The following is a 69,804-nucleotide window of genomic DNA, read 5'->3' on the forward strand; positions in this document are numbered from 1 at the left end:
TGGAAGAAAACTAAGAAGCATATCCAATTTGCTTTTCATCGATGCGACTTTTTTGCCGTCGCGTTCAGCATCGCTGGAAACAAAGCTGCTTATAACTCATGCGAAGCTTCTGCAGTCGGCAACAATCTTGAATTTTACACCATCTTCGTCTACAATGTTTTTGATTCTGCAGATAGACAATGGAGATGAAGACAGACAATAAAAAATGGAGATGGAGATGGAGATCTACACTATCTTAGAGGAAGATAGAGATGAACGATGTTGTAGATAGAAAATGGAGCACCAGAGAGATGGAACACCAGAGACGATGGAGTACTGGGAAAATCTGAGATCAGAAATGAAGATCTCTGATCGGAAAATTCATCAAGCTTCGCCGGAGAGAAATGTAAGAGAGATCGGGTTTTGATTTTTTTGAGTTTTTTAAAATAATAATATTTCTCTCTATTAATTACTCAATATTAAGAAATGCTAGTTTTGGAACATACCAGCGTGTGTGCTAGTTTTGGAACAAAAACCCAAATGTGTGCCATTATAGGGTATTTATCATCTTTTAATTCTAATATACTCATTACAAAACACATTTGTTTTCAAAGATTATTTATTACTTCCTTTGTTTTAAAATAGTTGTCGTTCTAAGCTTAATTTTTTGTTTCATTTTAGTTGTCGTTTTCGTGATTTTTAGTATAAAATTATCTCATTTGTCCTTATTAAATGAAAAAAAAAATAAAAAATTTTGAAATTCTAATAATCAAACGAGGATATACTATTGTATTTATCTATTTTTTTAATTTGTGTGAAAAGCTCTCGAACGATAACTAATGAAAAACCGGAGGGAGTACTATTTCTAACTACAATTACCAAATATTTTTGATTAATATTCTTAAATTTACCAAAAAAAGTTATTTCTAAAACTACCATTAAATATTTTTCAAAATTTTGTATATTAATTTTGAAAACTTACAAGTATTTATCATCAGTTAGTTTTGATCTACTAAAACAGATGATGTAAGTTATAAATAGAATTACTCAAAAGTATGTTCTATCAACAACTACTCTACGTACACACTGAAGGTTTAAATGGAGAAAGGGTCTTGGCGGATTTTAATTAATTTGAACGGAACATGTCAATATTTTCCCTCTTTATGGTGCAGTTTTGGATTTTATTAATTCAAAACATTGAAGAAACCTTTTTATATATCCAGGCCATGAAGAAAACTTAAACTAGTTCGCCCATTTTACCCGATCATCTAGTTGGTAACCAAACGAACACGATTGCCATCCTTAATTACGTTACCAATCAAAGTCATAACATTCAAATTTTTAATGAACCTAAAAAGCAATTTTAGTATGCATACCTTAACTAAAGCATTTTTAGTATGAACAATAAAATAGATATTCCTCGGCGCATGGACAAACAAAGTTTTCTCAAAAAATAAAATAAAAAGTGTGAAAATAATATACAAGAAAAAGTGGAAGCTATGTGTCTGTACAGTCCACCACCAACCCAACCAAACCCATCACATCAGTCTCTTCTCTGTAAAAACTCTTTTGATTATTGCTTTTTTTTCCCGACCCCTTTTGACATTATTGACTATTTACAGTTTCGTATAAACACACTAATTAGTTGCGTTTTCTTTACGTTAAAATGCTTTCGTTTTTTTTGCTTGTTTGATGAACTACATAACGTCCGTAAATTACCAATCACACGTCAGTTGCTTATGAAAGTGTTAGGCACTAGCTTAGTCACTTTTAAACAATCTAATGTCTATAAGCTCAAAGTATATAGAGTATATGATTCATGGATAACAAAAGTGTAATATTTCAAATAATTAACATACTTGTGTACAAGACAACGAAAATACGTAGCTGCTTGAAAGCTCTCCTTTTTTCATCTCTTTGCATTAACTTTTTTGACTTGTTTACCATATAACCAAATTTGGTCAAAACTGACAAAAACATGCTGCTGTAAACGCGCAAATAACTGATGTGTGTGTCTGTATTTTTTTCTTTTGGAATAAAAATGTGAAAAACACGCAGCTGATTTCGAAACATACACCTCTAGGAAGCACGGTAATAGCTCCCTAATGTTATTTCTTCTCACGTAGAAGGTAGTGGTACCATCATATAAAATTAAGGAATAATAAAGGAGCATCAATAAAATCGAAACCACCAACAAAAAAAAAAAAGAAAAGAGAGTGAAAATTGTAAAATCCTAAAGTTGTTCGTTTTGATACAACACCATCACCATGCAGTTGTTATTATTGCAGTTGTCACATATTAGTATTATTATACCATTATTAGTCAACGTTTGGGTCGACTACAAAATGGCCCACACACGACCAATATAGGACAGTGGTTAGAAGTTAGCAAATGAGTTACGTGTTTCCAATTTTTCAAAGCTCATAATCAAAATAATGCTCACCTTTATGTTATATATCTACACAAATTTATAACCAAGACTTGTCCAACTAGGACCAAAGTCGTGTTTCGTTCAACTCCGAGAATTATACGTTGTNCGATATATTATTCAGTGTTTCCCTTCTCAGTTTCTCACGACGAGCTCTATTTCTTGGCTTGTTACATAATCCAGTTCGTCTAATGTGTATACAAAATCATATTAAAAAAAAAAAGAAACTGGTGGTAAACTAATCCATGTAAATAACAAAACAATAAGCACACTACTACAAAACTAAATAAAAAAAGACTGAATTCAAACTCCAAAAATTGGTAGAGACCAAGAGAAATCATTAGCTGCAAACAGTTCTACAAATAGCAAACACACCACAAAACTCTCACCATTCTCTGTATAATCCGCCATTGTTGATAATCTTTCTTTCCAAACACAACAACATCATGTTAAACAATACTAAAGAGCTTGTTAACAATAGTAGCAATACTTCTCTAAAGAACACATGCCTACTCTTTCCACTGAAACCTTTCTCCATTCTCTCAATCCTAATCCAAATCTCATGCCCTAACCCACTTTCCTCCACACAACTCACGACCCTCCCACAACCATCATCGTCTTATATCTTCTTCCTCTCATCACCGCCGTAGTCATAGAGATTTCTTGGGTTAAAGACAGTGAATTTACAACAAGAGAGAGTTGTCAGCTACTAAGATTGCCAAGGATCAGAATCGCAATCATAATGTACTAAATCCATGATGGATTTGGCTTCCATCAACCTACACAAGCCAACCAGTGTTGCTAAAGCATTTGCAGATTCTTTTTACCACACTAACATCATACCATTTTTTATGTTCTCTACGGCGAGATTCTGAATTAAAATTAGTACCTGAGAGTGTTGATCTTAGACCAAGATTCTTGGTAACCAAATGATGACAAGAATCGCCAATTACTCTCGATATCACCGTAGGTGGAAGAAAACTAAGAAGCATATCCAATTTGCTTTTCATCGATGCGACTTTTTTGCCGTCGCGTTCAGCATCGCTGGAAACAAAGCTGCTTATAACTCATGCGAAGCTTCTGCAGTCGGCAACAATCTTGAATTTTACACCATCTTCGTCTACAATGTTTTTGATTCTGCAGATAGACAATGGAGATGAAGACAGACAATAAAAAATGGAGATGGAGATGGAGATCTACACTATCTTAGAGGAAGATAGAGATGAACGATGTTGTAGATAGAAAATGGAGCACCAGAGAGATGGAACACCAGAGACGATGGAGTACTGGGAAAATCTGAGATCAGAAATGAAGATCTCTGATCGGAAAATTCATCAAGCTTCGCCGGAGAGAAATGTAAGAGAGATCGGGTTTTGATTTTTTTGAGTTTTTTAAAATAATAATATTTCTCTCTATTAATTACTCAATATTAAGAAATGCTAGTTTTGGAACATACCAGCGTGTGTGCTAGTTTTGGAACAAAAACCCAAATGTGTGCCATTATAGGGTATTTATCATCTTTTAATTCTAATATACTCATTACAAAACACATTTGTTTTCAAAGATTATTTATTACTTCCTTTGTTTTAAAATAGTTGTCGTTCTAAGCTTAATTTTTTGTTTCATTTTAGTTGTCGTTTTCGTGATTTTTAGTATAAAATTATCTCATTTGTCCTTATTAAATGAAAAAAAAAATAAAAAATTTTGAAATTCTAATAATCAAACGAGGATATACTATTGTATTTATCTATTTTTTTAATTTGTGTGAAAAGCTCTCGAACGATAACTAATGAAAAACCGGAGGGAGTACTATTTCTAACTACAATTACCAAATATTTTTGATTAATATTCTTAAATTTACCAAAAAAAGTTATTTCTAAAACTACCATTAAATATTTTTCAAAATTTTGTATATTAATTTTGAAAACTTACAAGTATTTATCATCAGTTAGTTTTGATCTACTAAAACAGATGATGTAAGTTATAAATAGAATTACTCAAAAGTATGTTCTATCAACAACTACTCTACGTACACACTGAAGGTTTAAATGGAGAAAGGGTCTTGGCGGATTTTAATTAATTTGAACGGAACATGTCAATATTTTCCCTCTTTATGGTGCAGTTTTGGATTTTATTAATTCAAAACATTGAAGAAACCTTTTTATATATCCAGGCCATGAAGAAAACTTAAACTAGTTCGCCCATTTTACCCGATCATCTAGTTGGTAACCAAACGAACACGATTGCCATCCTTAATTACGTTACCAATCAAAGTCATAACATTCAAATTTTTAATGAACCTAAAAAGCAATTTTAGTATGCATACCTTAACTAAAGCATTTTTAGTATGAACAATAAAATAGATATTCCTCGGCGCATGGACAAACAAAGTTTTCTCAAAAAATAAAATAAAAAGTGTGAAAATAATATACAAGAAAAAGTGGAAGCTATGTGTCTGTACAGTCCACCACCAACCCAACCAAACCCATCACATCAGTCTCTTCTCTGTAAAAACTCTTTTGATTATTGCTTTTTTTTCCCGACCCCTTTTGACATTATTGACTATTTACAGTTTCGTATAAACACACTAATTAGTTGCGTTTTCTTTACGTTAAAATGCTTTCGTTTTTTTTGCTTGTTTGATGAACTACATAACGTCCGTAAATTACCAATCACACGTCAGTTGCTTATGAAAGTGTTAGGCACTAGCTTAGTCACTTTTAAACAATCTAATGTCTATAAGCTCAAAGTATATAGAGTATATGATTCATGGATAACAAAAGTGTAATATTTCAAATAATTAACATACTTGTGTACAAGACAACGAAAATACGTAGCTGCTTGAAAGCTCTCCTTTTTTCATCTCTTTGCATTAACTTTTTTGACTTGTTTACCATATAACCAAATTTGGTCAAAACTGACAAAAACATGCTGCTGTAAACGCGCAAATAACTGATGTGTGTGTCTGTATTTTTTTCTTTTGGAATAAAAATGTGAAAAACACGCAGCTGATTTCGAAACATACACCTCTAGGAAGCACGGTAATAGCTCCCTAATGTTATTTCTTCTCACGTAGAAGGTAGTGGTACCATCATATAAAATTAAGGAATAATAAAGGAGCATCAATAAAATCGAAACCACCAACAAAAAAAAAAAAGAAAAGAGAGTGAAAATTGTAAAATCCTAAAGTTGTTCGTTTTGATACAACACCATCACCATGCAGTTGTTATTATTGCAGTTGTCACATATTAGTATTATTATACCATTATTAGTCAACGTTTGGGTCGACTACAAAATGGCCCACACACGACCAATATAGGACAGTGGTTAGAAGTTAGCAAATGAGTTACGTGTTTCCAATTTTTCAAAGCTCATAATCAAAATAATGCTCACCTTTATGTTATATATCTACACAAATTTATAACCAAGACTTGTCCAACTAGGACCAAAGTCGTGTTTCGTTCAACTCCGAGAATTATACGTTGTTACGTTCCATAATCTATACGTAAAACCAGCTTCTAATAATTATCATAACATCTCTACAAGTCTCGAGTCTAGAGTATTATAAATCATCATTCTCCAACTTATACAATGACCGTTGTAAGTAACTATAACGCTTTTTAATTAGGCATCTACAAAGCATAATAATTTGCATATCTTCTTTATAGCTAGGCAAATAAAATACCATATCTTCTACATAGATAGAGCTCTATCCTCAAAAACTAAAATTGGAAGTTTAAATATGAGACCAGTCGATGCTTTTCCAAATACTAAAATCAAAAGTAGAATTTATTGGTACATCTCATAAGGAAAAATAAAATAAAAGAGAAAGAGATAAATAAATTCAGATATTGCAAACTTATATGTAAGGAGCAGAGTAAGCAGTACGACACGAGTACAGATGCGGCTTTGTAGTGAAAATGGGAAAAACTCCAAACCATAAATGCTTTTACTACTTTTTACATTCGTTTCTATAATAACAATTTCATTTTTTTTTATATTTTTAAATAAAATGGTCCTGCTGTAAACTTACACGTGCAAGTACGATAAATATTAATCATGATTTATGTTGATGAACTTATATAAAAAAAAATTACTACTATCATCAAAGAGCAATAATGAAAACTACATTAGCTGTCGAGGGACAAAACCTATGGGTCCAAACAAACATGCATAAGCAGACAAATAAAGTACCTTAGTAGTAGTAGTAGTATTTGTTTTGCAAAGAGGGATTTGCTTGAAAATAAGGGGGCAAATCACTGATTTTACTGATAACACTATATGGAAACACAACAAATTTAAACCATCATTACACAATTGTTTTTTGGCGGATTTTTTTTCAAATAATTCACCCAAGGTAGTTTCAAAAGATTTTAAAGGAAAAAAAATGATTAAGTGAACTGTCCAACAAATATTTCAACATTTTTTTTTTCATTTCTATATATTATTTTAATCTTTTGTGATTGGTTTACTTTACCATTTCTATATATTCCACATTTTTCATTTTTAATTTTACCCTTCAAAATATTTATTCAAATTACAATTTTTGTAAAAAGTGATTTTCGCTAGATATTCATTGTATATGTATCAAAAAAATACAACTATTAAAAAAACATCACTAATATAGTAGGGGTAAACCATTTTGATTTTTTTATATAATTATTAACAAATATCATATTTTGTTAGTATTTTCAATTAGGATATTCAGTTTTTTTTTCGTTCACATATTAGAATATTCAGCTGTTTCACTAATTATATGTCTAAAACCTTTGTCATGCTACTGGTTACAAAAAATTTGTTATATATGTGTATGACATTTTTAATCTTCTCACAAGTTCTACACTACCTAAATTACAATCTAAGCTATTAAGAATTGTTTCAAACTAATTTTTTTTTACAAAGAGAAGATAAGAAACACCACCTAAATTAGAGACATCTGCAATGCTAATTGGTTCAACAATGAAGCAAGTGTCATTAGAGTAAAAAAGGATGAGTACTCTCTCTCTGTCTCTTTCTCGGTAATATCACCCCCAACCCCAAAGTTTTTTGCTTTTTCCCAAAGTCCTCAATCTCTCCACATGACCAATTTTTTTTTAAAAAAAATATTAACATATAGTTTTTCATTACATAATTAATCAGACAAGCACAAGAAATGAGGAACTAAACAAAAATAAAATAAAAAGAATTAAAACGATGTTTTTTTTTTCTTGTTTCCTCCTTCTGAATTGTTTAATACTAATTGATCAAACTTAATTAGGGCATGAAAAGGTTGTTGCCACACTTGCACCGCCAAGCTTCAGGGTAATACTCCAAAGGCATGCTCAAACCGGGTTGAATCGGTACGTGAACCGGTTTACACGGCTGACATCTCTTACACTTCGCTCTACACGTCGGTGGTGATGAACCCGGACCTCCAAACCGCTTATTATCCCCAATGAACCCACCCGGTAAACCCGACCCGGGTCTCTGACGACCAATCCATCCACCATCTGGTTAATAAATTTAACAACCACCGAGTTAACTCGCTCACCATTTACACATCAAAAACATATAAACCATTGGACTAAATAAACAACATAGCTTTTTAAAATAAAATAAAATCAAACCAAAATTTCGTAAGAAATCTCTTTAAGAAAATCAAGAAAATCAAGAAATCATAATATTTTTTTATAGGGTTCTTACCAGCCGAGACTGAGAAGAGGTGGAGGAGAGCAAATGCGGCGAGTGCAGCTAAAAGAAAGCGACGACGGCGGCGACGGGAGGCGCCCATATTAGTCAGGAACCGGCGAGGATGCGCGCTCGTTAGCAGAGAGACAAGTGTTTGTGGTGAAACATTGTGTGTTTTACTTTTCTGTGTGCAAGAGAGATTTTTTTTGGGTTTATGTTTGTGAGTTTGGGGTTTGGGGTTATTCATTTTGGTCTTAAGTCAAAAAAGAAGCTTAGATAGAGAGAGTGTGTGAGAGACTGTGAACAGTAGAATAGACCCATGAGCTTTGGATTTGGAATCCAAATATTAAATTCAAACTGCTAACTCTTTTTTTTTTGTTTTCTTCTTTCTACTATTTGGTTGTAGTTTTCTCCTTTTATACTAGTAGTATATACATTTATCTTCCAATTACACTTTAGTGAGTGATCACTTAAGGGATGTTAACCCATTAAATAAATGAAACAAGAATATATATTCTGAAAAATGAAACAAAATACAAAGGTTCTTAAATTACTATTATGACATGTAAATTAATAGTTGANAATCATGATTTATGTTGATGAACTTATATAAAAAAAAATTACTACTATCATCAAAGAGCAATAATGAAAACTACATTAGCTGTCGAGGGACAAAACCTATGGGTCCAAACAAACATGCATAAGCAGACAAATAAAGTACCTTAGTAGTAGTAGTAGTATTTGTTTTGCAAAGAGGGATTTGCTTGAAAATAAGGGGGCAAATCACTGATTTTACTGATAACACTATATGGAAACACAACAAATTTAAACCATCATTACACAATTGTTTTTTGGCGGATTTTTTTTCAAATAATTCACCCAAGGTAGTTTCAAAAGATTTTAAAGGAAAAAAAATGATTAAGTGAACTGTCCAACAAATATTTCAACATTTTTTTTTTCATTTCTATATATTATTTTAATCTTTTGTGATTGGTTTACTTTACCATTTCTATATATTCCACATTTTTCATTTTTAATTTTACCCTTCAAAATATTTATTCAAATTACAATTTTTGTAAAAAGTGATTTTCGCTAGATATTCATTGTATATGTATCAAAAAAATACAACTATTAAAAAAACATCACTAATATAGTAGGGGTAAACCATTTTGATTTTTTTATATAATTATTAACAAATATCATATTTTGTTAGTATTTTCAATTAGGATATTCAGTTTTTTTTTCGTTCACATATTAGAATATTCAGCTGTTTCACTAATTATATGTCTAAAACCTTTGTCATGCTACTGGTTACAAAAAATTTGTTATATATGTGTATGACATTTTTAATCTTCTCACAAGTTCTACACTACCTAAATTACAATCTAAGCTATTAAGAATTGTTTCAAACTAATTTTTTTTTACAAAGAGAAGATAAGAAACACCACCTAAATTAGAGACATCTGCAATGCTAATTGGTTCAACAATGAAGCAAGTGTCATTAGAGTAAAAAAGGATGAGTACTCTCTCTCTGTCTCTTTCTCGGTAATATCACCCCCAACCCCAAAGTTTTTTGCTTTTTCCCAAAGTCCTCAATCTCTCCACATGACCAATTTTTTTTTAAAAAAAATATTAACATATAGTTTTTCATTACATAATTAATCAGACAAGCACAAGAAATGAGGAACTAAACAAAAATAAAATAAAAAGAATTAAAACGATGTTTTTTTTTTCTTGTTTCCTCCTTCTGAATTGTTTAATACTAATTGATCAAACTTAATTAGGGCATGAAAAGGTTGTTGCCACACTTGCACCGCCAAGCTTCAGGGTAATACTCCAAAGGCATGCTCAAACCGGGTTGAATCGGTACGTGAACCGGTTTACACGGCTGACATCTCTTACACTTCGCTCTACACGTCGGTGGTGATGAACCCGGACCTCCAAACCGCTTATTATCCCCAATGAACCCACCCGGTAAACCCGACCCGGGTCTCTGACGACCAATCCATCCACCATCTGGTTAATAAATTTAACAACCACCGAGTTAACTCGCTCACCATTTACACATCAAAAACATATAAACCATTGGACTAAATAAACAACATAGCTTTTTAAAATAAAATAAAATCAAACCAAAATTTCGTAAGAAATCTCTTTAAGAAAATCAAGAAAATCAAGAAATCATAATATTTTTTTATAGGGTTCTTACCAGCCGAGACTGAGAAGAGGTGGAGGAGAGCAAATGCGGCGAGTGCAGCTAAAAGAAAGCGACGACGGCGGCGACGGGAGGCGCCCATATTAGTCAGGAACCGGCGAGGATGCGCGCTCGTTAGCAGAGAGACAAGTGTTTGTGGTGAAACATTGTGTGTTTTACTTTTCTGTGTGCAAGAGAGATTTTTTTTGGGTTTATGTTTGTGAGTTTGGGGTTTGGGGTTATTCATTTTGGTCTTAAGTCAAAAAAGAAGCTTAGATAGAGAGAGTGTGTGAGAGACTGTGAACAGTAGAATAGACCCATGAGCTTTGGATTTGGAATCCAAATATTAAATTCAAACTGCTAACTCTTTTTTTTTTGTTTTCTTCTTTCTACTATTTGGTTGTAGTTTTCTCCTTTTATACTAGTAGTATATACATTTATCTTCCAATTACACTTTAGTGAGTGATCACTTAAGGGATGTTAACCCATTAAATAAATGAAACAAGAATATATATTCTGAAAAATGAAACAAAATACAAAGGTTCTTAAATTACTATTATGACATGTAAATTAATAGTTGAGCTACTAAATGAGTGGGAGCTCACACAAACTGTAGGCAAAGTAAATAGGTTGGGCTTTATGGAAATTTCTGGTCAGGTTTTCTTTTCATGTTTCTTTTTTATTTCTGTAACCTTTTTGATGTTTCTTTTTCTTTTTAGGTTTCAGTCCTACATTTTTTATAATTATTTTATTTTTTATATACTTTTGATATATATGTATATCTCTTGTTTCTTTTTCTTTAGTTTCAGCTTTTGAATAAACGTCCCAATATATATATATATATACATAATTTGTGTCACGTTTCTCCTATTTGTTTTGTCATATCGTGTATTATATATGATCACTTGACTCTTCTAGCATGATCGCATCCGGAATTACGTAGAACATGCACACGAATCCGGATTATATATGATCATTTTTCATTTATATACAATATAAATAAATTCGGAGTGGAAATTATCTTTAAAATCTTTACAAGATCTATCATATATTATACTACTATAGGATGTAGGATCTACTAAGTACTTGTTTTGTTAGGATTCATTAACCAACACTCTTGTAACACCTTCGAACCATCATAAGACTAACAACAAATCCGAAGCATGCGCATCACGTGTGATTCTCGTAGACGATCCGACCGACTATGGTTACATGTAACTATGTAAGACAAAATTACAATCTTGAATAATCTATATAAAAATAGGATTCAATTAATCTATTTGTTGTCAACAATTTGGGTTCAGACAAATATAAGCAACAAAATCCATCATTAAAGTGTTTCACTTTACTACCCTCTTCCGTTGTCACTCTAGGCGACGGAAGCTAACCCCTACCCCTCTTTCAGGCCCTCTCCTCTTCATGGGGAAGAGAAAAAATCCCAAAAAAGAAAACCTCCGGAATGGACTTCCCCAAAGTTTCAAAAATCCTCGACCTCATTGATATGTTACGGTTTTGACTCACTTTGACCCCGTTTATTTGATAGTTTTGTAGTTGTTTGAGTCATTTTCAGGTTATAATACGAGGCTAGAAAGCTAAAAGCAAGGATTGGAACAGCAGGAGCAATCAGAGCAGAAAGGAGTTGAATTGGAGCAGAAAAGCTGATTTTAGACCCAGGAGCACATGCTCCCGATTTCCGAGCACATGCTCCCAACTCTACGGTTTCATGACGACACGTGGCAAGCATCTAGGCGCCGATTCCCTGCCTAATTCCCCTTATTTTAGGCGATCCTTTGTGAGAGAAAGAGGGCTGAGATCGCTTTTTAATAGGGAGATTTGAATTTGGAATCTTTCCTTATTTTTCTCTACTTGTATGCTATTTAACCTAGGGTTTTTAGGAGAGAGGGATATACCTTTTTCTTTTGTTTTTGAGCGACGTTTTTGTGAGAGGGAGAAGAGCGGCTACCTTGTGAAGCATTCTCTGAACCCTTTTTATTTTTATGTCATTGAATTTCTCATCTTTTGCTATGATTCATTTCTCTATGTCTGAGTAGTTTTCTTTGCTAGATTAGGGGTTTCAAAAGGGGTTTCATGGGTTAGCAACAGAACACAAATAGGGCTTTATATAATCGATTGTCTTCACTATTGTTAGACTTAATGCTTAGGTTGATTTGATCACCCAATCTATGATTCTAGGTTTATCTATTCATCAAAAGTGTAATAGGTTGCTAGAAAAGACATTAGTGGGCAAATTATCCTAGACCTGCGAAAGTTGATGTGTAGGTGATTTGTGAACTTATCATTCCTGTTCTTTAATGCTTGTCTGCGATTCTGGGCTCAAACGACAGTTTAGGGTTTATGGACCGCCGAGCATGTGCTCCGGATGTCTGAGCACGTGCTCCGCGTTTCTGCACAGAATCGATCAGATAGAGTTATTGATACCACGACAGTGGATCAGTTTATATTTATGTTTGAGTTCTAGACTGATACTTAATCTATGCCCTGAATAGTTGTTTAGTTGCTATCTCTGAAATTCCCGAGAATTACCCCTGATCTAGTGTTTTGCTTATTGCCTTTTTATACCGTTTTAATCGCGTTACTGTTACCAAACAAACCCAACTTTGAATTGTCTTAGCTTGAAATTGAACCAATAGAACCATAGAGTAAAACTTGGTCTTCGTGGGATTCGACCCCTAAGTACTACTTCTTTGCTGTGCACTTGCAGTAGGAAAATAGGGTTTAAAACTCTGTGTATCAAGTTTTTGGCGCCGTTGCCGGGGACCAAATTTTTACCTTTGGTTTTCGGCGAAATTACTAGACTAAGACCTTACTGATTTGTCTTTCTGCTTCTTCTTTGCGTGTGTTTCAGGTGCATGTCAAGAAGATCTACAAGAAGAAACAACACCGAAGAACTAGTTGCTTTGTCAGCCGCAGAGCTCTCTTTGGCAGAAAGAACAAACCGCAAGAACAGAAAGTTTCAATCCGTCAACATGGGTGACAACAGAAACAATGAGGATATGGCTGCCGAGTTGCAGCAACTTCGACAACAGTTGGGGCAGTTGCTCCGTGCTCAACACAAAAGAGCCGCGCCGCCGCAACCGTCCATTGGGGACAAGGACAACCCGCATGTGTCCTACACCAACCGAGCGGCGATTGTTCCTCCCACCATCCCGAACCAAGATTTTGAGATCAAGCCACAGATGATCTCTCTAGTGAAGCAGCACCTATTTCACGGTCTCCCAGCTGAGATTCCGATGGACCACATCGAGAATTTTGAGGAGATATGTAGCACCACTGGTTCAAATGGGATACCGCCAGGCTTTCTGAAGTGCAAGCTCTTTCCCTTCTCTCTTGCGGATAGAGCTTCACGTTGGCTGAAGTCATTGCCACCTGGGTCTCTGACATCATGGGAACAGTGTAGGTCTGCGTTTCTGGACCATTTCTACACCAAGGCTAAGACCGCTGCCCTGAGGAAACAAGATTTCATCGTTCCAACAGCACACTGGAGAAGCCTTCTGCTAGGCTTGGGAGAGGTACAAAGAGAGTGTCCGCACCATGGATTCAATGATGAACAGATTCTGGGCATTTTCTATGATGGAGTTAACTGGGACTACAGAAATGTTCTCAACTCGGCCAGCAATGGGGATTTTATGACGAAGTCTAAGGAAGGAGCATATCAGTTGATTGAGAACCTAGCTGCAAGCTCCAGCAACAAGGCTCCTGAGTATGACAGGTCCATGAAGGTCAACAGTGTCGATACGCAAAAGATTGACGAGTTGACAGCCAAGGTGAACCTTCTTCTGAAGGGGAGCCAGAAAACTGTCCATTTTGTCGATGAGACCGGAGACATGCCGCTAGCTCAGGAGATTTGTGATGGAGAGGATGAAACGATGGAGGTTAATTATGTGAGTGGGCAAGGTTTTGTGCAGAACAGGGGTTTCAACCCGAACTACAGAAGCCATCCGAATTTGTCCTATAGAAGCACCAACGTGGAGAATCCTCAGGATCAGGTGTATCCGCAGCAAGGAGCTCAGAATCAGATGGGTTATCAGAAAACCTTCTCAAACAACTTCCAAGGCAAACAGTTTGTGCCCACTCAAAACCGTTTCCAAGGGGGGAACCAGCAGGCATATACAAGCGCTCAGCAAGCACCGCCTTTCACCAACCAGCAGTTGGGATCTTCACCTGCTAGCAGCTCTCAGGATGAGCTGAAAAACATGATGCAACAACTCTTGGTGAATCAACAAAAAGCTTCAGTGGAAATCAACGCTAAGGTCGATACCATGTACAATGACCTTAATGGGAAGTATGAGGCAGTAATGTCACATGTGAAGAAGCTTGATGTTCAGGTTGCACAGACTGCTGAAGCCGTGAAAAGAACTCCTGGGACTCTGCCCGGAAAAGGGGAAGCAAACCCGCGGAACGAGTATGTCAATGCGATTGAGCTAAGGGGAGGAAAGAAGTTACCCCCTAGAGAAGCACCATCCGCTAGGCTTGACAAGGGCAAGGGTATTGCTGAAGAATACCTTCCTCAACATGCTGCTGAGACTCCACCGTTGAGTCAAAAAGAAGCCGAAGCATCCGGCGAGCATGTGCTCCCACCCAGCGAGCACGTGCTCCCGACTCCCGATCAGACCGTTCCTACTGAGGTACCTCCTGCACGCGTGTACACCCCTAGGGTTCCTTACCCTGTTCCTCCTAAGAAATCTCGCAAGGATTTGGAGGATGCAAAGTGCAAGGAGATGTTGAGAGAATTGACGGTAAAACTACCCCTAGCTGATGCTGTTCAGATGATACCTGCTTTGAAGAGATATGTGAAAGGGTTAGTTTCTGGGAGAGTGTCAGAGGAAGAGAACGTGATGATGGTTTCAAGAGAGTGCAGTGCTGTGCTGCAAAACAAAGTGCTAAAGAAGAGAGATGATCCAGGGCGATTTGTCTTATCCGTGAGAATCGGTAAAACGATTTTTGCAAACTCCCTCTGTGATCTAGGTTCCAGTGTGAACCTTATGCCATATTCAGTGGCTAAAAGGCTGGGATACACGAAGTTCAAGTCTACACGGATTTCGTTAGTATTCGCGGATAGATCCACCAAGCGCCCCATAGGAGTGTTGGAGGATTTACATGTCCAGATAGGGGACACGCTTATACCAGCAGACTTTGTGGTTCTGGAACTTGAAGAAGAACCACGTGACCCCCTGATCTTAGGTAGATCATTCTTATGCACAGCTGGTGCGATTATAGATGTGCAAGGGGGAGCGATCGATCTCCAGCTGGGGGATATGATTGCAAGGTTTGAGATGAATAAGCTGCTCAAGAAACCTATGATAGATGGTCAGACTTTTGTGGTTGATGATGGTTCAGAGGTTGCACATGAGGTCACCGATGAAGTTCTCACTCTCGACCCGTTGGAGGTTGCCTTGACAAAGGCAGAGGGTAAGTATGGATTCTTGAATGAGGAAGCTGATGGTTTTACACGCATTTTGGATGCAGGTACACGGTTCCAACATTTGGTAGCTTACGCCAGCCTAGACGATGAGAACCAATCAGGGGAGGAATCCACCGAGGGAGCACCTGCTCCGGATTCCGGAGCACATGCTCCGGTAAAGTCAGCGGATGGTCCTTGGAGCGAGTTAAGAGCTCTAAAAGTAGAGCTAAAACCACTTCCAGCTGAGCTGAGGTACGCGTTCCTAGGTCCTAACTCTACATACCCGTGATAGTGAACTTTGAACTAAACAATGTAGAGACCGCTTTGCTCCTTTGTGAACTTAGGAAGTATAGAAATGCTCTAGGGTATTCACTAGATGACATCCCAGGAATCTCACCAGAACTTTGCATGCATAGGATACATCTAGAAGATGAATCAATGACTTCGGTAGAACATCAGAGGAGGTTGAACCCGAATCTAAAGGATGTTGTTAAGAAAGAGATAATGAAACTTCTAGATGCGGGTGTAATTTATGCTATTTCTGATAGTTCCTGGATTAGTCCAGTTCATGTAGTCCCTAAGAAAGGTGGAATTACAGTGGTTAAGAATGATAAGGATGAGTTGATTCCTACTAGGACAGTTACGGGACATCGCATGTGCATAGACTATAGAAAACTTAATGCTGCGACCCGTAAGGATCATTTTCCTTTGCCGTTTATTGATCAAATGCTTGAGAGATTGGCTAACCATCCTTACTACTGTTTCTTAGATGGCTATTCAGGTTTCTTTCAGATCCCAATCCATCCCGACGATCAAGAGAAGACCACATTCACATGTCCTTACGGCACCTTTGCTTACCGCAGAATGCCGTTTGGCTTGTGCAATGCACCAGCGACCTTCCAACGATGCATGATGTCCATTTTCACTGACCTGATTGAGGATATAATGGAAGTTTTCATGGACGATTTCTCCGTCTATGGGAGCTCCTTTTCCGTTTGTTTGTCTAATTTGTGCAGGGTGTTGCAGCGGTGTGAAGACAAACATCTGGTGCTGAATTGGGAGAAATGCCACTTCATGGTCAGAGATGGGATAGTGCTGGGACACAAGATTTCTGAAAAGGGGATTGAGGTTGACAAAGCCAAGGTTGAGGTGATGATGAGTTTACAACCGCCTAATTCGGTAAAAGGGATCCGCAGTTTCCTTGGCCACGCCGGTTTCTACAGACGGTTCATTAAGGATTTCTCCAAGATAGCAAGACCACTTACCCAGCTGTTGTGTAAGGAAGTGAAGTTTGATTTCGATTCTGCTTGCTTGGAAGCGTTTCACACGATCAAGGGAGCCTTGGTTAGCGCTCCGATTGTACAACCGCCAGATTGGGACCTTCCCTTTGAGGTCATGACTGATGCGAGTGACTATGCCGTGGGAGCAGTTCTGGGACAGAGAAAAGACAAGAAGCTGCACGTGATATACTATGCCAGCCGCACCTTGGATGAGGCTCAGTGCAAGTACGCTACAACCGAGAAAGAACTTTTAGCGGTTGTGTTTGCTTTTGAGAAGTTCCGATCATACCTTGTTGGTTCCAAAGTGGTTGTTCACACTGATCATGCAGCATTGAGGTATCTACTGACCAAGAAGGATGCAAAACCAAGGCTACTCCGTTGGATTTTGTTGCTTCAAGAGTTTGACTTGGAGATTAAAGACAAGAAGGGTATTGAGAACGGAGTTGCAGATCACTTGTCAAGAATGAGGATAGAAGAAGAGCTACCCTTGGATGATAGCCTTCCTGAAGAACATGTTTACTCGATCGGCATCTTTGATCCCGCCGAGCACATGCTCCGCCTGGGAGCACATGCTCCGAAAACCCCGTGCAAGGCAATCGATACCAACAAACAGCCGAGTTTTCCTTGGTTTGGAGAGTATGCAAACTACCTAGCAGCAGAGAAAGAACCTACTGAGTTTGTGGGGAACAAGAAGAAGAAGTTCCTAAAAGACATAAGGCGGTATTTTTGGGATGAGCCTTACCTCTATAGGCATTGCTCGGATGGTGTTTTCAGGAGGTGTGTGACTGAGGAGGAGGTTCCTGGAGTCTTGTTTCATTGCCATAGCTCACCCTATGCTGGACACTTTGCTACTTTCAAAACCGTGTCCAAAGCTCTTCAAGCGGGTTATTGGTGGCCTACCATGTTCAGAGATGCGCAGCGGTTCGTGTCTACTTGCGACACATGTCAGAGACAAGGGAACATCAGCAGGAGGAATGAAATGCCTCAGAATTTCATCTTGGAGGTTGAGGTATTTGATGTTTGGGGAATTGACTTCATGGGACCTTTCCCGAACTCATTCGGCAATGAGTACATATTGGTGGCTGTCGATTACGTGTCCAAGTGGGTAGAAGCTTTGGCCAGCCCCAATAATGATGCAAAGACCGTGCTCAAGATGTTCAAGTCGGTTATTTTCCCACGGTTTGGTGTCCCACGGGTAGTCATTAGCGATGGTGGATCGCATTTCATTAACAAGGTCTTTGAGAGTCTTCTCAAGAAGAATGGAGTGAGGCACAAGGTCGCCACCCCCTACCACCCACAAACAAGCGGCCAAGTTGAGATCTCTAACCGGGAGATTAAGAGCATTTTGCAAAAAACAGTGAACACAACAAGGAAGGATTGGTCTCAGAAGCTAGATGAGGCTCTATGGGCTTATAGAACCGCCTACAAAACACCCCTGGGGACTACACCGTTTCACTTGGTGTATGGTAAGGCGTGTCACCTTCCTGTTGAGCTAGAGTACAAGGCTGCTTGGGCAGTGAAAATGCTGAACTTTGACACTAAGAGCGCCCATGAAAGGAGGAAGATGCAACTGCATGAGCTAGAGGAGATTAGGCACCTCGCCTATGAAAACTCAAAACTCTACAAGGAGCGTACCAAAGCCTACCATGACAAGCGGATCCTCACTAGGACCTTTGCTCCTAATGATCAAGTCTTGTTGTTCAACTCTAGGCTGAAACTGTTTCCCGGAAAGCTAAGATCACGATGGTCCGGACCCTTCACCATCAAGGAGATTAGACCATATGGGGCTGTTGTGTTGCTGGACACAAAAGGAAGAGAATTTGTGGTGAATGGACAGAGGCTGAAACCATATCTTGCCGCCTCTGAGCACGCAAGGGGTGAAACTTTCGCCCTAGGCGACCCTCCTACTGCCTAAGGACTTAGGAGTCAAGCTAACGACTTAAAACAAGCGCTGGGTGGGAGGCAACCCACTAGGTATTGCTGAGTTTTTCTTTTTCTTTTTAGGATTTGTTTCTTCTCTTTTCGGTTTCAGGAATGTTGGAAGAAGATGCGGAGCACATGCTCGCAGGACGCGAGCAACCCGATACACATGCTCGGCGAACTGAGAACAAAAGAAAAAAGAGAGGAGCGATTGGGCCAGGTAAGTTCAATGCAATTCTTTGGCTCATGCCCACCAAGCCCACTAGCCTACCAACTCGCAAAACCCTCCTCTCTTCTTCTTCTCCTTCTTCTTCTTGTCTAGGTCTCTCTTTGGCTTATTTTCACACCGGAGACGGTGTGAAGTAAGTCCGGGGGAGGGTCACCTATGACATTTGTTTTCTTTATTTTTCTTTTTATTGAGTCAGTTTGTCATGTGAGTCGAACCAAAACTTGTGGGAATTAGGACCGAAATCTGTGATGTTTTTAACCATTTGTGAGTTTGACCGTTTTTCCTAGTGACCATTGTTGCAGAACTAAGAGTACAAAGACGAGCTAATACCTCTTCACATTCGGACCCTTCTCCTGGCCAGAAAAGCTTCATCCCATTAAGGTTTCACCGGAAAGACTTAGACTCTACTTTATTGGAACCTAACCGGATTTAAATTCTTCTCGTTTTGGGCATTAGGATAAGGAACGTGTCACATATTGAGGACTTCTTATTCATTTTGCCAATCTTGATGATCCTGAATAGCTAGCTCATTTTAAGTTAGTACCCACCCCGAGCCTAACCTCCTTTCAAACCACTTGCACTTGTATTTTTGTTTTCTCATTCTGTGCAGCTATGTGCAAAACGGTCGGGGAGAGCAGGACTGACACAATCTCTAACTCGCTCTTGCTAGAGAACCAAAGAGGAAAGAGCCGGACGGGTAGAGCACGTGCTCCAATCCAGCGAGCACTTGCTCCGAAATTATATACATCCGAGTCCGCGAGTTGTTTTGAGCAGAGAGAGAGCCTAGGATACGGTCCACATGCTCCAGGGGCAATATCAGAAGAAGATCCCCCATCATCCTTCATTTCAATTTCTCATCAAAAAAATAATAAATAATAAATAAAAAAAAAGTTTAAGGATGATGGAAAGGGACCAGAGCTAGTGTTACACACCCCCGAGCATGCGTTGTAACCTGAGGAGAAAAGAGAGGCTGAGTTTGAGAAGATAAGAAGAGGAGAGTGATTAGAGGTTGTGGACATCAATGAGTCCACTCTCTCTTACCATTTTGTGCGATATCCTGCATCTCTTTCGAAGTAATGGTAACCCCTAAACACTCTATAGCTCCACCATTAAAACAGCCTTTTATCTACCAAGCCTCGATTTCACTAGCTTAATGCCCTTAATGAGAAGCTCACGCCAATTTTAATTGAATGTAAAGAGTCTTTGTCTGGAAAGTGATCTTTTTCTGGGTTTGATTGCCAATTATGGTTCTGGTTTTGGAGATGTTTGCTGGAGAAGTTTTTGGTGAGAATCGGTATAGCTTGTTCTAACACATGTGGTCTGCAGGTCATGGTCTACTCACGGTTTCTGAGATTTTTGCGAGTTCCCACCTTGGCTCTCTTGGCGCTTGGTTTGAGTTTGTTTGAGGACAAACAAAGATCTAAGTCCGGGGGAGTTGATATGTTACGGTTTTGACTCACTTTGACCCCGTTTATTTGATAGTTTTGTAGTTGTTTGAGTCCTTTTCAGGTTATAATAAGAGGCTAGGAAGCTAAAAGCAAGGATTGGAACAGCAGGAGCAATCGGAGCAGAAAGGAGTTGAATTGGAGCAGAAAAGCTGATTTTAGACCCAGGAGCACATGCTCCCGATTTCCGAGCACATGCTCCCAACTCTACGGTTTCATGACGACACGTGGCAAGCATCTAGGCGCCGATTCCCTGCCTAATTCCCCTTATTTTAGGCGATCCTTTGTGAGAGAAAGAGGGCTGAGATCGCTTTTTAATAGGGAGATTTGAATTTGGAATCTTTCCTTATTTTTCTCTACTTGTATGCTATTTAACCTAGGGTTTTTAGGAGAGATAATATACCTTTTCTTTTGGTTTTTTGAGCGACGCTTTTGTGAGAGGGAGAAGAGCGGCTACCTTGTGAAGCATTCTCTGAACCCTTTTTATTTTTATGTCATTGAATTTCTCATCTTTTGCTATGATTCATTTCTCTATGTCTGAGTAGTTTTCTTTGCTAGATTAGGGGTTTCAAAAGGGGTTTCATGGGTTAGCAACAGAACACAAATAGGGCTTTATATAATCGATTGTCTTCACTATTGTTAGACTTAATGCTTAGGTTGATTTGATCACCCAATCTATGATTCTAGGTTTATCTATTCATCAAAAGTGTAATAGGTTGCTAGAAAAGACATTAGTGGGCAAATTATCCTAGACCTGCGAAAGTTGATGTGTAGGTGATTTGTGAACTTATCATTCCTGTTCTTTAATGCTTGTCTGCGATTCTGGGCTCAAACGACAGTTTAGGGTTTATGGACCGCCGAGCATGTGCTCCGGATGTCTGAGCACGTGCTCCGCGTTTCCGCACAGAATCGATCAGATAGAGTTATTGATACCACGACAGTGGATCAGTTTATATTTATGTTTGAGTTCTAGACTGGTACTTAATCTATGCCCTGAATAGTTGTTTAGTTGCTATCTCTGAAATTCCCGAGAATTACCCCTGATCTAGTGTTTTGCTTATTGCCTTTTTATACCGTTTTAATCGCGTTACTGTTACCAAACAAACCCAACTTTGAATTGTCTTAGCTTGAAATTGAACCAATAGAACCATAGAGTAAAACTTGGTCTTCGTGGGATTCGACCCCTAAGTACTACTTCTTTGCTGTGCACTTGCAGTAGGAAAATAGGGTTTAAAACTCTGTGTATCACTCATCCCCATCAATCTCTCTCCAACCAGTTTTGATCGACCGCCAAATCCAGTCGTCCCCGTTGTCGGCTGACCGCACCTTTGAACAAAATGCCTTAGCTGTTGCGCCGTCTACAGTCTCAGCCATTACCCCTGCAGATCCAGTTTCCCTGAGTCCCAAGGTAAAACCTACACTTCGGACGGTGTATCAGGGGCGGACCCAGACTCTTCTGATGTCTCATCGAGTGAGCTTGGGAGCTCTGATCAATCTGACTGTCATGAAAACTACGATGATCTTGAGTTCACAAAGGTGATGTCACAACGGCAGCGCAAGCGTGAACGAGGTATTAGCCTCAACCACTAGTAAACCATATTAATGTGTGTAGATATCTTTTATTGGAATGTCTGAGGCTTTAATAAGCTATCCCATCGTACCGGATTTAAGAAATGGCTTCGAAGAAATAAGCCACTTTTTGGAAGTCTCATTGAGACTCACGTGCAGCAGCATAAGTGTGATAAGCTCATCACAAGTGTTTTGCCCGACTGGCTATACGAAGGCAACTATGCCTATTCGGACTTAGGAAAGATTTGGGTTCTTTGGCACCCTAGTGTCAAAGTTTTTGTTTTATCGAAATCTCTCCAAATGATTACTTGTGAGGTTCAGCTTCCTTCCGGGAATAACACCTTCGTAGTCTCTTTTGTCTATGCCTCAAACGATGAGGCTCAGCGGCTTCACCTTTGGAGCGAGATTCTCATCCTATCTACAATTCCAACTCTGGAAGGTAAACCATGGGCTGTTATGGGCGACTTCAACCAGACTCTAAGCCCATCAGACCACTCAAAATCAGACGGTTACTCCATCGACAGAGCGACCAAGGATTTCCGGGAGTGTATCCACAATGCTGTTCTGCATGATCTTACTTTTAGAGGTTGCACATATACTTGGTGGAATAGGAGGGAAGCAGATCCAATAGCTAAAAAGCTGGACAGGGCCTTGGTAAATGATCAATGGGCACTTTCATTCCCTCTATCCTTCTGTATCTTTGGAGAACCCGACTTCTCGGACCATGCTTGTGCTCACATAAACCTCTCGCTACCACGGCAGAGTCAAAAGAAAACCTTCAAGCTTTTAATTTTCCTCCTTCATGATCAGAGTTTCATCCACCTCATCTCCCAAAGCTGGTTCTCGTTTAACTTTGTTGGCTCCGACATGTTTCGAGTCTCAAAGAAGCTGGGAGGTCTAAAGAAGATCATCAAAGATTACAGTAGGTCAAACTACTCAGGTATTGAAAAAAGAGTTTCTGAGACCCATGAGGTAGTGATCAAAAGTCAAAATCGGATGCTCTCCTCTCCAACCCAGCAAAACGCCGAGGCTTTGCTAGATGACGAGAGGAAATGGCTTACGCTAGTCTAAGCAGAGCAAAGATTTTTCATGCAAAGATCAAGCATTACCTGGTTAACTCACGGCGATTGCAACTCTAGCTACTTCCACAAGATGGCAAATTCAAGGCGTGCTTCAAACCATATTCACTATCTTAAAAATGCAGCTGGGGAGAAGATGAATTCTTTCATAGGGATCCAAGACATTTGTGTGGATTACTTCTCGGACCTCTTGGGAAGCGAGATCTCTCCCTCTTTGTCAACACAAGAGGATATCACAACTCTCCTTAATTTCAGTTGCACCTCTGAGCAGCAGAACCAGTTGACAAAGGACTTCTCCTAAGAGGACATTAAAGAGGCTTTCTTTAGTCTTCCAAGAAATAGATCAAGTGGTCTAGATGGCTATCCGGCAGAATTCTTCGTAAAATGTTGGCCCATTGTTGGAGGAGAAGTGATCTCAGCAGTAAAGGAGTTTTTCAGAACTGGCAGGATCTTAAAGCAGTGGAATGCAACGACTCTTGTCTTGATTCCCAAGATTACAAACCCATCCAAACCTTCAGAGTTCCGGCCAATCTCGTGTCTGAATACCTTATATAAAGTAGTCTCAAAGCTCCTAGCAAATCAACTTAAAACTATTCTGCCTGACATCATCTCTCCATCACAAACTGCTTTCATCAAAGGGAGACATTTGTCAGAAAATGTGTTGCTTGCCACTGAGATTGTCCATGGCTACAACAAAAGGAACATAGAACCTAGTGGTATGCTTAAAGTTGATCTGCGTAAAGCTTATGACTCCTTAAAATGGGACTTCGTTTTATCAGCCCTACGAGGCATTCACCTTCCAGAGGTCTTTGTGAAATGGATTGAGGAATGTATCACTACTCCAACTTTCTCAATCGTTATAAATGGTGCTTCTGGGGGCTTTTTCAAAAGCAAAAGGGGCCTTCGACAAGGAGATCCTCTCTCACCATATCTGTTTGTCCTTGCAATGGAAGTCTTCTCAAAGTTGCTCCTCTCTAGGTACTCCTCTGGCTACATCTTTTATCATCCTAAAACATCAGACTTGGAACTCTCTCATTTGATGTTTGCGGATGATGTGATGATATTTTTTGATGAGGGAAGCTCATCGCTTCAAGGGATAAATGAAACTTTGGATGATTTTGCGGGTTGGTCTGAACTAACTATGAATAGAGACAAAACAGAACTTTTCCTAGCAGGTGTTGATGAGGTGGAGCGTGCAGCAATTGCTCACTTCGGTTTCCCTGAGGTGACCCTGCCCATAAGATACTTGGGGCTACCAATCATATCAAGAAAGCTAAAGGTTGCTGAATACGCTCCATTAGTGCAAAAAATCAAGAATAAATTCATCCATTGGGCAGTGAAGTCACTATCATTTGCAGGGAGTTTGCAGCTGATAGCCTCAGTGATCACAGGTATTGTGGTCTGGGGGTATCGAGAAGCTGCATCAAAGAAATAGAATCTTTATGCTCTCATTTCTTATGGTCTGGGGGTATTGAAAACCATCACAAGGCAAAAGTGGCCTGGCAGAAGGTATGTTTACCAAAGGAGGAGGGAGGTCTCGGGCTTAGGCAATTCATCGAGTGGAATGTATCCCTTTGTCTTAAGCTTGTTTGGAATCTTTTCACCAAAAAAGATTCTCTTTGGGCTTCATGGCACAAATTTCATCATTTCCCGGGTCGCCTATCTAGCTCTATTTCGACATTTTGGCTTTTAAAAGAAAAGGCGCAGGATACCTGGAACTGGAAATGCCTACTCCACCTGAGACCTATCGCCCAGAGTTTCTTGAGTGTGTCATTAGGAAATGGGTGCACATCTAGTTTCTGGAATGACTCCTGGTCACCGTTTGGACCTTTGATCAAACTTTTAGGTGATGCAGGCCCTTGAAATCTCAGAATTCCTCTAACAGCTTCAGTGGCTAATGCCACGCGAGGGGACACGTGGATATTACCCTCTCCTCGCACTCATCAAGCAAGCGATCTCCACATGTACCTCACCACTATCCATCTGCCGCTACCAACTCAGATTGAGGATTGTGATGAGTGGTCTAGAAACAATGCAAGCCGTTCCGGTTTTTCCTCATCAAGTACATGGGAGGCGCTGAGACACAGAGAGGACGTAAAGCCATTGGCAAGTCTTGTCTGGTTCAAAGGAGCTACCCCTCGAAATGCTTTCCATATGTGGATAGCTCATCTTAACAGATTGCCCACTCGCTCCAAACTCCAGTCATGGGGAATGCAGGTCTCCTCTGACTGTTGCATATGCGCTTCGAATGTCGAGACTAGAGACCACCTACTTTTTACCTGCAGCTTTAGCATGGAAATTTGGAGAATGATACATCGAAGACTTTCACTGCCTCCACCTCTTTTCAGGAACTGGGAAAGCTTGTTGGACTGGATCAGATTGAGCTCAGCCTCCTCCCCATCTACACTAAGGAAGATCGCCGCTCAAGCCACAATTTATGCAATCTGGAAACAGAGAAACAACATTCTGCACAATCTCCAAGCCGTTCCACCATCTGTTATCTTCAAGGAAATAGATCGGGAGATCATCAACACAACTATCGCGAGGAGACACTGCAAGAACTTTAAGAAGCTCTTCTATCTTTGGGTCAGATAAATCTATCTTCTGAAATCTTTAAAATTTGCTTTATTTATTTTTTGCCAGGGAACCAAATTAGTGGGATCTCAATTTCATGTAAAAACAAACCCTGGTTTCTTTTTAATGATATTTACACACTTAGCAAAAAAAAAAACAATAAAACAAAAAAATACGATTCAATTAATCTATTTGTTGTCGACAATTTGGGTAAAACAAATATAAGCAACAACAAAATAAAATAAGATTTGAAAACCAAGATATCAAAGCTGACTAGTATGGTTTTGTAAATCTTTTTGTAACTCTTTGACTATGTGTATGTAATGTCGGTACGTGGAACATGGGTTCCTGTTGCTGGTTTACTTCTTTTATTGGTTTGATCATGAGATTTTTTTTTTTTTTTTTTTTNCAACAGCTTACAAGATTGACTCAAACAAACCAATACGAAGAAAAATTGTTTATATAGGTAACTAAAGGCGGAACTGAATGAACACGGCGCACCAAACTATTCGTTTTACCATTTTGAGAGCGAAGAACTAATACTAATGAAAATGAAGCAAACTCTTCTTTATCCGCCAGAATGTCTTCCAAATAAGGCGTAAAAGCTGGCCACTCAGAAGGCGAAAACATAATCTTTACTAAGTTGAAACAATCAGTAAGAAAAACAATAAATTGGTTATTCGCCCCGATCATACAATGCATTGATCACGAGAGATTGTTTTATGCTTTTGATAGGATTTTTTTTATCATTTATTTGAGACAGTCCATTATATCAAAAAAGAAAAGGAAATATTTGTCCACAAAAAGACAGTATACGGTTGGGTTGTTTTGTGGTCGTTAGATTGTTGTCACTTCTAATCGCGAGAGCCACAAATGAGGCCCAAGAAATAGACCTGAAAATATGTAAATGGGCCTATGATAAGATGAGGCCCATTAAAGGATGTTAAATGAGTATCCTTACAAAGAGGGGGAAACAGGTCCTGACTCACTGACTCATCCTCTGTACCCGACCCACGGACTCGCGACCCCTCTCCCTGCACAAACATAACCTGTACGTTTCTTCAATCACTATTCATCTTTTTCTTTTTAATATTTAAAAAAATTATATTCCTATTTGTATATGGGCATAGTAGTTTTCATATTCATTGTACTCGATTATGTAGAATTGAAGATGATACTTATATGGAAATCTTAGCAGTTACAAAAAGAAAAGAGAAAAAAATATATTAAGAGAGAGTTTTACCATACTTTAGTTTGTTTTTTGATGACAGCTAATTTATGATGAACTCATTTTAACATTACCAATAGCTTCAAAGGAAAAAAAAATCAATACTAGTTATGTTCCATATAGTTCTTCGTTTTAGATATTTTTCTCCAAAAGTCTGAAAATGTATAAGAGTAAATTTATGTTGGTGTGTCATAAATCATATTTTGATTTAAGAATGTGTGTGAATGTGAAAGGTAAACCATTAAGTTTATTAGGATTCAATGATATGACTCTAAATCTCTACTTAATTCGCCTTAATTAATCCCAAGATCTTGAGAGATCAATAAACAATTGACACGACAACACACTTGAGAAAAACCGAGAAAGACAAATATATCAAAGGAAAAAGTTCACCAATATATGTATAAGTATAATTGAAAACGCTTTAAATAAAAGGAAATAGAGTAGGGTTTGGTGAGTGGTGCTGTTGATAGAAATGGTAGCTAGATATATGCAATCCTCCAGAGATTGATAGGCATGGTACCAACTTGGATCCATTTCTTCGATAACGACTCTTCCTATATATATAAATTTATTTTTGTTTCCCTCTTCTTTAACTTATTTCTTCCACTACTCGCAAATTCTAAACCGTTCTTTATGTTGAGTATTCACGATTTACAACTTATTTAGCCATCTGAAAAAATTGGTTTTTATATACTTTTGTTGATTCAACCGGCTAGAGGGGGTATTGTAAACAGTGTTACCGGGTCCAATATCGAGTCTTAATTTCTGTATCTGGAGAGAGAGATGAAATACGTTGGTGAACTTTTGTAGTCACAAGTTCGAAACAGAAAAAAATGCTTACACGTTCTGTATAATCTTTTCTCCAAAAAGATTAGTGATCATTATTCGAAATGTCATAGTCTATCTAAAAAGAAAAAGTTGCAATATCACATGAACGATGCAATAGTACAATAATAATATGTTTGTGTATCTAATCATTTTTAACCTAGAAGGTTATGGATGAAGAAACTGTATAATTTTTTAAAATGTTTTAGCCTAAACATGCATGGTTATTTTGCCAATTGCGAGTATAATTAACAATATGTATCATATATGCATCAAGCACTTCATCAGTTGTCATTTTAAGTAAAATATATAATATTGGATTTGGAACGAACCTTAATAGTTAATTAATTTCTGAAACAATTTATAAAGATTTTTTATTTTTATTTTTATAACTACAAGTCTACAAATAGACAAGGGGTTGGATAATGCGAAGGGATATGTCACGCAGACCAAGCAAGGTTTATGAGGGAATCGATATTGGTCAGACTCATGTGAAAAATGTATATTACTCCTCCTTCGTCTTGTCAATTTATTTACTCTCATGTATTTTTCAATCGTTTTGGTATTCACTTCCGAAAATGACTAGTCTTTATTTTTTTTTACGTGGAGATACATTTCCATTTACATGTATGATGTATCTAACTGATCTACGTCCCTCATATATGTTAAGCCATCAAAAATAGGTTATCAACTAGTACTATAGTCGTAGAATTGATTATTTTTGTTGGTGTTTAATTACCGGGTGATGTTTAAGAACAATAATTGTCTTAAACAGTACTGCATATGTAAAATTTTGAAAAGTGTGGCAATGCCCGAGTCTCTCTCATAAACTCTTTGTCTCAAACCTTCTCAAGACATTCACAACCTCTACACTACACATAAACTTTCCATTTTCCAATGTAACACTTCCTCAAAGCCAATCCGAGCGATGGTTAGCACAAGCGACCTTAATGAACAGTATTAATACCATTGCCTCTACCGAACCAAGCTGACAAACCGGGCTGCCAGATCACATGTCGCAATAACCAAGTCCCATCGAGTAGAACATAGATAAACTAGAAAGAGATTTGAAAATCTGGCCTACAAATCTGAATCATATTTTCGTTGTTATTATTTGACTCTTATCTAGATTATAACCAGAATAATCTTTATCCGAATTATGTTAAGTACCTGATCTCTCTCTCTTTTTCTTTTTTTTTTGTCAAGAAATTAAAGAACTTGATTGATCATCTTCCACAAATTTAATAATTGTAAAGAATGAATTAAACCAAACAAAATAAATCGTCAAAGATAGATATTTTCATTGTTCAAAGAGAATTGAGTAAAGTAGTATACAAACAAAAAAACCAAAAGATATATTTTTCTACTTTTAGAATAACTCTTATCTATTTATAGAAATAATTAGTTATTAATAATCCAAATGTCCCATGCAAATTGACATCCACTCACTAATAAACAAAAAACATATACTCGTAAATAAAATAAGTTTTATTTTTTTTGAACAACAATTAAAATAAGTTTTCTTGTCATTTTTTCTTTGCACTAATGCTATATATTTTTTTGAATTAACATAAACTGTTTCTACCTTATAATAAAAAAGAATTAATCAGCACAAGGTATGATTAGGCTATAATATAGTGAGACTAGTAGGATGCCTACGTGGCAGTCTAGGGAGCTTCCTGCTCCAAAAAAAAAAAAAAAAAAAAAAAAAAACATTCCCNTCCCCTAAAATTGAAACCCTTCTTCTATTACTTCTTCACTCTCTTTCTCTTTTTTTTTCTCTCTCTCTCTCTCTCTCTCTCGCTCTTTTAATTTTGCCCTCAAAACCCTCCGATTATTACGAAAACGCCACTGCTCCCTCGCTGTTGGGGGGATCCGGTGAGGCCGTTTGGCCGGAATCTGAGAAGGAGGAGAATATGGATGTCGGAGTGTCTCCGGCGAAGTCTATACTCGCGAAGCCTCTGAAACTGTTGACTGAAGAGGACATTTCTCAGCTCACTCGCGAAGATTGCCGCAAATTCCTCAAAGAGAAAGGTCCTTTTTTCTTCTTCTTTCCTCCTCCGGTCTTATTGTCTTCTCCGGGAGGATCTTGGTCTCGGATTTTTTTTTTGGTGCTTGCTTTAGTCAAATTTTGAATTTCTCTGTTCTCTCGGAGGTTTTTTTTTTTTTTCTCTCTCTCTATTCTCTCCTTACGAGAATGGCGGCTGACACGTGTCGAAACAGGAATGCGCAGGCCTTCGTGGAACAAATCTCAAGCGATCCAGCAAGTTTTATCACTTAAAGCTCTCTATGAGCCCGGCGACGATTCCGGCGCCGGAATCCTCCGTAAGATCCTCGTTTCTCAGCCGCCAAATCCGCCTCCTGTGAGCTTTCTATTTNTTTTTATTCTAATTTGATGTTCACTTACTTCAATTTTGCTTCCTTGTTTCGCTTAGAATCGTTACTTAGTTGGTGCTGATTTAGGGGATATTGTGTGTTGCTCTGTGTGTACTTGTGGATCCTTAGGTCACAGAAACGTCAACTGAGCTAAGCAACGAGCTCGAACCTTGTGGCAAGAATCCTTTTCAGGAAGATGAAGGTCCCTGCCATAGAAGGGATTCTCCAAGATCAGCTGAGTTTTCTGGTGGTTCTCCTCATTATGCAGTTGAGAAAGATAGCTTAAAGACAGTTTCCCCCAGGTTTACATTTTGCTCTATAATGCTCTTTGAATGTTGTTTAATCACAAGAGAATAGCTATAATCGTTTTGTGATCTTAGGAGGAAGTATTTGGTTTTGATATCACACCCTTGGGAATAGAAAGTTTTCTATATAGATCATGTCTATGATGGTGGATTGGTCAGAGTCAGTGATTAGGTTAAAAGAGTCAGATAGAGGCTTTATCCTGCATCTGTTGTAGTTGGTGTTTTCAGATCTCCTTGGTTTTGTTCTACTCTTCTGTTTTGTTTTTTTCTAGTGAAAGGACTATCAATAGGGGGATTGGTATGACATGATGTGATCATTGCTAGTCAACAAATACTTACCCCATTGGTCATTATGATTTGTGAATTCTGCAATGATTTCTTTTTAGTAACAAGAGTTTCTGTGGTAGTCAATGTACGGAAGTTGTTGCCATTATGTGTTACTTGTTATACAAACGAAATACTACTTCAAAAAAGTTGTTTTAAACACTTGTATCTAATGTTGCATCAGAAGCCCGGCTGAAACAAGTCCTCTGGTTGGACAAATGACGATATTCTATAGTGGGAAAGTGAATGTATATGATGGAGTACCACCTGAAAAGGTAAATGGACAACATTATTCTGTCCAGCCTGAAAAGGAATAAACTTTGATGGCATGTTTTTGATGATGCATCCTGTACATTGGTTTGCAGGCGCGGTCTATCATGCACTTTGCAGCCAATCCAATTGATTTGCCTGAAAATGGTATTTTTGCTTCTAGTAGAATGATTTCGAAGCCCATGAGTAAAGGTAAGCTTTTGCTAAAGTGTCTAATCCGCTTTTTAGTTAACAGATAGATGATTTCACACTTAAAATGATTTTGTTTTGTATGATCTAATTGCAAAATGTGAATGGAACTGCATCTCAAGCTTTTCTTAAAGTTAGAGTAGATCTTTTTCTATATATGTATATTTTTTTTTACAAACATGGCTTTCATTTTGTCCAAATTTGGCATGGTCAAGTAAAAGAAGCATCTCTAAATGCTGCATGGTGATGCTACGCATACTAGCTTGTGTAGAAGAATATGCAGATGCTCTTGTGCCTTTTTGTGATTTTGATTTCGGATGATCAATCTTGTTCAAAAGCATCTGAAATTCTGATCTGGTTTTGCAGAGAAGATGGTTGAGCTTCCCCAATATGGTCTTGAAAAGGCAACTGCTTCTCGTGATTCTGGTACAAAGTTACAAACTGTGCTCACTTACCTTATAAAGATATAGAAACCTGTTATATTAATGATGCTTAAAACACCTGGGAGCGCTTAAAACATCTGAGAAGGAAATTTGGTCTACCTCTTCACCTCTACATGCAATGCTAGTAGTGTTTACTCAAGGCAGATAAACTTTCTTGCTTGTTCTGTGTGATGTATGACCTGAAATTTCTGTTAATTTAACAATCAATTGCTGGTGTTTTGTTGGTCTTTTTGAAGATGTGGAGGGTCAGGCGAACAGAAAAGTGTCATTGCAAAGATATCTTGATAAGCGAAAGGACAGGTGCGTTAAAGAAACAATCGTTGTTGCAATAATGTCGTGTACACACTTGCGCTTAATCCCAAAAATGGCTGAATAATGATAAACCTTTCTTTCTGAGCAGAAGATTCTCTAAAACCAAAAAGGCTCCAGGAGTTGCATCATATAGCTTGGAGATGTTTCTGAATCGTCAGCCACGGATGAGCGCTGTATATTCACAAAACCTTAGCGGCACAGGGCTTCGCGAGTCACCTGAAAATCAGACAAAAAGTTCCAATCTCTCAGTTGATTTAAACAGCGATCTTAACTGTGAAGGTATGAAATAAATAGCATTGGTTTGAATGGTTCCCAGTGGTTTCCCCTCAAAACATACTTCTCGCTTGTTTTATAGATCTTTAACAAAAAACTGGAGGTGAGATTCCGTCCGGGTCACAAGGCGAGCTGTAAAGCTCAATACTGTTCTTTTGTGAAATTGCCAAGTACAAAAAAGCAAACAGTGAATGTTCTCGTTCATTGTGGAAGAAACATTGGCTTTAAGAGTGAGCTGGATCAGTGTCTGGTTTTTTTTTTTACGGCTTGTGTATCCCATCTTTTTTGGTATGTAGTTTTGGAGTAGGTTAGAGACGAGAGGAGAATGTGGCGGTTTGTATTATGTAAATGCTGTCTTATATAATGAGAGAGACCTTATTGATGATGATACCAATCTTGAGGTTCTTCTAATCAACACAAACTTCTTTGTGATGTGTAATGAGATAATTAATTTGTTTATTTTTAAAACATGCGAGATCAACACAACTGTTTTTTGATTTATAAATGATCGGAAAGGCATCTCTCTGGTTGACCGATAAAATACGGGTAGTTTCGTCTTTTTACTTTGAGATTTTATTATTTTATCCTTGTTTTGAAAACGATATCCTGAATTGAGTAATCTCATCGCGTGGTTTTGAAGACGAAGGGGGCATAGCGGAGAAGACGATGGGCGAAGCGGTGAAGGTATGTTTCTATCTTCCTCTCTTCTGCTTTCTGATTTGGTTATGAGGATCGATAGTTTCCAATTTCTTGTACGCAATCATGAATCGCCGATTGTTTTCCGTTAGTTTCGGGTTTGTAATTCGATTCGTTTCGCCGATTTCCGAATCATCATCATCAGTATAGGCATCATCTCGGGTTTTGCAATGGATGATGATTTCTCCAATTGTTGAAGTTTTATCATTGTTAAAATATCAGATTTTGTAATGTGTTTTTCGAACATGTTTTTCCCCATTTGGATGTGTTTTTTTTGGGATTATTACCATAAACCAAAAATGATGTCTTGTTGTTGTGTGTTATTGCTCAGGATGGAAGAGAAGAAGTGATTCAGGCATGGTACATGGATGATAGCGAAGAGGATCAGAGACTTCCTCACCACAAAGATCCTAAGGAGTTCGTATCTCTGGACAAACTTGCAGGTGTGCGTCTCGTCGATATTAAATGTTGTGCTCTCTGTAAAGCTTCCTATTGTCTTGTCTTTTTTTAACATGTAATTTTTGAGTGCAGAGCTGGGAGTACTTAGCTGGAGACTTGATGCTGATAACTATGAAACTGATGAGGATTTGAAAAAGATCCGCCAATCTCGCGGTTACTCTTACACGGTTTGTGCCCTTCATATGATGATTGTCTTCTCACGTTTTTGTTTGCTACCCCATTATAAGACTTGAATGCTAGATTTTTTTACTTTTGACCAAGTCTTTGTTCTAACTCTCTGAGGGTTTTACTCAATTGTAAACACTTAACTGGAATGGAACTGTTTATGAAAATCAGTTTCTGGTTTGCAAACATTTTAATGTGTTACAAGTCTTGGTTTGATTATGACAGAATAGTGTTTAAATTCCAGGACTTTTGTGAGGTATGCCCGGCAAAGCTTCCAAACTACGAAGCAAAAGTGAAGAGCTTTTTCGAAGAACATTTGCACACTGATGAAGAGATCCGTTACTGCGTTGGAGGAAGTGGTAGGTACTTTGTATTGGCTGCTTTACTTTTAAAATTATTCGATCTACTGTATGCATATAGTTGTCAATGTTGTTTTCCTTGGAAAAAGGATACTTTGATGTGAGGGACCGCAATGAAGCTTGGATTAGAGTATGGGTAAAGAAGGGGGGTATGATTGTTTTACCCGCTGGAATATATCATCGCTTCACCGTGGACTCAGAAAACTATATCAAGGTTCAGTATCAGCTTCTCTTAGTCTATTTTATCATATACGTTTGCTTGTTTAAGAAATTGGAACATCTTGTTAAACAGGCAATGCGGCTTTTCGTGGGTGAACCGGTGTGGACACCATACAATCGTCCACACGACCATCTTCCTGCAAGGTACAATTTCCTGATTACCCCGTTTGTCTTATAAAATACATACCTTCTGTTTGTTCTCTTGTGCTACCAATGTGATCAAGAAGTTCTGATATTTTATAGGAAAGAATATGTCGATAACTTTGTGATCAACGCCTCTGCTTAGGGAGGGTCTCTCTTTCTTGCTTTATGAAGTGAAGAATCTATAAACAAGGTCTTTAAGAATAAAGAGAGCTTTCCTCTCTCAATTATTGGATATTTTATATGTATACCTGTGTGTAGAATGCTGGCTTTGGTAAGCTTGAGTTGTTGTAAACTTAATTACACTCTATGATATGGATCTTTTATACCAACTTTGTCGTATACGCAAGGACTATATAGTGGGATCATTGTTTTCCTACGTTTCTTTGTGGTTGTTGCAACTAAATAAATAAATAGTTGGCTCTAGTATGTGCAATATCCTAAATGACGAACGTATATAGTAAGGCACTAGTTGCGTGTGTATCGTGTAACCATTCTTGTCTGTGGCTCTCCACGTCTTTGGTTTACTCTAAATCACGGTTCTAAGGACGATGTGAAGAAACACATTTCATCTTCAACTCCAAAAAAAAAACTCGTATCGTGGAATGAGGTTTGAAAAGGACATAGGTGAATGAATTATATAACTAAAAATCTATTCCTTCTTACGTTTTTTCCTCTGTTTTCCAATTTCTATAAAAAATCATAGCATTGCAGAGTAAATTATTTTATAATCTCGGCAAGTATAGTTGAAAGATAAAAATGAAAAAAATCGGGATTAAAAAAGAAGTATAATTAGGAGCTGCCATGATTAGGGGATTACAAAAAAAGTAAAGAATGAGAGAAGAGAAAATCATACGTGGCAGTCTAGGGAGCTCCCCTGCTCCAGAAACCATTCCCCCAAATTTCTAAAGCCCATAGAATACTATTCGACCTCACTCTCTCTTTTTCATTCAAGTCTCTCTCTCTCTCTTTCTTTCTTCCTAATTTTACCCCCAAACCCTCCCAATAATTACTGAAACGCCACTGCTCTTCTCGTCGGAACTCCGGTGAAGAAGAGGAGAGATGGATGTAGGAGTGTCTACAGCGAAGTCTATACTCGCGAAGCCTCTGAAACTGTTGACTGAAGAAGACATTTCTCAGCTCACTCGCGAAGACTGCCGCAAATTCCTCAAAGAGAAAGGTCTTCTTCTTCTTCTTCTAACTTTGTGCCTTCTCGAAATTTTTGTAAGCCGATGAGCTTTTTTGGACTGACACGTGTTGAAACAGGAATGCGCAGGCCTTCGTGGAACAAATCTTAGGCGATCCAGCAAGTTTTATCACTTAAAGCTCTTTATGAGCCCGGCGACGATTCCGGCGCCGGAATCCTCCGTAAGATCCTCGTTTCTCAGCCGCCAAATCCGCCGCCTCCTGTGAGCGTTCTATATTTACCCTAATTTTGCCTTCTTGTTTCGTGTAGAATCGTTACTTTTAGTTGGTGCTGATTTAGGGGAAATTGTGTGTTGCTCTGTGTGTACTTGTGGATCCTTAGGTCACAACAACGTCGACTGAGCTAAGCAACGAGCTCGAACCTTGTGGAAAGAATCCTTTTCAGGAAGATGATGGTCCGTGCCATAGAAGGGATTCTCCAAGATCAGCTGAGTTCTCCGGTGGTTCAGTTGAGAAAGATACCTACAAGACTGTTGTTACTCCCAGGTTTACATTTTTGGTTTTTTTGAATCAATGTGATTTCTTTCTACTTCCTTGTGTCAAAAGAGTCACATAAGTTTATATGGTTCATGGCTTTGATGGTGGATTGGTTTGACAGTATTTAGGGTTTAGCATCACATCTTTTCAACCAGTTCATGTGATTTAAAGTGAGTTCATTGGGGTTTTCCTCTGTATCTCTAGTTAGTGTTTCCATATCTTCTTGGTTCTGTGTTAGTTTCTGTGGAATTTGGTGACATGGGAATGATGTGACTTGAACTGATAACAGAAAGTTTAGTTTCTGAGGCTTTTTTTTGTTGTTGTGGTAGTCCATCTTCGAAAGCTTTTAGTAGAAGTTTCGGTATCATGTAATATGTTATTGTATAAGCAAATTAACCACTCCAATGCTGTTTAAACAAGTTATCTGTAATGTTGCATCAGAAGTCCAGCTAAAACAAGTGCACTGGTTGGGCAAATGACGATATTCTATAGTGGAAAAGTGAATGTGTATGATGGAGTACCATCTGAAAAGGTAAATGAATCACATTATTCTGTCTAGCCTGAATATAGAAATTTTGATGGGGTACATTTTGATCATTCATCCTGTATTTTGGTTTTTAGGCCCAGTCACTCATGCATTTTGCAGCCAATCCAATTGATTTGCCGGCAAATGGTATCTTTTCTTCTACTAGTACGCCCATGAGTAAAGGTAAGCTTTTACTAAAGTGTCCGATTTGCTTTTCAGTTGATAGATAGATGATTCAAACTTGAAATGATTTTGTTTTGTGTATCATCAAACTGGAAAAGTTAATGGACCAGCTTTTGTGATGCAATAGATCTTCTTTAATTTTCTCTTGTTGCCAAAAACTGCTTTTGTTTTGCCCAATTTTGAAAGGAGGCATTTGACCAAAGAAAGCATTTCTAAATGCTGTGTGGTGCTATACTAGCTTGTGAATGAATATGCATTGCACCTTTTTGTGATAGTGATTTCACTTTCTTTGTTGACAATCGAGTTTGAACTAGTCAATAGTTAAACTGAAATTTTGAATTCTTATTGCAGAGAAGATGGTGAAACTCCCCCAAACTGGTCTTGAGAGGGCGAATTCTTCTCGTGATTCTGGTACAATTACAAACAGTTTTCATATTTCTTAATGAATCTGAGATAAAATTTTGATCGACACTGCTTTCACCTGTGCAATGCTATGCTAATATTGTTAACTTGACCTGCTACCTACATCTTATATTTATCCTTTGTTCATATGTGTTTTTTGGGTCGTTATTTAGATATGGAGGGTCAGGCGAACAGAAAGGTGTCGTTACAAAGATATCGTGAAAAGCGGAAGGACAGGTGCTTCATATACTTAAACTTAATTCCAAAACCGCTAAAAACTGATACGTTTTGTTTATGTGCAGAAGATTCCTTAAGGCCAGAAAGTCTCCAGGAGTTGCGTCTTCTAGCTTGGAACTGTTTCTAAATCGTCAGCCACGAATGAATGCTGCATATTCACAAAACTTTGGCCGCACAAGATCTCCACTGCAGAGCCAGTCACCTGAAAACCAAACAAAAAGTCCCAATCTATCAGTTGATCTAAACAGTGAAGGTAAGAAGAAGACGATCAATATGGCAAGCTTTGTTCCCAATAGGTTTGAATGACTTGACTCAAAAACTCTCATTGGTTTGGTTTACAGTTATTTAACAAGATGCCAAAACGTGGAGATGCTATTAATAGCATTGGTAAGGTTAAAATATGAAGAACCTTCTCTTCAGATGGGCATCTTCGCGTTTCCGTGTCGCACTCATAATTTTTGGTCTATAGTTTTTTGTGTAGCTTCGTAGGTTAGTGGTAAGTTCTTGTTAGTAATGTGTAAATGCCGTCTTTTAACGACAAGACTATTTTCGCCAAACTATTTTAGCTTTGACTTCTTCTTTACCAAACCTTCACTTCTTTTGACCATTTCTAAACCATTAGTTTTCACTTTTATCATCATTTGAACCTTTTTACAATACCTGTTAATTGTCAAAGATTAAACAATTGTTATATGAGTTGACATGGATGATTCTAACGCATTAAACACTATGCCAAACTATAATTTTTCTAATTCACTTGCACCTCTCTCAAAAAACGTAACGTAAGTTGTTAATAATAGTCTGAAACGGATCTATGTTGGAGGGAGGCGGCGTTACCCTCGCCACACGCACGCACGCACGCCGCCGGATGGAGGGTAGTTTAGTCTTTTAGCATTTGTTTTCTTTTCGAAAAGGAGAGGTCATTATTAATCGCGTGGATTTGAAGACGATAAAAAAAAAAAGGCATAACGAAGAAGAAGAGGAAGAAACAAGTATAACCATGGGTGAAGAAGTTGTTCAGGTAATTTCTTTCTGATTGTGAATTTTTCAATCCCTGATCGGAAAATTTCTTGTGTTTCCGCCATTAAAACATGGATTCGCCGATTTGTTGTATGATATATATATCCATAAGGTTCGGGTTTGATGTAATGGCTCATACAGTGTTTTAGCTTGCTTGCCTTATCTCGGATGTTACTTGTAACATATCGAAATTTGATTGCTTTAGAACATTTTCTCTGGTTAGTGTTGAAGTTCTTATACAGTGGCTACTCATATTGGATTAGTGGTTTGGTTTATAATAACTGATTTTGATGTGATGACCATCAGATTGATGTTTTCTTGATTCACATATTGTTGTTGTTGTTGTGTGTTATTGCTTAGGGTGGAAGAGAAGAAGTGATTCAGGCATGGTACATGGATGATAGCCAAGAGGATCAGAGACTTCCTCACCAAAAAGATCCTAAGGAGTTTGTATCTTTGGACAAACTTGCAGGTTTTTTTGTTTCTCTTCATGGTTGTTCTCTCTGTAATGTTTTTTACTGTTGTTTGCTTTATTTATATATTTATGTGTAATGTTTTGAGTGTATAGAGCTTGGCGTGCTTAGCTGGAGACTTGATGCTGATAACTATGAAACCGATGAAGAACTGAAAAAGATCCGTGAATCTCGCGGTTACTCTTACACGGTTTGTCACCATTTTTTTATATATCTTTGTTTTGTTATCCGTTGGACTTGACATTTCAATACATTCGGTGGCTTAAACCTTATTTATAACTAGCCAAGGGATGAATGTAGCAGTTGTGACTTCGTTAGAGAGCAAGTAGTGAAAAATGGGTTTATACTGTTTCTTGGTAGATTTTAAGATTTGCTATTTGTTTGTCATTAACCATCAAATCTCTCTGGTTCTTCTTCCGCTAACATTAGCTATCCAAGGGAGATTAAACAACCCGTTTCCTTCTCTGTTACACTTTCCGAGATTAAAGTTTTTTTTTATGTTTATAACTCGATGATTCCCAAACGTTTTTGTTTCTGTGTCTATATTTATCTGCTCGACTCTTGGTTTGACGATTGAAAACTGTTGAATTCCAGGATTTTTGTGAGGTATGCCCGGAAAAGCTTCCAAACTATGAAGGGAAAGTAAAGAGCTTTTTCGAAGAACATTTGCACACTGATGAAGAGATCCGTTACTGCGTTGCAGGAAGTGGTAAGTACTTGTATTGGCTGCTTTACTTGAAGACTTCAATTCGATGATAGCCTCATGTTTTAGTTTCGTTGGAATAAAGGATACTTTGATTTGAGGGATCGCAATGAGGCTTGGATTAGAGTATGGGTAAAGAAAGGTGGTATGATAGTTTTGCCTGCTGGAATATATCATCGCTTCACTACGGACTCAGACAACTATATTAAGGTTCAATATTAGCTTCTTCAAAGTCGTTAATTCATCATATAATAATATTGGTTGCTTAGAAAATTGGAGTTTCTTATTGAACAGGCAATGCGGCTTTTCGTGGGTGAACCGGTTTGGACACCATACAATCGCCCACACGACCATCTCCCTGCAAGGTACACTGTTCTGTTTTCATCTTTTGTATCATCAGAAGCTTACTCTGTAATCGTTCATCTTAGCAAAGAAACAAGAAAATTGTTTAATGATATTGAAACGGCTATTTTACAGGAAAGAATACATCGATAACTTCGTGAAGGTGAACGGAGGCGGTGCCATAGATGCGTCAGCGTAGAGGACTTTCAGTCTTAGGCATCAGATTTTTATAAACTAAGCGTACAATAAAGAGAGACATCTGTCTCATGTTGGATATGTATACAATAAAGAGAGACATCTCTGTCTCATGTTGGATATGTATATGTTTAGATGTTGTCTCCCTGAAGACACTTTCATTCGTGTGGCTTTGGTGTTGTTGTAATGTTTCATGGTTTGTTAACTTATAACTTGCCATCCTTATGTCGTCTGTATGTTCTGCAATAAATGGATGCGAGTCAGGAGATGTTCATGTTAACAGTATACATCAAAACTAAAAATGATAGAACTACTTTGAAGCTACACTCTTATTTGGATACACAATGACCCTTTAGGATCCAACTATACCGGTTAATGATCAATTAGTTTTTATCTCTTAATGTCATTTTCCAGCTTCCAATTCGCAATTCCATTTTAATCTTTTCAACTCGACCCATGAAGATAACTATTTTTTGTCAATTTTTTTTTGTAAACGATTTATTTCCGATTTGGTTGTATGAGCCTTTGTCTAATAGTATTAGACTAGTTCTCAGTCTTGCGTCCGTCTCATTCTCTTGTTATTTTAGAGCCAATAAATATTCTTTGAATCATGTCAACACTTACAAAGCTTTTAGGAAACATAGTAAATATCATCAAACTATGCATTACATGTATATATCGTTCTCAAAATATGATTTTCCCTTAAACTAGAGCAAAAAAAAGACTTAGACGAGAGTCCCACCGCTGACGTACTCAGTAAAGGCCAAAGCAACTAGACCGAGCATAGCGAAACGACCGTTCCATAGCTCAGCGTCTGACGTCATGAACCCTTTTGACTTTGCCTCGGCCCTTATTCCTTTGAACAATGGAACCATCGATGCCAACGTCAGCAACGCTGTTGTTCCAAGAAACCACCCGACGCCACCGTCGGAGATCTGAGCGAACACGTTCTCTCCCTTCGACAACTCCACCGCGATGGCAGCCACGAATCCAACCATGGCTAGTCTTCCGTTGATCCTCTCGGGCGCTGGACCGCTGAATGCTAGTAAATCTCTAAACTTCGTACTCACCTAAACAAGAAAACAAATCATTCAACTCACAAATTAATCAAGAACATTCATTATACGGGAACACTTTGGGCTTAAAATGATTACAAGACTATGCTAACGCAAAGTCACATTACATAGTCAAATTTCTAATGATGTTTATATAAATGACTTCGACCACTAGATCAAATATAATTATATATATACCTTAGGCTTGCTAACTGGAGGAGGAGATGGTGGCATTTGCGGTTGAGCGGCCGAGGTCGAGGGCACGGAAGAGTCTTCCTTGATAGGATCTCCCTGAGCCATGCACCTGACTCCAACCGGAGCATTCCTCTTGAAGAAGAGTTGCTTTGTGTTTCTGATGTTGCGTGTACTCAATCCACCGGAAGGAGCGGCAAACACTGACTGCATGTTGAACGACGCCGTTGCCATTTTTGAATAGGATCGAAGAAGATTGGAAGTAGTGAGAGGAATTGAAATTAACTCTAATGACTTGAGGATTGAGATGGAGGTTGTTTGTGTTGTAACTCAAAGATCATATCTTTATTTATAGATCTAGGTGAAATGTGAATGATAGGTCTAGTATTTTCTGAATTTTATGTCGTTCTTTGTCTTTATTGATTTATGGGATACTCATTTTTTGCGTTTGTGGTGTGTAGTATTGAGTAATATAATAGAAAGAAATCTAAAAAAGGAAAAGAAAAAACTAAATTGCATACTTTTACTCTTTAGGGAAGAAAAATATTCCTCAGTACAAATGTTTCAATTCTTTATAGTAACAACAACAAATTCATTGGTCATTGAAGATTATAAAAGTAAGTTAAATTATTGCACTTGAAATCGTTGAAAATGTGAAAACGAATTTAAATATCAGGAATTTGAGAGTTGAACGCTAGACACTAAAACACGTAGTAGCCAAGAATTTTAAAACGAGAGAGGTGACGTGCCTTCTTTCATCACACAGAGAGACATATCCTCCTTGACGCTTGTATTGTTCTGATTGGCCAACGCCAAGTGGGTTTATTAAAACACATAAAGAAAACTAAAGATTGTCTCAAAATATTTAGAAACAAAGTTAACGGCTCAACTTCATTTCACTTGGGAGATTTTGTTTCTGGTAGAGAGAAGTCGCAGTCAATCTCGTCTTGTATTGGAACTTACTTAACTTCATTATGGCAGACCCATGCTGACTCCTTTTGATCCTTTCTGTTTCCCATTCATGGCTGCGTGCCCAATTCTCCTACGTTCCCTTATATTACGCATTGGAACGGTAATTTAATAAACAATCACATATACACATCAATAAATATACATATCTGAAACATGTATTTTTGTAGTCTTAACTTATGAATGAATGAATGATGCAATCAAATAAACAAATTTAGGCTAAGATGATCTAATGGGATGCAAGATATTTCAATACCTTTATGATGTTGTAGCATAAAAGATGTCAATTCATAAAGTGTGAGATGTGCATACAATCAGAATATGAACAGTAATCCAAGTTAAGCCAAGTATAAAAGTGGTTTTGGTAAAACAGTTTGATGAAAGTAATAAAAATGCAGAAAATAAAGATGCAGAAAGGAAAATGCTTGAAATAGAGGTTGAATGCAAGTAAGTAATGCTGAATTTAAACTAACAGAAGTACAAGCACTAAATAAAACAGTAAAGGTGCAGAATTAAAATAGAACAGAAAGTAAAGGAACAACCCGAAGGTGCTCGATCAAGCACTCGACCGTGTGACTGGTCGAGTGACTAGGTCGAGTGGGTTCTGACGAAGAAACAGATGCAATCTTGACAAACTTAAACTGAAACAAATGCAATAAAACAGGATGATATGCGATAAGTAAACAATCAAATGGTAAAGAAGGCTTCCAGAGATGGATTCATGGGCTAGTGTTCAGGCTGTGACTATCTAAACTGATCAACAAACCTCAATCAAACATGAGCTATCTCTAGACAATGATCTTAATGACTCACTAATCCACTCTCATGACAGAAGTGATCAAGTTACAATAACATCCCAACCCAACTCTCATTGGTGAAACCATACTGAACATGCCTTAAGCATCAGACCATTAATTGTCAAAGACCACCTTGTGCAACCAATCTCTTGGGACAAGCATGATAATCTCCAGTATTGGCTTTATCTAACAACCTAGACATTGGTGTGATGCTAGGAAGCTTAAGATCTGCTCTTACCCTCTCAGATATAAGAACAGCTTAGAGCACACCCAACCCAGAAGAGATATTTAAACAAGCTAGCTTGACCATTCCAGACTACCACAGCCCTAAACCAGCCTAATCCATCTCCAGAATCCTAAATCACTACTCAGATGCACAAATCATGATGATGATGAACATAAACCCAGAAAATGATGAAACTAGCATGATAAGCAAGCTGAAATGATGAACAACAACTTAATATAAAGAAACAAGCTCCGATTCTCAATACACTGAAAGTTATGGAACTTACAAAGTACAAAAATCTGAGAGAAAACAGTAAATAAAAGGTGCAAAGCAGTAAATAAATCCTAAAAACCCTTAAGGGGTAAGAACTAGGTTTTCTTGGTGGCTACAGAAACTTTTTTGGCTAAAAGAGGACTTTTTGCGGCCATGGGGTACAAAGAGTATATATAGGGGGAGAAGGAAGCCCTGATTTGGCTATCAGACAAAATAACAAGGCGGCTCGATGTACTCGACCAGATGTGGTCGAGTGGCCTTGGTCGAGTGGGTTTCCTTCTGCTTCCTACCGGTCGAGTCTTGTGTTCCACACGATCGTGTGCTTCCCATCCAAACGGTCGAGTGCTTCATAATCAGCTGGTCGAGTGGCTGTTGGTTTTCTCCTTGATTCATCTCCTATTCACTCCATTGATTTCACTTTCCTTTTCCCAGATGCTATTTCCATGCTTCTTGAGTCCAATTCACCTGTTCAAACAAGGAATAATGCAAATGCAATGCAGATCCTACTCTAATGCACAAACAGTCCTTAAACTATATAAAAGTGACAAGATAGGCTGATAAAACATGTAAAAGATGTAAATAAACAGTGGTTGAACAAGGTAAAATATGTACATATCAACTCCCCCAAACTTAGTCTTTGCTTGCCCTCAAGCAAACAAGACACAAGAAGGAAGAGAGGTTTGAAAGTGGAATCTCAGAACCTTAAACATGCATATAGACTAGCTAGAATCAATGCCCAAGTTACTAGTACTATGATGCAAGGTGAATGAGCTATACTTAAAGATTTTTGACAAGCCTTTCACAACCTTAACTGATTCAAGCCTTAGACTTCCACATGCATTCAAATCAGTCATTTCCTTTAACATTTATTAAGCAAGAACATGAATCAGATTATGCAATGTTTAAACTCATTTGGCATGGTAATAAGGGTTAGAGACAAAAATGGTCTCTCTTTTGAGTGGGGCTTATCAAACACAAGGGTTCTCTCACAAAAAGTGGATTGAACTTTAGAAGAATGCTAAAGGTAAGATCAGTTAGACACATACAAGAACAGAACCTTGTCTACCCAAAGGTACCCAAAGTGTTTGTTCCTAATCATTCTAACCCCATAATGTCCTAATTCTACCCTTAAGCTTCAACTTCTCTCTTTTGCCCTTTTCTCTTTTCTGTTGTTTCAGTCCTAGGAGGGATTTCTTACTGATTTCTCTAGTGCAATGGAGGGTTCTTTCTTAAATGCTAAGGTTCTCTTTCTTACTTGTTTCCCAAGTCATAAAGCTTTTTTGACTAGACCCTTCTTTTCTTTCTTTCTTTTCTTTGACCNGAACAAGGTAAAATATGTACATATCAACTCCCCCAAACTTAGTCTTTGCTTGCCCTCAAGCAAACAAGACACAAGAAGGAAGAGAGGTTTGAAAGTGGAATCTCAGAACCTTAAACATGCATATAGACTAGCTAGAATCAATGCCCAAGTTACTAGTACTATGATGCAAGGTGAATGAGCTATACTTAAAGATTTTTGACAAGCCTTTCACAACCTTAACTGATTCAAGCCTTAGACTTCCACATGCATTCAAATCAGTCATTTCCTTTAACATTTATTAAGCAAGAACATGAATCAGATTATGCAATGTTTAAACTCATTTGGCATGGTAATAAGGGTTAGAGACAAAAATGGTCTCTCTTTTGAGTGGGGCTTATCAAACACAAGGGTTCTCTCACAAAAAGTGGATTGAACTTTAGAAGAATGCTAAAGGTAAGATCAGTTAGACACATACAAGAACAGAACCTTGTCTACCCAAAGGTACCCAAAGTGTTTGTTCCTAATCATTCTAACCCCATAATGTCCTAATTCTACCCTTAAGCTTCAACTTCTCTCTTTTGCCCTTTTCTCTTTTCTGTTGTTTCAGTCCTAGGAGGGATTTCTTACTGATTTCTCTAGTGCAATGGAGGGTTCTTTCTTAAATGCTAAGGTTCTCTTTCTTACTTGTTTCCCAAGTCATAAAGCTTTTTTGACTAGACCCTTCTTTTCTTTCTTTCTTTTCTTTGACCAGAACCTTATTTGAAACTTTTACTATACCCCATTCTTTCACTTAGAGTTTGAATTTACCTTAAAACACTTCCCTCCTAAGGACTTTACCCTTTTCTTTCCTTTCTAACTCTTTTCTTTTCTTTTTGAACACACCAAGTCCCAAACCCAGAATTTANGAGGTTTGAAAGTGGAATCTCAGAACCTTAAACATGCATATAGACTAGCTAGAATCAATGCCCAAGTTACTAGTACTATGATGCAAGGTGAATGAGCTATACTTAAAGATTTTTGACAAGCCTTTCACAACCTTAACTGATTCAAGCCTTAGACTTCCACATGCATTCAAATCAGTCATTTCCTTTAACATTTATTAAGCAAGAACATGAATCAGATTATGCAATGTTTAAACTCATTTGGCATGGTAATAAGGGTTAGAGACAAAAATGGTCTCTCTTTTGAGTGGGGCTTATCAAACACAAGGGTTCTCTCACAAAAAGTGGATTGAACTTTAGAAGAATGCTAAAGGTAAGATCAGTTAGACACATACAAGAACAGAACCTTGTCTACCCAAAGGTACCCAAAGTGTTTGTTCCTAATCATTCTAACCCCATAATGTCCTAATTCTACCCTTAAGCTTCAACTTCTCTCTTTTGCCCTTTTCTCTTTTCTGTTGTTTCAGTCCTAGGAGGGATTTCTTACTGATTTCTCTAGTGCAATGGAGGGTTCTTTCTTAAATGCTAAGGTTCTCTTTCTTACTTGTTTCCCAAGTCATAAAGCTTTTTTGACTAGACCCTTCTTTTCTTTCTTTCTTTTCTTTGACCAGAACCTTATTTGAAACTTTTACTATACCCCATTCTTTCACTTAGAGTTTGAATTTACCTTAAAACACTTCCCTCCTAAGGACTTTACCCTTTTCTTTCCTTTCTAACTCTTTTCTTTTCTTTTTGAACACACCAAGTCCCAAACCCAGAATTTAAACCACCTAGTCCTATCTAGTTTGAAAAATGCAAACTAGAACTACACAAGGCTTTATTCTTGTCAGTTCAAACCTAACACTTTCTACCAAGCTCAATCCCAAAATAGGCCTCACACAGACAAGAATAAACATGGCTTGAAAGAAAGGTTGGTTATGGGTGGGGAAAACTGATTCAATGATGAAATCAGCTACTTGGATCAACAAGAGTGGTAAAAATGGAAAAGATGATCCAAATATGTATAAAGTATCCATGAGTTCAAAACATTACACAATCTGATAATTTAAAATCAACATTAGGTTCTTATAAATAGGAAATGACTTCAAATCACAACATGCTTCAGTTTAGACAGAATGCAATATAGAAATTCTAGACTTGGTTCAATCTTATGTTTCTAGCCACTCAACTAGCATCAAAGTACGATTAACTTGGGCATTGATCCTAGTTTAGTGAATTCAAACAGTGTTAACAAGGCTAAACTCATCATTGATCCCTAATGCAAATGTATGAAACAGTCTTATATGAAGCATGCTAACAAGATCCTAATATGCAATGCAAACTACATGAAAACTCCCTTTTTTTTTTAGGTTTTTGTGAAAAAAATTTCAAATTTTTATGGTTTTTCTATGACTTAGATGCAATGCAGAAGCTAGTATGATTATGCTAAAAATTTGAAATAAGAAAACAGAAAACAACATCAAATGTCATCTTAAACCCTCCCCCAAACTTAAATTACACAGTCCCTTGTGTAAGAGAAATTTGAAAGAGGATTTAAGAATNGGTATAAACAGTGGATAAGGTGATATTGGTACCTCAAGGGTTGTTGAAGAAGCTGTCCACATCTTCAGCCATGCTGTCATATGTGTAGCTTGAGCCTTGGGCTTGATTCTGACTTGTTGAAGGAGATGGGGGGAACTCGACTATGGCTCAAATGACGATGCTCTAGAAGGCTCCAAAGTGTTTCCAGCTCTAGATGGCACCCTGGTTGAGCTGCTCCTTCTCAATTGCCCAGCTGGTGCTGGGGGTGTGTTTCCACTCTTCAATTCAGCAATTTCCTTTTTCATACTTTTTGATGGATTTTGACATCTTAGCTAATTTCTTCTTCAGCTTCTCAGTTGTCTTACCATGCTACTTGTTCCACTTTGGAGTAATGTCACCCTTTTTGCTGTCTCCCTTACTCCTCTACTATCTCTTGGTTGAGGCTCATAGTCTTCAAAGTAGAACTGTTCTTCCCCATCAGCTATCAACATCACCACCTTGTTCTTCAACATAAGGGGCTGACCCATCAAACAGTAGCTCAACTGCTGGCCAAAAATCAATGTTGAGCCCTTGACTTATTGATGTAGCTCCTTGGTTTGACAGTACAAATTGAGCCTTTCCTACTTTTGGGTGGTCAAAATTGAACAGGTACTTCCCATGATGCTTCTCCTTGGCAAGAATGAGAGTGGAGGAAAGATATGGGATGTCAATCCATCTTGAATGGGTCTTTTCACCTCTAAGTGGGACATTTGCAGCTTTAAGTATTGGAGTAATGATGCCTCCAATGGTTAGGACTCCAGTTGAGCCCCTCTTGTATAGCTTGCTGACCCAACTTCTGTAGTAGGTTGTTTGATCAATGAGGACCATGGCTAAATCAGTTGGGACCCTACTCCCACAGATTGTGATCCCCTCTTTTGTTTTGTCCAAAACACCATAGAGGGCCATATCTATCATTTTGAGCTCACCTTCATTTATGTTCCCAGTTTCTTTTCTAGCAAACATTGTGTTAGCTAGAGCTTTATGAAAGTACCTCAGAACTGGGTTTCTAATTTTGGAGCTCTTGGATGAGGCTGAATAGTATGGTTTGTCATCACCAATGGTTTTCCAAACAGAGTACAGCTCTTCTTTTGGCATCACCATGTTGCAGTCAGTTACAGTTTCAAACCCATAGATTGTGGCTACCTCTAAAAGTGACATCTCATATTGTTTTCCCCTGATGGTGAAAGTGATGAAACCAGCTCCTCTCTCTTGGTCAACACAATCGGTGAAGTAGTGCATTTGGACAGTGGATATGAACTCATAGCTCTCCCTTTGATATCCCTCCATAGGTATTTCCATAAACTTGGTCAAACTCAGGAATTCAAAGAGAACCTTTATATCATCAGCAATGCCAAGCTCCTCCATAGTCTTCTTGTGAGGGTACCTGGTCCCTTGAAACTTCATTGTCATTAAGGCTTCAAAGATCTGAATTGATGTCAAGGTGCCAGATCCTTCTTCATTTCCACTTTCTTCTTGCTGGAATTCAGCTTCTGGCCTCTTCTCCTTTGTCCTATCTCTTCTGTATTCCTCATTGTCAACCTCCATTATTTCTTCACTTTCTATTTCTTTCTCACTCTCAGTTTCTTCTGAGTCTTCTTCAATGGGCTGCTTTCTCTTCTCTGTCAGATCACTCAACCCCCTGCTCGAGCCAGCATACGACCGCTTGCCCCCTCGAGTGCATGGTCGAGTTCTTCCGCTTGCTTCTCTTCTTGAGAGTAAGAGTGCATCACGACGATCCATGAACTCTTCAGCAGATTTCTTGGCCTCAGCTCGGCGGATTGCAGCTTGTTCTAGTGTTTCCCCTTCTTGTGAAGACATTGTGAAAGAGAATCTTGAAAGGGGATAGACTCAAAACTTAATAGTAGGTTAGTACCCAGAAAACAAAGAAACTTAAGCCTTGAGCAAGAAATAAGAGCAAAGAGAGATTTTAAGCTAAAATGAAAGTTTTTCTGCAAAGTGAGAGAGTGTGAGGGTTGTAGAATAGATTTAGGTGCTTATAAAGAAGTGGAAGGGGACAGAAAAGCAAGGTGGAGCGTGTATACCATTCAAAATTCAAAATTGGAACATTTGACTCACTTTGGCACATGCTCGACCCCGCCACTCGACCCCACATGGTCAAGTACCTGCCCAAGTTTGAATTTCAAATTTTTGCTTCTCCCTCCAATGAATTGACTGGGCTTGGGCTCGATTGGGCACTCGATCGTGTGCTCCTTGGTGGGCTGGTCGAGTGGCCTTGAAATTCCTTTCCATTGAGTCCAAACTCACTTAAGTCCATGTACAAGCCTCATATAAAAGTCTACCCAAAACAAACATAAAAGAAAAACATCAAAAACACAAGGGAAATTAAACTTATATACAAAGATACCTTAGGGAATTCCTCCCTAGTGAGCTTGTTTAAAGTCACTGAGCTTGACTTTTGGTTCATCCTTAAACTTGGTTTGGATACCAGAGAGGTGATGAGTTCCCCCTGGTTCAAATTGATCACCATGGTCCCTGTTGCTGGTCAAAATAATCACTACACTTGCAGCTTGTTTACTCTTGATCTTGAGTCTAGGTCTCACCTTCTTTAAAGACCTCTTGATAAGCTGATCCTGAAGATCCTTCACTAAACCAGTTAACACTTGAACTGAATCCTTGAGCTCTTCAATTGTCTTAGCCTGTGCTGAATTTTTAATCCTAGGGTCCTCTCCATCCTCAAAAGCTTCACATCTAGCTTTTTTCTCTACCACAAAGTGCTGACCTTCAATAGTAGGTTGATGTGTTGGATTGTTGATGTCAAACTTCATAGTGAAGTCTTTAGCAAGGTGGAGCTTGATGATTCCCATCTTAACATCTATTACAGCCCCAATTGTGGCCAAGAATGGTCTCCCCAGTATGAGAGGGTCTTCAGGCTCTTGATCCATGTTCATGATCACAAAATCAGTTGGGATTCTAGCCTCCCCTATCTTGACTAGAAAATTTTCAATTACTCGAACCACATCCCTCTTTGATCCATCTGCTAGGCCAATATAGAGATTGCAGGGCTTGAAATGTTCATACCCCAACTTCTCAGCCACTGAGTATGGCATTAAGCTTACTGAAGCTCCTAGGTCACATAGACACTTGTTGAAGTGCATATAGCTGATGGAACAAGGTAAGTTAAATGACCCTGGATCTTCAAGTTTTGTTGGGATAATAGCTTTCCCAATCTCTTCCAAATCATTGGTGTCTTGATCTTGAGCTTTTTGTTTGGATAATTCAAGAAGCATTTCCTTGAGGAAAGGATGTTGAGCATATTTTTCCAAAGGAGGTCCTCTTTCTTCCTCTTTTTTCTCAATGACAACCTCTTGCTTTATGGCCATCACTTCTCTTTTCTCAATGATCTCCCTGAGTTCTTTCAGGTTCTGTGCCTTGAAACATCCTGGGAATGGCAGAGGTGATTTATAAACTGGAGGAATGTACTTGATAGGTGCAACAGACTCGGTGGAGTCTACTCTACCACTGGCTCAACTCGGCACTCGATTGTGTGCCTGATCGTGTGCGTGGTCGAGTGCACTGTCGAGTGCCTTCTCTTCTCGGTATCCTTCTTCATTCTGAGCTGAAACTTGTTGAATACCCTCCCTATCTTGAATCGCACTATCCTTAGTGATAACATCCTCTGTAACAAAGATAGCCTTGGCAGTGAACTCCCTTGGGTTTTGAATTGCCTTTCCAGGCAGTTGATTAGGTTTTGGAGCTGAAGTAGAGGCCATAGTGCTCTTTATGAATTTAACCTTGGAGTTAAGGCTTTCAAACTTGATGTTCAGGTCATTGTAAGTGGAATCTATTCTCTGATTGATCTCAGCAAACTTCTTGGAGGTTTCCATCTGACCAATGGCTTGGTTAAGCAACAACTGCTGTATCAATGTTCTTAAGTCTGGTTCCTGGGCTTGGGTGGTATGAAACCCTGGTGGGGGACACATCTGACCCTGGTGACCTTGATTCTGTTGTTTAGGCACATAATTGTTCTGCTGCTGTGCTTGGTGTGGTGGATAGACTTGGTCCTGTGGATTAGCCACATTTGTACTCCTATAAGACGAATTGTTGTTCTTGAACTGGTTATAAGGTTTAAATCCTCCTTGGTTCTGGATGTAACATAGCTCAGCTATCTCATTCTCCCCCTCTTGAATTGTTGTGTCTTTCTCAGCAAGAAAATGAATGTTTTTCTGTTGACTGAGCAGAATCTTGTCTAACTTCTCATTCATCATCTTCATATCCTTCTTGTATTTCTCATCTGGGGTTGAATTCACAAATCTGACAGTTCTATCATAGTCTTCATTATAGTTTTCATCTGACTGGGCCAAATTTTCTACCAGTTCCCATCCTTCATCCACATGTTTGTTGAGAAAATTCCCATTTGATGCATTGTCCAACAACATTCTGATCTTTGGTAGAACTCCTCTGTATAGTGTGCTTAGCAGGGACTCATTGCTGAACCCATGGTGTGGACACTGAGTTTGATAACCCTTGAACCTTTCCCAAGCTTCATAGAAAGTTTCATTGTTTTTCTGTGCAAAACCTGAAATTTCATTCCTCAACCTTGCTGTTCTTGCATTGGAGAAGAACTTAGCTAGGAAGGCTTTCTTGCATCCATCCCATGTTGTGATGGCTCCAATTGGTAAGGTCTTCTCCCATAAGTGAGCCTTGTCTCCAAGTGAAAAAGGAAACAATCTGAGTTTGAAACTGTCTTCACTTACTCCATTTATCTTGGTTAGGCCACAGAGCCTGTCAAACTCATCAAGGTGGTCTAAAGGGTCTTCCATTGGCAGACCATGGAACTTGTTAGACTGAATCATTGTGATGAGCCCACTTTTTATCTCAAAATTATTATTTGCTACTGCAGGTGGAACTATTCCTGCCCTTTGTGTGTGAGTGTTTGGAGCATCTTCTGCTCCAATATGTCTTGGTCTCTGCATTGGTGGATCCATCAGTACTTGTTGCTCTTGTTCTTGAAGGATCCTGGTTTTCTGCTGTCGCAAGTCCCTTGGTAGGCGATTGATGTGATCTATGTACTTCTACAGGTTCTGATTTCCTTTTGATCTTGTTTGCATCAAGTAACATGACCAGCTGCTCGACTCGGCACTCGATGGTGTGCTTGATCGAGTGGAGTGGTCGTTTGCTAACTGACGGACTTGTACTCGATCACTGTGTTGAAGGTCACTCGATCGAGTGTAGGCTCGAGTGGTGTACCTGAAACTCAAATTAACCAACCAAAACTGTGACAGTGGTGAACAATTAGTAACATAACTTAATCTTGGAGCAATGTAAATCCTAAATGAAACAAATCAACACACTAATGGCAACAGCGCCAATTGAAACATGGATTTTTGTAGTCTTAACCTATGAATGAATGAATGATGCAATGAAAAAAAAAAAACTTAGGCTAAGATGATCTAATGGGATGTAAGGTGTTTCAATACCCTTATGATGTTGTAGCATAAAGGATGTCAATCCATAAAGTGTGAGATGTGCATGCAATCAGAATATGAACAGTAATCCAAGTTAAACCAAGTATAAAAGTGGTTTTGGTAAAACTGTTTGATGAAAGTAATGAAAATGCATAAAGTAAAGATGCAGAAAGGAAAATGCTTGAAATAGAGGATGAATGCAAGTAAGTAATGCTGAATTTAAACTAACAGAAGTAAAAGCACTAAATAAAACAGTAAAGGTGCAGAATTAAAATAGAACAGAAAGTAAAGGAACAACCCGAAGGTGCTCGATCAAGCACTCGACCGTGTGACTGGTCGAGTGGGTTCTGACGAAGAACAGATGCAATCTTGACAAACTTAAACTGAAACAAATGCAATAAAACAGGATGATATGCGATAAGTAAACAATCAAATGGTAAAGAAGGCTACCATAGATGGATTCATGGGCTAGTGTTCAGGCTGCGGCTATCTAAACTGATCAACAAACCTCAATCAAACATGAGCTATCTCTAGACAATGATCTTAATGACTCACTAATCCACTCTCATGACAGAAGTGATCAAGTTATAATAACATCCTATCCCAACTCTCATTGGTGAAACCATACTGAACATGCCTTAAGCATCAGACCATTAATTGTCAAAGACCACCTTGTGCAACTAATATCTTGGGGCAAGCATGATAATCTCCAGTATTGGTTTTATCTAACAACCTAGACATTGGTGTGATGCTAGGAAGCTTAAGATCTGCTCTTACCCTCTCAGATATAAGAACAACTTAGAGCACACCCAACCCAGAAGATATATTTAAACAAGCAAGCTTGACCATTCCATACTACCACAGCCCTAAACCAGCCTAATCCATCTCTAGAATCCTAAATCACTACTCAGATGCACAAATCATGATGATGATGAACATAAACCCATAAAATGATGAAACTAGCATGATAAGCAAGATGAAATGATGAACAACAAACCAACTCTTTTCATGGGGTCTATCTCCTTTCGGGATACATATATGTTTGTTTCATTTAGCTTTCCATAAAATATTCCATAGCTAAATAAAGTATTCACCATCTTAGTGAGACCAGTCTTAATTGTTCCCAAAAACATTAGAAGAACAAGACTGTTATCCTATTCGGTTATTGAACATTTTGGATTCAGAGAGAATAAGGCTCGTTTCATTTTTTTCTTGGATAATTTTCTTAGTAAGGCACTCATTCATGGAAGGCCCAAAGAATCATATCGGGGTTATTCACATCTTTTTTTTTTTGTCAAAGAACTTCCATTGAAATTAAAACCTCAAATGAAGTGAGTTCATACAAGAACAAGGTACAAGATAACAAGGTACAAGATAAGCAAAGAAAGATAAGGGTAAGAGCTCCATGAGTTTTCCAACTTTACCAAGCTTAGCAATATTTGAAAAATCTGTTGGGGTTAAAGCGGATTCGTCTTTGACTCCGAGCTTCACAAAATCTTTGACCAATGAATAGTCATAAACGGCTCTAGCGGATAACGTAATTGAATTCGCATTTAAAAAAGGAGAATATATTACCAAAATTTTCCACAACTACTTTCTCTATTCCTTCTTTGATATCGACCCTAGAGTTAAAAAAAAAACACGACTTGAACGTACACTCTATTGTCATTTTCCAGCTCTCAATTCTCATTTCATTTTAACCTTTTTAACTGACCCATAAAAATGACAATTTTTGGTCAAATCTTTTTAATATTGTGTTACCAAAAATAATACGAAGTTTACTGACTGATTCGGTTGCACCGTAGTGTATTAGCCTATTAATACTTTGTTCAAATTAATTTTGATTCATGTCAAGTTGTGAACACTTGGAAGCTTTTAAAAAATCTTAGAAAAATATCAAACTATGCGTTACAATTCTTAAAATATGTTTTTCTTTAAACTGAAACTGGAGCACAAAAAACTTAGACGAGAGTCCCACCCGCTACGTACTCAGTGAAGGCCAAGGCAACTAGGCCGAGCATCGCGAAACGACCGTTCCACAGCTCAGCGTCTGACGTCATGAGCCCTTTTGATTTTGCCTCCGCCCTTATTCCTTTGAACAAGGGAACCATCGATGCCACCGTCAGCAACGCCGTTGTTCCAAGAAACCACCCGACGCCACCATCGGAGATCTGAGCAAACACGTTCTCTCCCTTCGACAGCTCCAGCGCAATGGCAGCCACGAATCCAACCATGGCTAGTCTCCCGTTGATCCTCTCGGGCGCTGGACCGCTGAATGCTAGTAAATCTCTAAACTTCGTACTCACCTAAACAAGAAACCAAATTATTCAACTCACAAGTCTTTTATATATATCAACAACATGCATTATATGGGTTCACTTTGAACCAAATGATTACAAAACTAAACTAACACAAAGTCTCAATTACATAATCAAATTCTTATGATATATATATATATATATATATATATATTTAATTGACTTGGACCATTAGATCATATATAGACTATATACCTTAGGCTTGCTAACTGGAGGAGGAGATGGTGGCATTTGCGGTTGAGCGGCCGAGGTCGAGGTCGAAGGCACGGAAGGATCTTCCTTGATAGGATCACCCTGAGCCATGCACCTTACTCCAACCGGAGCATTCCTCTTGAAGAAGAGTTGGTTTGTGTTTCTGATGTTGCGTGAACTCAATCCACCGGAAGGAGCAGCGAACACTGACTGCATGTTGAACGACGCCGTTGCCATTTCTGAATAGGGATTTTAAAACACTAAGGATCGAAGAAAATTGAAGTAGTGAGAAATTCAATTAACTCTAAAGATTTGAGAATTGAGATGGAGTTGGTTTGTGGTGTAACTCAAATTTCATCTCTTTATATATAGAGTAGGTGAAATGTTAATGATAGGTCTAGTATTTTCTGAATTTTATGTCTTTGTTTATCTTTATTGATTTTAGGTATTTTGTGTTTGTGGTGTGTAGTAGAGTAATAAGTAGAAACAAATATCATAAAAGAAAAGAAATAAACTGAATTGCAAATTAAACTTCCACTCTTTTGGGAAGAAAATGATTCCTCAGTATAAATGTTTTTTTTCAAACATATGAGATGTTTTCCATCTTAATTTATTGCAAGTTTGTAACAACTAAACAAATTCATTGGTTATTTTAAAAATAAATTAAATTATTTCACTTGAAATAGTTGAAAATGTGAAAAAACTATTATACCAGGAATTTGAGTTGAAGGCTAGACACAAAATCACGTAGTAGCCAAGAATTTTAAAACGAGAGGAAAGTGAGGTGAGATCTCAAAGGAGCCACGTCTAGTTGAAAAAGTGCAAGTAAACTGATGACGTGCCTTCTTTCATCACACACAAAGACATATATTCCTTGTCTTTTTCTGATTGGCCAACGCCAGGTGGGTTTGGTAAAAACACGTAAAGAAAACAAAAGATTGTCTCAAAGTATTTAGAAACAAAGTTAACGGCTCAGAATATTTCATTTCACTTGGGAGATTTTGTTTCTGGTAGAGTGTAGTCGCAGTCGATCTCGTTTCGTATTGGAACTTACTTGACTTTATAATGATAGACCCATGCTGACTCCTTTTGATCCTTTCTGTTTCCCTTTCATGGCTGCGTGCCCAGTTCTCCTACGTTCCCTTATATTACGCATTGGAACGGAGCGGTAAATAAGAAATACACACAAATTTACATCAATAAAAATATACGTATATCACGTAAATTATTTACATGATGTCTTTCAAATACGTACATAAAAAAACCCTATGACCATAACTTTTTTTTTTGTGTGGTAAATTACTATTATTTGTGTGAACTTGGTTAGCAAGCTGGAATATCCGGGATTCATTAATCGGGCCAGATATACCTGTTGAAACTCGAGCTTATAGTTTTACGAATTTCATAACTTAGAACATGTTATGCCGCCAACTTACTCTTCGAGCCTTGTAAATGCCGATTTGATAATGTATCTTAAGTGAATTACTATATATGAAATATCTTCCTTTGAGAACTTGGCTAAAGAAAGAGTCTGTGGATCTTAATAGCCTCCATATCTGTTTTGGGAGAAAGACAATATTAAATTCTTCCAATGTTCTACATCCTATTTTGCCTTCCGAAAGTTGAATACAAATCTGTTTCATGAGATCCAACGTCACCTTGTACTATATGCTTTATTGCTTTACTAGAAATCCGCAATCACACAACTCAACTTGGAGCATATGGATTTTGGTCTAGAAAGGTTGCTGGTTTGCTGTTATATGACTTTGTTTATGTTACTAGTATTGCTGGATAGATGATATTATTTAATTCGTTATTCATTATTGGTTATTGGATTAATGGTAGTGATTTATGTCATTCGCTCTTGTTTGATTGAGGCTAGGTTGCTATTGAGTATGAGATCAATAGATGTTAGGGAATTAAAAAAAACGGGATAGAGAGATATTATTCTAAAGATATCTCTTAAATAACATCTCTCTAAAGAGATATGTTATTCTAGACATATTCATATCAAACAGTGTATCGATTCATTCCTATAATAAAGAGAAAACTTCTTCTTTCTTATCAAATTCATACTATAGACTGTCTTCTTCACAAAAATTGAAATATGTATTCTAATTACTTGAATGTCTACGTCAAAAAGTCGTCTCTCCAAGCTTTTATAATTCTTGGTACTACTGAAGATAATCTCAGCAAAATGAACATATACTCCCCGCTCTAGAGACACATTGCAAGTATGTGAAGGAGATGGCTGAGAGACATGCATGCACAAAGAGTCGTGGAAATGTTGCGGTAGAGAGTTTCGAAGAATCTGACCAGGTCGTCAAGCCTTCGCGAAAATGATGATCATCCAAAAAGTGGCCTCTGGTGTTCTTTACCAATCCTTTCAAGGTATTTTCAATTATCATTGGCTGCTTGTCATATTTGCCAGCTTTAGATGTAGTCCCATTGATTGTCACTTTATCACCGCCACAGTTTATATGAAGAGTGGAGGAAACTTCAAGAAAATAGAGTATTGAATTAGCATTTAGCATGAAGATAATTTATGAAACATAGTTTATATATATATATATGTCTACATGCTTTACCTCGAGGACATTGGAAGCTTTTCATATAGAAAACACTCAAGCTGTAAGAATAGAACATATATATATATATATATATATATATATATCATCAACCTTTCTATAAGAAATAAACCAATATATCAGAAACATGCATATCTTCTTGCATATAGTGTTGGTCCACACAATTTTTGGTGGTTAGATCTTTGTGGAATTCAAAGGAGGAAACTCACATTATATCTCCATCCTTCTCCTTTGGCATCCAACTTGGAATTGATCCGTTTAGCATATTTCCACAGAGATAGCTGCAAGAACAGTAAGAAAGCTTCATGCATGAACAAATACTTCTTCAACACAACATCTTCCACTCTATTTATTATGTTTTGGAGTGAGATATTTTACCCATTTGCACTAGCTATAACCACTCTATTGATTTGGTGGTCTATATTTGGACTATGAGATGAAGACAAACAACCACAAAAATGCTCAAATTTTCCATAACATATGCATAAAATTTGCTAAAAAATCGCACACATATTTACATAGTCAAAAATCCTAACCTGACTATAATAAATGTATAAACTTATTGAATTTTAGTATAATAATTTTATGCATAATGCTATAATTAGTGACAATTACATTAAAATAGATAAACTGATTAAATTTTTCAGTTTAAATTCAAATTTTGGGATGAGGCTTGAATTTTTTATTAGAGAAACAAGAGGTAACTGAAAATTTGTTCCTTTGTTAATGTAATGTTTTAAAATTTAACACAAACCTAAGAGAATTAAAATTTTAAAATATTTAGTTACCAAATCAAATCCAAGATTTTGGATAAGAACAAGACGTTATTTTTTGGATAATTGAGAAGATGCTTGTAGAATACAAATGATCTTTGGAAATTGTTTATCCACAAATCTTCATGTTGGCTTATTGGAGTTACAAAATTACATTATTCATCTAATTTGGTCTTGATCAATGAAGCAAATGATGCAATAAATAATTTTGTTGCAAACATGCCCCTCCTCATTTAAACAATCCCTTTCATATTTCGTATAATAAAAAATTTAGGTGACAATCTACTTATTTAGTAGAATTTTGATTTTTGTTTTCACTTGAGATGATGAAAAAGAAAACAAAGAAATAATGTAGGAAGATATGTATCTAAGATACTAATTTGTTGTATTTTTATACAATTTAATTATTTAGCTTAATATAGTTTGATTTTTGTTTTAACTTTCAAATGATGGGAATGGGAAAAAATAGGAAAATTAATAGAAATTATACATGTAAACAGGTTTTCAAATATTATCCGAACCAAACTCAAACCACCAAGACACTAGCCCCCATTCAAATATTTATCACTAATGTGTTTGAATCATGATTGAATTTTTCGGTTGAGGTTTGGATTTCGAGTTTTTGCTCAAACCTAACATTGATACTTGAATCCGTAGATTATTTAAGAAAATATATTTGCACATTGGTACAGCCTTATTAACAAATATTATTTAAGAAAATATATTTGCAGTTTGATTATGGAAGTAAATGTTCCCCAATGCTAACATACTAAAAAAAGTTGTAAAAACAAAATAAGAAAAACCTTGCATACTCTTAACATGGTGAATGGTGGATTAATTTTATGCTTCTAAATATAAAACTAATATACCTTTTAGAGAAATTATTCTAATAAGTTGAAATAGTGCAATGCGAATTAGTCAAGTCAATAAAATAAACAAAAATAATTAAGTAACCAAGAAGTTAGTATCTGATAAAAATACATCTCTTCAACAAGAAACTGTTACACTTAATCTATGAGACCGAGTAAATAAGTTAGCGAGAAAGAGGAGAAGAGAAGAAAATGACAAGAAAATATACGAGAAAACCAGCTACAAGTATTCCTCCGTACACCAGCGTTTGATAAGACTTTACTCTAACTGTGTATTTGTACTCTATCTTACTGCATCTCATGTTCTCCCTTTCTGTTTCCAATACATGTTCTACGTACCTACAACCACGTTTATTTTGTAATGTTACATTTTGTTTAGTAAACAGAAGAGAAAGAAAATAAAAGGTTTTAAAACTTACTGTTGTGTAAACATGGTGGTTTGAAGAATCTCTGAGCTGTTGAGATGTGCATCATATAGCTTGTGGTCGTATAACAAAGAAGATAGATCCACCAGTTGTTGTTCTACAGTCTGTTGTTATAAGAAATAGACACAAAAAACAGAGTGTAAGAATATAATCCCATTCTGGTAAGAAAACTGAAATCGTGGAGTGTTCTTCACTTACGTCTAGATATTTCTCCACTCTTTCAACTAGCTCGTGTGGGAAAGGCTCCGGCAATGTGGTTGTCTTTTTGTAGAACTTCTCCACCCATAGCTCCGTTTTGGTTTTGTTCTTTTTATCTTTCACGGGCTCTCCAAGTGGAGTCTTGAGGTATTCAGATGCAAAGTTTTGTACTGCCTGCACATTAATACACCAAGCACAATTGATGCATTCTCTGCGGAAAAGACTAAAAGAATTTAATAGTTTCAGTTGGCTGACCTCTGAGGTTTCACGGATTTTACGTAGAGCAGAATCAACCCGTGCATAAATAGTATTCCTCTGCGGATTTAACATACAAATATCTCAGGAGATTCAGAAGGATTTCAATGCAAATATATATTCAGAAATCATTATGATTGAACTCAGGCTCACCAGTGCAACATCTTGAAGCATTTGACTGATCAGGAAGACGTTTGAGAATGGTCCAAACGGGTGACAACCAGCTGCCCAAAGCCAATTGGTGATAGGTCTTTCATGCGCGTGAGAGGTCTTTTCATACGGTTCACTTACACCGCCTAAAGCAGAAGCTATGCTCACCTCAAAGGCATGTTCTCGTTTAGATGCTGAAGCACAATGACTACATCACTACTCGCCCACACAAGGCTCTTATCTTCCATCATGAGCATTGGATCCACATCAGCTAATGAGAGGATAAACCTATATATTGATCAAAGATTGTATTAGTTGCTGTTTAGTTTGAAAGAGTAATTCACACTTAATTTTTGGATATAGCTTGGCCACTGTAATGAATAATCTGATCAGGTGGTTTATATTAATCAACTCACACTGGAATAACTCTTGTTCCATAAGTGCGGTAAAGATAAAAAATCATACTTTTGTCCCCAGACTACATCACCGCCAGGATTTCGTCAACGTGACGTCCACATTGTGCCAGAGTGGAGCTTTGCAATGGGTTAAACAGAGCTGTGCGTCACCCACTAGCTGATTTCTGTTACATATCCACTACGTTTAGTTGTTAGAGAGTCGTTACTTGCACATCAAGAAAGCTATTAGCTTGTGGAAAATTAAGCCTCAACTTGGCTTGTTTTTCTAACAAGCTTCGGTTCATGGTGGGTAAGCAGATAAAAAATGCGGTTGTCGTTGTGTTGATGTGGAAGTTACTTTGTTACAGCTTGGATATGCATGCCCCATGTCTTTCTCACACAAAAATCACAAAGAGCATCATTGAGGAGCTGTTTGAGGATTACCCTCGCTACAAGAAGGGTCACCTTTTGGTTGTTGTGGGTACTTTGGGTGTCGTACTTGCTGCTGGTAATGTGTTAAAGGTGCATATTTTGGTCCACCGCCAGGTCCTTAATGCCAAATATTCATTGTTGGTTCGTTATAATGTGTCTACATGGTGATAAACAGAGGTGTTCACAAACCCTAGGTTCGTCTGGCACCCATCGGTTCAAGTCTCCATCCTCAGCAAGTCACTCTAAATGATAACTTGTCTTGTTAACTTGCCTTTTGTTGCTACTGAACTGGTTATCTATGTTGTTTATGCTTCTAGCGTCAGCAATGTAGCTAGAAAGCCACTCTAGGCAGAATTACAAGATCTCGCATCCTCTCCTCTTGTACAAGGTAAGCCTTGGTCTGTTCTTGGGGACGTCAACCAAATCCTCTACCCCCACGAGCACTCCAACATGGACCAGAATGCACAACCAACTGGTATGTTGGACATATCTCGATGCTTCACCAACTCTGCTCTCAACGACCTGCCGTATTGTGGAAACACATTTACCTGGTCTAACAAACAAGATATGGGTCTAGTGGCTAAAAAGTTGGATCGTATTATGGTGAACGATGATTGGCTCTCATCTTTCCCCTCGTCATTGACCGTCTTTAGGGAACCTGGTTTCTCTGACCATAGTCCATGCTGTATTTTTCTTGACTCCCAAAAGCCAAAGAAAAAGATACCATTCAAATTCCTCTCCTTGCTGAATCGACACCCTGACTTTGCTGCTCTAATAAAACTATGGTGGGATGGTCTGCAATTTGAATGCTCAGAAATGTTGAAACTCTCTAAGAAGCTGAAGGCGCTTAAGCCGATAATTCGTGAATTTAGTAAGGAGAACTACTCCAACTTAGAAAAGAGGGTGAGAGAAGCTTATGATCGGCTCCTCGCATGTCAGCAAAGCTTGCTCTCTAATCCGTTTCCTTCTCATGCACTGCAAGAGTGTGAAGCTCATAGAATCTGGTGTACCTTGGCTCTTGCTGAGGAATCCTTCCTTAGACAAAAATCTCAAATCTGTTGGTTAGAAGAGGGTGACAAAAACTCTAGCTTCTTCCATCGTGCCACTCAATCAAGACAAGCCTGGAATGAGATCATTTTCTTTCTTGATGACCATGACCAGATAGTAGACACCAGTCAGAGAATCAAAGACTTGGCAATTAACTTCTACCGGAATCTTCTGGGTGAACAACAGGTTTCTTCCACAATCTATACACAGGAAATTGCCTCTCTGGTTCCCCAACGATGCTCCCCTGAAGCATTTAAGCTACTGTCGACGCTTGTTACCCCCTCAGAAATCAACGAGGTTGTTTTCTCTCTCCCAAAAAACAAATCCCCAGGTCCTGACGGGTATTGTGTAGAGTTCTTCACGGTGCAGTGGGCAACAGTTGGTCATTCAGTCGTCGGCGCAGTTACAAAATTTTTCCACTCGGGTAAGCTGTTAAAACAGTGGAATGCCACAATCCTGAATTTGATCCCAAAGACACCAAATGCTCATAGAATATCAGAGTTCAGGCCAATAGTCTGTCTGAACACAGTCTACAAGATCGTTTCTAAGATCCTGGCAAACCGTCTCAAAAAGGTCCTCCCTGATCTAATTTCGAGCAATCAGTCTGCATTCATTCAAGGAAGGCTCCTGGTTGAAAACGTTCTTCTAGCAACAAAATTAGTCCAGAGCTACAACCAAAAAAATATCTCTCCACGGGGAATGTTAAAGGTGGATATGAGGGAAGCATTTGATTCTGTTCACTGGGGATTTCTCATCAATACCCTCCATGCCATGAACTTCCCACTGGCTTTCATCTCAATGATCAAAGAGTGCATCACCACCACAAGCTTTTCTATATGCATAAATGGCGAGCTTTGTGGTTACTTCAAGGGTGAAAAGGGCTTGTGACAAGGCGACCCCCTCTCTCCCTATCTGTTTGTTCTAGTTATGGAAGTATTCTCCAGGATGCTCACCCTCAACTACGATAATGGCTGTATTGGAGTCCAACCTAATGCTAGTGCACCAATGGTATCTCACCTGGCATTTGCAGATGATATTATGGTATTCTTTGATGGGTCTAGTCGTTCTCTTTGCAACATTGCTGAGGTCCTCCGAGAATTCGCAAACCTATCGGGTCTGGCTATGAACAAGAGTAAAACTGACCTATTCTTTGCTGGGTTGAACCAAGTTGAAACCTCCCAGATCTCTTCTCTTGGTTTCAAAATTGGTTCACTTCCAATACGCTACTTAGGCCTCCCACTAATGCACTGGAAACTCCAACTTGCAGAGTATCAACCTCTACTGGACAAACTTATCAGTCGCTTCTCCTCCTGGACTGCTAGAGCATTATCCTATGCGGGTAGAGCGCAGCTCATTGCTTCGGTGACATATGGAACCCCTCAACTTCTAGATGTTGGATTTTCTCCTACCTAAAGGCTGTCTGAAAAAGATCGAAAGTTTATACTCGAAATTCCTTTAGAGTGGCGATCCTAACAAATCAGGCTCCGCAAAAGTTGCATGGCACAGTCTCTGCTGCCCTAAAAGCGAAGGTGGGCTTGGTTTTAGAGACCTGCAAGCCTTGAACAAGACTCTTTGCCTGAAATTCATATGGCGATTGTTCTCGGCGTCAGACTCTCTTTGGGCACTGTGGCTAAGAAATACGAAGGTGAAAGATGATATTTTCTGGTCCATTGACGCTAAGAAGCAAGTCTCGTGGACCTGGAAAACTATCCTTAACCTAAGACCTCTTGCCCGCAACTTCATCCGTAGCCATCTTGGTAATGGTGAACTCATCAGTTTTTGGTTGACTGGTGGACTCCCTTTGGTCCTCTGATCGACTTTATGGGGCCTACGGGATCGGCTCAGACAGGGATCCCGATAACCGCAACAGTCTCCAATGCATGCTCTGATGTTGGATGGACCCTTTGAACTGCGCGATCGGCTCAAGCAAAAGAATTCCAAATCCACCTTACCTTAGTCCAACTTCCGCTTGCTCCCGTCCCGGATATTTATGTATGGTGTATCGAAGCAGAGGAGCTTGACCAGTTCTCTCCAAAGAGGACCTGGGAGGCTCTGCGTAAACGATCGCCTCCGCAACCGTGGAAGGATCACATCTGGTTCAAAGGCCATGTCCCTCGCCATGCTTTTATCATGTGGTTGATGCACTTGGACAGGTTACCAACAAGAGAGAGACTCGCAAGATGGGGAATGCAAATCGAACCAAGCTGCTGCCTATGTGGGTTGTACCTGGAATCAAGAGACCATATTTTTCTCCATTGCAAAGTCAGCGAGGTTCTCTGGAGCAAAGTAATCCATCGCTTGGGCTACTCCTCATTCACCTTTCACACTTGGGTCGCTTTCTCAGTCTGGCTTGATACCAAAGATTCCATCTCCCCCCTCAGCCTACGACATCTTGTAGCTTAGGCCACTCTTTACGCTTTCTGGCAGGAACGCAACAGCAGATACCATACCAACATCTCTACTGACGTTCTCGCTCTCTTCAAGAGACTAGACTGCCAAATCCAAGATGCTCTTCTAGCCAAACAACATCGAAAGCAGTTCAACCAACTTCTCCCAATTTGGCTCGATTATGACTAGTTCTCTTCTCAACAAAAGGCTTTGATTTCGAATTCTCCTTGTTTTTTATTATATTTTGGCAAGGATTGTTCGCTTGTCTATTACGACTCTGTATTAACTACACTACTTCATTTAATGATATTCACATGATTTTCAAAAAAAAAAAAATGGCTGCGTGCCCAATTCTCCTACGTTCCCTTATATTGCGCATTGGAACGGTATATAAGAAACACACACATATTTACATCAATAAATATACTTATCATAGAGGATAATTATTTACATGTTGTATTTCAAATTCGTACGTAGAAAAAACCTGTGACCATTAGTTGTGTGAACTATGTATTTGAGACTTTTGAGTTCAAGACGAATAATGTTTACGTGAGTTGTGAGGAAGTAAGGCACTGGTAGACTCCAATTAAAAACAAGTTAACGGCTAGAAAATTAATTATTCACTCGGGAGATTTGTTTCTGGTAGAGATGCAGTCGATGAGGTTCACTTTTTTTTTTTTTAATTGACATTCAAATTTCATATACTGTTATAAAGTAGAAAAAACGCTCTTTAATAAAAAAACTAATTGAAGAAAACAGAAACTTCACATCTTTGTATATTTCGCAAAGTTATCGCATGTGACACCTCAGTTTGTGGAAAAGTTTAAAAAAATTGATTTGACTATCTATATCACCAAAGTGCACTTATCTTTTCGGTTAAGAGTGTTAAAAGAAATCCAGAGTTAAGCGTGATTGAGGTGGAGTAGTCTTAAGATGGATGACCTTCCGGAAAGTAATTGTCAGAACTGTGCGAGTGACGATAAAACACAATTATCATGTGGTGATTTGTAGGGATGGTAAACAAGTCTTTAAAGCCTCCCGGACATAGCAAACCGATCTTCAGATATAGATGGGCTCAAGAGCCTAGTGAGAGGACGTGAGGTCCATTAAGAAAGATGGGCCCATGAACTGGGAGTGGACATGTGGCCACTAAGAGGTGGCGGTTGGGATCTTAGAAGTGGTATCAGAGTCGAACTTAGATGAGTGTGGAGTCGAGTAGGCTCACACCGCCGAGTGTGACGGTCTTGGTGCGCAACAAGGACGTTGCAATCTGTTAGTGGGGGTGAATTGTGACAACCCGGTTTTCGGAGAAGATTTAATGAATTGATTTGGCCACCTATGTCACTGAAGTGCAGTATCTTTTCGGTCTAGATTTCTGAGAGAACTCCAGAGTTAAACGTGCTTGAGCTGGAGTAGTATTAGGATGGGTGACCTTCCGGGAAGTAATTGTCGAAATTGTGCGAGTGAGGACAAAACACAGGGAAAGATCATTTGGTGATTTGTAGGGATGGTAAACAAGTCTTTAAAGCCTCCTGGACGTAGCAAACTGACCGTCAGATATCAATGAGCTCACGGGCCTAGTGAGAGGACAATTTTTATCTCTACCAATATAATGGGTAATATAACATTGACACGTTGCCAAACATCCAATCATACTTTACAACACAAAATGCTTCAGCTTTCGTGTAGTTTTCAACTTTCATGCTTGCGTCTTCAGTGTTTTAATAGTAGGTTCCTGAAAAGAGAGGTCACAAATTGGGTGAGAGATAGTTCTCAGGGCTCTGTATCCAGACTTGACGATATAGTTACTAGACATCGTTAGGGTTCATGAAATAAGGAAATTTTCTTTGGGGGAGAGAGGAAGAGTTCTTGGTGATGATCCATTTTCCACCTTTTTGTATCAAAATCAATCAAGGTGTTAACATAGATAAATGGATTTCTATCATTAAATCTTTTTGATGAGCGAGTTGGAATATCCAAGATTCATGGGTCGGTCCATATACCAGGTTTATAGTTTTGCAAATTTCAAAACTTAGAACATGTTACACCGCCAACATACTCCTCAAACCATATGAAGGTCTATTTTATACTTGTATCTCAACTGAAGTACTATATATGAAGTATTTTCCTTTAAGAACTCGACTAAAGAGGTAGTTAGGGAATCTTAATAGCCTCCATAACTATTTTACGAGAAGGACAAGATTAAACTTTTCCAATGTTCTAAAGCCTAGTATGCCTTCCAAAAGTTAAATAAAAATCTGCTCCCATGAGACCCAATGTCATCCTTTGCTATCTGCTTTATTACTATCAAGTTGGAGCATATGGGTTTTGGTAAATGAAAACACGACATTGCATATGTCGGAAGAGCTTGCTCTACTGGTTTTGTCCGACATCCTTTCCCCCATTGGGTATGAATTTTGAGGATCATAAATTACCCTCTTATGTAGTTTATCTCTCACAAATGTAGAGACCTCTACTTTTGACCCATGAATCTTCTCATGAAGACCAAAGTATGTCATATACCTCCTTTTGTGATATTGCTATTATAGATTTGTTCTCTTGTCGCATATGAGTGGGACCTCGTTTCCAAACACAATGGATGATTTGGAAAATTAATATCTTGATCGGAAACTTCGCCATAAGAGCGAAATATATCGATTACTTCCTTGCTTTGTTGAGTATCCGCTTTGCAAAAAAAAGAAGAAGATGGTTGTCAATGAACAATAAGTGGGAAACTCATGGGCTTATGTTTAAAGTACAAAATCCTTGGATCGATCTTCCCCTCGGGCTTCCTAATCCAGGGAATTAGGGCCTATGTACATAGTATAAATAAATGCAGAGAAATTGGGTTCCATTGACGAATCTCACAAGTTGGTCTAATTCGTCATGTTGGGTCTCCATTGATCAACATTCGATAGGAGACGAAGGTAATACATTACATAATCCAACCCACCCATCGTTGATCAAATTCTATACTTTTCATCAAGGCTCTAAGAAAATTCCACTCCACTCGATCATATGTTTTGCTCATATCCATTTTAATTGCTATAAATTCCAATTGGCTTGGTTAGATCGAAGAATGTAGAAGTTTTCTTGAGCAACGAGAATATGATCTGTAACTTTTTTCTTGGCACAAAGGCAGATTGTGTCTCGGATATTAGCTCCGGTAAAAGTTTTTTAATGCATGCGCAAGCTCAAGATTTTCGAGATCAGTTTATAACTCACATTACAAAGGCTAATTGGTCAAAAACCAACTCATTTCATGGGGTCTATCTCCTTTTGGGATACATATATGTTTGTTTCATTTAGTTTTCCATAAAATATTCTATAGCTAAATAAAGTATTCACCATCTTAGTGAGATCAGTCTTAATTGTTCCCAAAAACATTAGAAGAACAAAGCTGCTATCCTATTCGGTTATTGAACATTTTGGATTCAGACAGAATAAGGCTCGTTTATTTTTTTCTTGGATAATTTTCTTAGTAAGGCACTCATTCGTGGAAGGCCCAAAGAATCATATCGGGGTTATTCGCATCTTTTTTTTGTCAAACAACTTCCATTGAAATTAAAGACTTAAATGAAGTGAGTTCATACAACAACAAGGTACAAGATAAGCAAAGGAAGATAAGGTAAGCTCTATGAGTTTTCCAACTTTACGAAGCTTAGCAATATTTGAAAAATCTGTTGGGGCCAAGGCGGATTCGTCTTTGAAACTGAGCTTCACGAAATCTTCAACCAATGAGTAATCATAAGCAGTTCTAGCCGATAACATAATCGAGTTCGCATTTAAAAAGGAGAATAGATTACTAAAATACTCCACAACTACTTTCTCTATTCCTTCTTTGATATCGACCCAAGAGTTAAAAAAAACACGACTTGAACGTACACTCTATTGTCATTTTCCAGCTCTCAATTCTCAGTTTCTTTTTAACCTTTTTAACTCGACCCATAAAATGACAATTTTTGGTCAAATCTTTTTAATATTGTGTTACCAAAAATTATACGAAGTTTACTGACTGATTCGGTTGCAGCGTACACCAAAAGTGTATTAGCCTAATACTTTGTTCAAATAAATTTTGATTCATGTCAAGTTGTCAACACTTGGAAGCTTTTAAAAAATCTTTTAAAAATATCAAACTATGCGTTACAGTTCTCCAAGTATGATTTTCCCTTAAACTAGAGCAAACAAATGTCTTATACGAGAGTCCCACCCGCTACGTACTCAGTGAAGGCCAAGGCAACTAGGCCGAGCATCGCGAAACGACCGTTCCACAGCTCAGCGTCTGACGTCATGAGCCCTTTTGATTTTGCCTCCGCCCTTATTCCTTTGAACAAGGGAACCATCGATGCCACCGTCAGCAACGCCGTTGTTCCAAGAAACCACCCGACGCCACCATCGGAGATCTGAGCAAACACGTTCTCTCCCTTCGACAGCTCCACCGCAATGGCAGCCACGAATCCAACCATGGCTAGTCTCCCGTTGATCCTCTCGGGCGCTGGACCGCTGAATGCTAGTAAATCTCTAAACTTCGTACTCACCTAAACAAGAAACCAAATCATTCAACTCATAAATCTTTTATATATATCAACAACATGCATTATGATATATATATATATATATATATATATATATATATATATATATATTTATTTAATTGACTAGGACCATTAGATCATATATAGACTATATACCTTAGGCTTGCTAACTGGAGGAGGAGATGGTGGCATTTGCGGTTGAGAGGCCGAGGCCGAGGTCGAGGGCATGAAAGGATCTTCCTTGATAGGATCACCCTGAGCCATGCACCTGACTCCAACCGGAGCATTCCTCTTGAAGAAGAGTTGGTTTGTGTTTCTGATGTTGCGTGAACTCAATCCACCGGAAGGAGCAGCGAACACTGA

General features: G+C 38.2%; 10 protein-coding genes and 1 pseudogene across 11 annotated transcripts in view; 5 read left to right on the plus strand and 6 right to left on the minus strand.

The window, feature by feature from the left end:
* LOC104723708 (EPIDERMAL PATTERNING FACTOR-like protein 4) lies at positions 7,481-8,437 on the minus strand. Its single transcript, XM_010442102.2, has 2 exons — positions 8,090-8,437; positions 7,481-7,896 (listed from the first exon to the last, which is right to left on the minus strand). Exons 1-2 carry the CDS (start codon positions 8,319-8,321, stop codon positions 7,661-7,663), a joined length of 468 nt encoding a protein of 155 aa, XP_010440404.1. The 5' UTR covers positions 8,322-8,437; the 3' UTR covers positions 7,481-7,660.
* Positions 9,675-10,631, minus strand: LOC104723709 (EPIDERMAL PATTERNING FACTOR-like protein 4). Its single transcript, XM_010442103.2, has 2 exons — positions 10,284-10,631; positions 9,675-10,090 (listed from the first exon to the last, which is right to left on the minus strand). The coding sequence occupies exons 1-2, from the start codon at positions 10,513-10,515 to the stop codon at positions 9,855-9,857; spliced, it is 468 nt and encodes a 155-aa protein (XP_010440405.1). The 5' UTR covers positions 10,516-10,631; the 3' UTR covers positions 9,675-9,854.
* LOC109127624 lies at positions 25,367-25,807 on the plus strand. Its single transcript, XM_019232629.1, has one exon. The coding sequence runs from the start codon at positions 25,367-25,369 to the stop codon at positions 25,805-25,807; it is 441 nt and encodes a 146-aa protein (XP_019088174.1).
* On the plus strand, positions 29,606-32,802 carry LOC104723710 (protein TIFY 4B-like). Of its 2 annotated transcripts, none has more exons than XM_010442104.2 (9): positions 29,606-29,876; positions 30,066-30,205; positions 30,348-30,520; positions 31,032-31,122; positions 31,213-31,309; positions 31,673-31,732; positions 31,986-32,049; positions 32,150-32,340; positions 32,417-32,802. In XM_010442104.2, exons 1-9 carry the CDS (start codon positions 29,759-29,761, stop codon positions 32,422-32,424), a joined length of 942 nt encoding a protein of 313 aa, XP_010440406.1. In that variant the 5' UTR covers positions 29,606-29,758; the 3' UTR covers positions 32,425-32,802. The 2 variants fall into 2 exon arrangements, with proteins under 2 accessions (XP_010440406.1, XP_010440407.1); XM_010442105.2 differs by having other exon boundaries at positions 31,035-31,122.
* On the plus strand, positions 32,910-34,756 carry LOC104723711 (1,2-dihydroxy-3-keto-5-methylthiopentene dioxygenase 2). Its single transcript, XM_010442106.1, has 7 exons — positions 32,910-33,018; positions 33,362-33,473; positions 33,562-33,656; positions 33,899-34,013; positions 34,103-34,227; positions 34,306-34,376; positions 34,476-34,756. Exons 1-7 carry the CDS (start codon positions 33,001-33,003, stop codon positions 34,516-34,518), a joined length of 579 nt encoding a protein of 192 aa, XP_010440408.1. The 5' UTR covers positions 32,910-33,000; the 3' UTR covers positions 34,519-34,756.
* On the plus strand, positions 35,283-37,983 carry LOC104723712 (annotated as a pseudogene).
* Positions 38,315-40,417, plus strand: LOC104723713 (1,2-dihydroxy-3-keto-5-methylthiopentene dioxygenase 3). Its single transcript, XM_010442107.1, has 7 exons — positions 38,315-38,425; positions 38,785-38,896; positions 38,993-39,087; positions 39,492-39,606; positions 39,686-39,810; positions 39,895-39,965; positions 40,078-40,417. The coding sequence occupies exons 1-7, from the start codon at positions 38,405-38,407 to the stop codon at positions 40,139-40,141; spliced, it is 603 nt and encodes a 200-aa protein (XP_010440409.1). The 5' UTR covers positions 38,315-38,404; the 3' UTR covers positions 40,142-40,417.
* On the minus strand, positions 40,735-41,717 carry LOC104723715 (early light-induced protein 2, chloroplastic-like). The gene is made up of 2 exons (XM_010442108.2): positions 41,391-41,717; positions 40,735-41,207 (listed from the first exon to the last, which is right to left on the minus strand). Exons 1-2 carry the CDS (start codon positions 41,616-41,618, stop codon positions 40,863-40,865), a joined length of 573 nt encoding a protein of 190 aa, XP_010440410.1. The 5' UTR covers positions 41,619-41,717; the 3' UTR covers positions 40,735-40,862.
* LOC104728088 lies at positions 50,936-52,396 on the minus strand. The gene is made up of 2 exons (XM_010447120.1): positions 52,057-52,396; positions 50,936-51,987 (listed from the first exon to the last, which is right to left on the minus strand). The coding sequence occupies exons 1-2, from the start codon at positions 52,394-52,396 to the stop codon at positions 50,936-50,938; spliced, it is 1,392 nt and encodes a 463-aa protein (XP_010445422.1).
* LOC104723716 (early light-induced protein 2, chloroplastic-like) lies at positions 54,788-55,759 on the minus strand. The gene is made up of 2 exons (XM_010442109.2): positions 55,390-55,759; positions 54,788-55,182 (listed from the first exon to the last, which is right to left on the minus strand). Exons 1-2 carry the CDS (start codon positions 55,621-55,623, stop codon positions 54,838-54,840), a joined length of 579 nt encoding a protein of 192 aa, XP_010440411.1. The 5' UTR covers positions 55,624-55,759; the 3' UTR covers positions 54,788-54,837.
* Positions 68,954-69,804, minus strand: part of LOC104723717 (early light-induced protein 2, chloroplastic-like) — a 952-nt gene continuing 101 nt past the window's right edge. Inside the window, exons 1-2 of the mRNA XM_010442110.2 lie at positions 69,598-69,804; positions 68,954-69,444 (exon numbers count right to left, since the gene is read on the minus strand). The exon at positions 69,598-69,804 is cut by the window's right edge and continues 101 nt beyond it. Coding sequence (XP_010440412.1) covers positions 69,100-69,444; positions 69,598-69,804 — 552 coding nt within the window. The 3' untranslated portion in view covers positions 68,954-69,099. The remainder of the gene's footprint in view (positions 69,445-69,597) is intronic.

The sequence above is a fragment of the Camelina sativa genome, chromosome 11 (assembly GCF_000633955.1).
Source record: "Camelina sativa cultivar DH55 chromosome 11, Cs, whole genome shotgun sequence".
Taxonomy (NCBI): Eukaryota; Viridiplantae; Streptophyta; class Magnoliopsida; order Brassicales; family Brassicaceae; genus Camelina; species Camelina sativa.

Coding starts and splice junctions, on each gene's coding strand:
- LOC104728088 (XM_010447120.1), bottom strand. CDS start 52,396: ATGGATCCACCAATGCAGAGACCAAGACATATTGGAGCAGAAGATGCT. Junction 51,988..52,056: donor CATCACAACATGGGATGGAT/GCAAGAAAGCCT, acceptor ATGAAATTTCAG/GTTTTGCACAGAAAAACAAT.
- LOC104723708 (XM_010442102.2), bottom strand. CDS start 8,321: ATGAATAACCCCAAACCCCAAACTCACAAACATAAACCCAAAAAAAAT. Junction 7,897..8,089: donor CCTCTTCTCAGTCTCGGCTG/GTAAGAACCCTA, acceptor TTTATTAACCAG/ATGGTGGATGGATTGGTCGT.
- LOC104723716 (XM_010442109.2), bottom strand. CDS start 55,623: ATGGCAACGGCGTCGTTCAACATGCAGTCAGTGTTCGCTGCTCCTTCC. Junction 55,183..55,389: donor CTCCAGTTAGCAAGCCTAAG/GTATATAGTCTA, acceptor TTTCTTGTTTAG/GTGAGTACGAAGTTTAGAGA.
- LOC104723710 (XM_010442104.2), top strand. CDS start 29,759: ATGGATGTCGGAGTGTCTCCGGCGAAGTCTATACTCGCGAAGCCTCTG. Junction 30,521..31,031: donor TTAAAGACAGTTTCCCCCAG/GTTTACATTTTG, acceptor ATGTTGCATCAG/AAGCCCGGCTGAAACAAGTC. Junction 31,310..31,672: donor TTCGAAGCCCATGAGTAAAG/GTAAGCTTTTGC, acceptor CTGGTTTTGCAG/AGAAGATGGTTGAGCTTCCC.
- LOC104723709 (XM_010442103.2), bottom strand. CDS start 10,515: ATGAATAACCCCAAACCCCAAACTCACAAACATAAACCCAAAAAAAAT. Junction 10,091..10,283: donor CCTCTTCTCAGTCTCGGCTG/GTAAGAACCCTA, acceptor TTTATTAACCAG/ATGGTGGATGGATTGGTCGT.
- LOC104723715 (XM_010442108.2), bottom strand. CDS start 41,618: ATGGCAACGGCGTCGTTCAACATGCAGTCAGTGTTTGCCGCTCCTTCC. Junction 41,208..41,390: donor CTCCAGTTAGCAAGCCTAAG/GTATATATATAA, acceptor TTTCTTGTTTAG/GTGAGTACGAAGTTTAGAGA.
- LOC104723711 (XM_010442106.1), top strand. Junction 33,657..33,898: donor CTCGCGGTTACTCTTACACG/GTTTGTGCCCTT, acceptor TTTAAATTCCAG/GACTTTTGTGAGGTATGCCC. Junction 34,228..34,305: donor ACTCAGAAAACTATATCAAG/GTTCAGTATCAG, acceptor CTTGTTAAACAG/GCAATGCGGCTTTTCGTGGG.
- LOC109127624 (XM_019232629.1), top strand. CDS start 25,367: ATGTGGATAGCTCATCTTAACAGATTGCCCACTCGCTCCAAACTCCAG.
- LOC104723713 (XM_010442107.1), top strand. CDS start 38,405: ATGGGTGAAGAAGTTGTTCAG. Junction 39,088..39,491: donor CTCGCGGTTACTCTTACACG/GTTTGTCACCAT, acceptor GTTGAATTCCAG/GATTTTTGTGAGGTATGCCC. Junction 39,811..39,894: donor ACTCAGACAACTATATTAAG/GTTCAATATTAG, acceptor CTTATTGAACAG/GCAATGCGGCTTTTCGTGGG.